The sequence below is a fragment of the Perna viridis genome, chromosome 1 (genome assembly GCF_037379345.1).
Source record: "Perna viridis isolate PV_CMFRI_1.1 ecotype Kerala chromosome 1, ASM3737934v1, whole genome shotgun sequence".
In the NCBI taxonomy this organism is placed as follows: domain Eukaryota; kingdom Metazoa; phylum Mollusca; class Bivalvia; order Mytilida; family Mytilidae; genus Perna; species Perna viridis.
In genome coordinates this window covers 72,219,403-72,270,551 of record NC_142445.1, presented here as the reverse complement: position 1 = coordinate 72,270,551, position 51,149 = coordinate 72,219,403, and the positions used below count along the sequence as shown (strand labels likewise).

General features: G+C 32.8%; 2 protein-coding genes across 7 annotated transcripts; one reads left to right on the top strand and one right to left on the bottom strand.

Annotated features, from left to right (window-relative positions):
* The first annotated feature begins 277 nt into the window (after window positions 1–277).
* On the top strand, window positions 278–46,918 carry LOC148630273 (importin-13-like). 6 transcript variants are annotated; one of them, XM_088564578.1, is made up of 30 exons: window positions 339–365; window positions 1,504–1,582; window positions 2,254–2,367; window positions 3,169–3,288; window positions 5,599–5,657; window positions 7,411–7,519; window positions 10,205–10,303; window positions 14,931–14,984; window positions 15,861–15,933; window positions 16,810–17,026; window positions 18,784–18,868; window positions 22,454–22,585; window positions 23,057–23,137; window positions 23,595–23,733; window positions 24,531–24,580; window positions 26,039–26,134; window positions 29,180–29,327; window positions 30,166–30,347; window positions 31,080–31,106; window positions 31,315–31,449; window positions 32,997–33,134; window positions 34,573–34,653; window positions 35,518–35,655; window positions 36,602–36,698; window positions 37,762–37,817; window positions 40,073–40,139; window positions 40,598–40,656; window positions 41,171–41,260; window positions 43,835–44,016; window positions 45,854–46,918. In XM_088564578.1, the coding sequence occupies exons 3-30, from the start codon at window positions 2,338–2,340 to the stop codon at window positions 45,957–45,959; spliced, it is 2,850 nt and encodes a 949-aa protein (XP_088420704.1). In that variant the 5' UTR covers window positions 339–365; window positions 1,504–1,582; window positions 2,254–2,337; the 3' UTR covers window positions 45,960–46,918. The 6 variants fall into 6 exon arrangements, with proteins under 6 accessions (XP_088420702.1, XP_088420705.1, XP_088420706.1 ...); XM_088564576.1 differs by lacking the exon at window positions 1,504–1,582 and having other exon boundaries at window positions 278–365; XM_088564579.1 differs by lacking the exons at window positions 1,504–1,582; window positions 45,854–46,918 and adding an exon at window positions 45,398–45,471 and having other exon boundaries at window positions 278–365.
* Window positions 46,919–47,629: 711 nt separating this feature from the next.
* LOC148630272 (centromere protein K-like) lies at window positions 47,630–49,759 on the bottom strand. The gene has a single exon (XM_088564573.1). It carries the CDS (start codon window positions 49,682–49,684, stop codon window positions 48,869–48,871), a length of 816 nt encoding a protein of 271 aa, XP_088420699.1. The 5' UTR covers window positions 49,685–49,759; the 3' UTR covers window positions 47,630–48,868.
* Window positions 49,760–51,149: the final 1,390 nt, after the last annotated feature.

The following is a 51,149-nucleotide window of genomic DNA, read 5'->3' as shown; positions in this document are numbered from 1 at the left end:
GATTTTAGTTACTTTATGTTCTTTGTTGTGTATGTCTGTTTTCAATGTCTTTGTCCACTGTGTCTTTGTCCCTGGATTACATTATTTTGATTACCGCTATCACCTTGGTTCCCTTGATTACTATTAGTTTGCGAGTTAATTGACTTGGCTGAAGGATTAATTCTTTAGCCATGTCAGACCCCCGTTACAAAACAATAAAGGTTTATTCATTCTTTCAAAATTTATGCCTGTGACGGGTTTCTCTCCGTTATTGGTCTAAAAATAGTATCTTCCCTCGGAACACCTCTAGGCTTTTCTTTGAATTCCACGGACAACAAAACACAAGAAAAGTGTGATTTTTTTAATTGAAAAACTAAATGCATATGGTAAAACTATAAACTGTAAGATAATATGGTAGTAAGCTTACCTATTGTTGGGGTTACAAATGTTGATATATATATTTGATTTTGCAAACATTTCTTTGTAAACTTGTATATATATGTTACACAGTAGTTATTTATTAGTAGGAATATTTATTTTTTTATTTGGATTTTAACTTACTTCTGTGACCAGGTGATCACTGAAATATGTTAAAGGGACAATTTACAAATAATTTGGAATGGAGTACCTATTTCCCTTGCCTGTATATTTTCAATAAGTTTCTAAATGTGATTTCTTCAGTTATTTTTTATTTGCTGAAATTTTCAGCAATTATATATAATTCCTACTTATACACTTCTACTGTAACACGTATATACATATATTACTAAAATAGAAGGGTCTGAAAAATTCCCAGTGATGTTAGAACTGTCAAATTTGCAAGCAAAGTTTTTGTCATTCCTTCCACTGGACTTACACTTGTACCGCTGTGATATCTTTGGCAACACCACCTGCACCAACTTCAGTGCCCTAGACCATTTGGCTAGCTGGGCCATATGAAAATATAGCTTTTGCTGGCCGTGTCATTCCTCCTTGTAGGATTAATCTGGGGCTGTAACAGAACACGATGTATGGTAGTACGGGACAGCTCATTTATTGTTTATGTTACGTAGGATAGAAGATCAAATTAATGATACATGTCACAACAAAGCAGTATTATACAAATGTCTAGAATGTGATGACTCTATTTGCTACCCTGCTTCATCGGATCAAATTGATCGGGGAAGAGAACGTAAGGACAGAAGGGTCTGAAAAATTCCCAACGATGTTAGAAATACAAAATTAATATATTTATAAAGTCTAAAAGAAGATGCCAACCAGCTAACTTCATGGATATATGATCATTGAGTCATGACGATGCAGCCCTTCCAAAAATTACACGTCTAGAGTCTAGAGGATTGCACAAGATACCAATAAAGATGTTACACGATAAGAAAACATACATACATGTATTTATCTTGGAAGACAACTTATCATAGTTATCTTGATATTGACTGCAAATTCATTGCAATTTAAACTGAACTGGTGCATCAACATTATAATGCTATATGCCATGTTAAACATTTCTACAATTTTATTATACAGTAATGGGCCCATTTAAAGCTTCAATGAGTTATCAGAACTTCCCTAATTGTCAGCCATATTGTACACACACTTGTTGGAGGTATGTGTAGTGTGCATTAAAAAAACAACATTATATGCACTAACATACATCAACCTATGTAGAAAAAACTATATTAGACTTTAAGCAACCTCCCCCAAAAATAAGTTATATACAATATCATGAAATAATACAATGTTAGTTGATTGAAAATCCATAAAGCCATGATTTCAATACGTATTGTTCATAGATTTCAAAATTTTTTATTATCTTTTTTTTGTTGCAGTAAAGAAATTTGAAGTTTAAAAGCAAATATTAATAACCATTGACGTAGTGAAAATCAGCTTGATTTGTATATGAATATGCTTGTCTTCATTTTATTTTTTTCAATCATAATTAATTTGACAATATTATGAGTTTATGCTTTTCTTGAGGATGAAACTGTACCTATATAATGACATTGTTGATGATGTTGTTGTGGGTAATATCCCCACATACATTATACATGGAGATAAGATCTCCCCACATACATTGTACAATTTATTGTACATACTTGTTCATTTGATACATAATTTTATCATTCAGAACAACAAAACCTTCAATTATTGGTATATAATGAGAAAAATATCTTATTATATTGACACCACAAAAAAATTATCATTTAAATGTTTTGGAAATACTTCCACCAAATAGAATGTAATGCATTATCAGTGCTTTTTTTTTTTTTTTTACAGTTTTTAAAGATGTGTTGCTAGGAAGTTGTTGAAAGTTCTAATGGAATAACATAATACAGTGTTAGTAACTTATGCTGTTCTGTAATGGCATTCACAGCAGAAAATGTACAACAAGTAAGTTTCTGAAAGAATCCAATGCAGATATAAGTTGCTGCCTTAGAAGTCATGTTAATGCAGTATTTTTTTGAACTTGTTGCTACATGTTGCATAAAATAACTGTCAATAAGGAAAATCCAAAATTAACGAGGTCAACAACACTGGACAACATACTTTTATTATAGTAGCTGAACACTTGCCAGGGGGGGGGTGGGGGGGGGGGGGGTATTATTTAGTGATTATATTGTTGTCTGACCTTCCTTCCTTTCCTTAAGCAGAAGGTTACCCATCTGTTATCCATTACTCCTCCCACACTATGGAATGGAATTGAATGAAGCTTTCAAAGAACCTTTGTTACATATTCCCAACTAATATTGTGTGGATTTATGTCCACATGTGCCCCAAGTGAACAGAGTTTGATAATCTGTGGTTGTATCATGCTTTGTTCAGCAAAGCTCTTTATTTAATTAAAGTAAACTTAGGTGACAGTTTTCTTAATTGACATAATTATTAATTTAATACTATATAGGGAAGGCAGGGATGTCAGTAGTATTTTAAGTAAGAAAAAGCAGAAGGCAATATTGTAAAATAGAGTAGCCTTCGAAAGATGAGCAAGTAGCCATCCAATTTTGCTGGTTGAAGGCTTCTATTGACATCCCTGGAAGGGCTTTTTTTGCATATCATATTCAGAAAATGGGAGTGAATTTTCTTGATAATAGTATAAGAAACTGAAATATGTTATAAAATATATTACAGGATGTATAATCTATTAGGTTAGACTATATTTTGTAGGACTATATTGAGGATATTATTTTACAGGCAGTTTCCCAGTTTTACCATCAGTCTATGGTTCAACCACACATTAATGATTGGTTAATTAAAGCTCAGATTTCTACAGAAGCATGGTCATTCTGCTGGGAATTGTTAGATTACCAGAAGGTTGGTCAATTATTCTTGATAATTGAAGGGTTGATGAATAACATTATTCCACCACTAAGTAATTTTAGTGCCATTTGTGGAAATCATACTACTGATAGTAACCGATGAAGAACATATCATGTGATAGGATTTAAAACTAATGGGGTGTCTTTAGAATAACATTACAGTGTACATGCAACATATGTTATCTTTTATCATAACTTTGTTATCCATTGGTTATTCCTTTTGATGTTTTTATCATCAGTTTGTTATCCCTTGGTTACTTCCCTTTGATATTTTTTATCATCAGTTTGTTATTCCTTTGTTACTTCCCTTTGATTTCTTTTATCATCAGATTGTTATCCCTTTACTTCCTTTGATATCTTTTATCATCAGGTCTCACTAACCACTTCTAACCTTTCCATTACTTTACATGTTAAAAAAGTAATTTTCAAAGTCTCACTGTGAATTCCCAGGACAAATGACATCTTAAAGCTGCATACCGTTGCGAAGCTTGGAAAATAAGGCTTCCAAAATCATTATGCTAATGGTACGATCATAGTAGAAATTCTTCACAAAATTTACTTGAATAAATAATACTGAAAATCCACATTTTTACCTGTTCTGCTAACTGACAGCATGGAGGCAAATTACTCACACATGTAAACAATATTCATATACTTTTGTAGTTAATTACATATATGATTTTAAAGTACACATTCTCAGCTTTATTTTGACTACTTTTAATCATAATACACACAAATAATGCACTTACAATGCATATGTCTAGGTTCAGTGTGTTTTTGGTACTACATAGGGGGGTGGCCATTTGACCCGGAAGTGGTTAGTGAGACCTCAGATTGTTATCCTTTGGTTACTTCCCTTTGATATCTTTTATCATCAGATTGTTATCCCTTGATTACTTTCCTTGATATCTTTCATCATCAGATTGTTATCCCTTGGTTACTTCCCTTTTATTTCTTTTATCATCAGTTTGTTATCCCTTGGTTACTTCCTTTGATATCTTTTATCATGAGATTGTTATCCCTTGGTTACTTCCCTTTGATATCTTTTAACATCAGATTGTTATCCCTTGGTTACTTCCCTTTGATTTCTTTTATCATCAGTTTGTTATCCGTTGATTACTTCCTTGATATCTTTCATCATCAGATTGTTATCACTTGGTTACTTCCCTTTGATATCTTTTATCATCGGTTTGTTATCCCTTGGTTACTTCCCTTTGATATCTTTTATCATCAGTTTTGTTATCCTTTGGTACTTCCTTTGATTTCTTTTATTATTAGATTGTTATCCCTTGGTTACTTCCCTTTGATATCTTTTATCATCAGTTTGTTATCCCTTGGTACTTCCTTTGATTTCTTTTATCCGATTGTTTGAAGCTGATCTGTGGTTTAAGTCATACTTTTAGAGGAACATAGCTTTGTTGAAATAGCAAATACTCCTTGGACTGTTTGGTTAAATGTATTTTTATTTACCCCAGTTTATTATATAGAATTAATTAGTTTCAACAGATGGTTTAATATTCATAAAAAGGTGCATTATTTTGGAATATTTTATATTCATAATTTCAGTACTTGACACATTTTTTAGGAGTACTAATGTAGTACATGTACCGTGTAACTGGTCAATTTTTTTAGAATGAATTATTTTGCAATTTGGTGTAAAATATGTGTAATTTCTTTTGCTGAATCTAAATGTACATGTACATTGTATAGAACTAGTTAGGAAACTTGTCATTAATCTTGTACTTTTTGATGTAAAAATAAAGTAAAAACTATCAATTTTGCAGTGTCTTGGTAACCGTGAAATTTCACAACTAAGATTGCCTCAAAATACCTGATTATGTTATGAATAGTTACATTTGAAAGCAGATTGGGTATTAAGGGAAATCCATTGGCACAGAATCATATTGCTTTATTTTCATTATATTATAACGAATGCTATAGGGGTCCTTATTTACAGAATGATCCAAAATAATGGTCCCTCAATTCACAAAAGGGAGACTATTTCATAGCTTTTTTTGTCATCCCAATAAGTGCATTAGTGGTTTGACCATTAGGAAGGTTGACCATTTGGTAGTGTTACCACTGGGTAGTTTGACCACTTGGTAGGTTGACCAATGGGAAAGGTAAACACTGGGAAGATGACCACTGGGAAGGATGACCGCTGGGTAGTGTGACCATTGGTAAGGGTTACCACTGGAACTGTGACCTCTGGGAAGGTTGACCACTGGGTGGTTTGACCAATATGAAGGGTGACAATTGGGTAATGTTATCGCTGATTAGTGAAATGCATCATTTATCATTGTAGCCTGCTGAAGTACAGTATTTTGGTGCCAACTCACTTCATGTCAAAATATCCAGATATTGGTGAGTTATAACTAAGTATCAGATATTGATGGGTCTTTTCTATTAGATATTGCTGAGTTTTTATTAAGTATCAGATATTGGTGAACATTTACTAAATATCAGATTTTGGTAAGGTTTTACTAAGATCAGATATTGGTGAGGTTTTACTAAGGATCAGATATTGTTGAACCTTTACTCAGTATCAGATATTGGTGAGTCTTTCCTAAATATCAGATATTGGTGAGTTTTTATTAAGTTCAGGTATTGGTGAGTTTTTAAAAAGTATCAGATATTGGCGAGTGGTTTTTAAGTATCAGTATTGGTGAATCTTTACTCAGTATCTGATATTTGATGAACCTTTACTCAATATAAGATATTTGTGTATTAGTTAAGTAACATATAATGGTGAACCTTTACTAAGTGTCAGATAGTGGTGAATCTTTACTCAGTATCAGATATTGGTGAACTTTTACTAAGTATGAGATATTGATGAAACTTTCCTCAGTATCAGATATTGATGAGTTTTTACTAAGTATCAGGTATTTGTGAACCTTTACTAAGTATCAGATATTGGTGAAGTTTTACTGAGTATCAGATATTGGTGAACCTTTACTTAGTATCAGATATTGGTGAAGTTTTACTGAGTATCAGATATTGGTGAGCCTTTACTCTCTATCAGGTATTGGTGAACCTTTTCTCAATTTCAGATGTTGGTGAGTTTTTACCAATTATCAGATATTAGTGACTTTACTAAGTATCAGATATTGGTGAACCTTTACTAAGTATCAGATATTGGTGAACCTTTACTAAGTATCAGGTATTGGTGAATCTCTACTCGGTATTAGATATTGGTGGGCTTTACTTAGTATCAGATATGGGTGAACCTTTACTCAGTGTCAGATATTGGTGGGCTTTACTTAGTATCAGATATGGGTGAACCTTTATTCAGTATCAGATATTGGAGAGATTTTACTTAGTATCAGATATTGGTAAGTTTTTCTATTAAGTATCAGATATTGGTGAGTTTTGATTAAGTATTTAGATATCTGTGAACCTTTACTAAATATCAGATATTGATGAACTTTTCCTCAGTATCAGATACATTGTATTGATGAACTTTTCCTCAGTATCAGGTATTGATGAGTCTTTACTAAGTATCAGATATTGATGAATATTTCCTCAGTATCAGATATTGGTGAGTTTTTATTAAGGATCAGATATTGGTGAAACTTTACGCAGTATCAGATTTTGTTGAACCTTTACTCTGTATCAGATGAGGATGAACCTTAACCCAGTATCAGATATTGGTGAGTTTTTACTAATTATTAGATATTGGTGACTTTACTAAATGTCAGATATTGGTAAACCTTTACTCTGTTACAGATATTGGTAAACCTTTACTCCATTTCAGATATTGGTAAACCTTTACTCTGTTACAGATATTGGTAAACCTTTACTCCATTTCAGATATTGGTAAACCTTTACTCTGTTACAGATATTGGTAAACCTTTACTCCATTTCAGATATTGGTAAACCTTGACTCCGTTTCAGGTATTGGCGAACCTTTACTTTGTATCAGATATTGGTGTCTTTACTGTATGTTCATTAAAAAGAAAAACATTTAGAAATCAAAATAATTTTGTGAAATATAGTTAACATAATTAAATTTACAAAGAAACTTTAATTCTCATTCAAGATTTACCAAACTTTTTTATTTTAAAAAAGTGATGTGCTTTTTAATTCTTAGAGGCCCTTTTGTTTTGATATTTTGTAGGAATGAAGTTCCACCAGAACAATATGAAGGGCTACGAAACAATTTGTTACAGAAAATTATAGAGTTTGGATCTGGTCCAAAAATTGTGTTAACAAGACTGTGTGTAGCTGTAGGTTTTGTGCTTCATTAGATAGTTTTAGTGTTTCATTTAACATATGTAAGAAGTTGCCCAGTACCATTCTGAATTTCTTAAAATGGAAATAGAATATTACCAATCTACCATAGGCCATGTGAGCTATTGGCATCACTTGACATCAGTTATTGCTGTCGATGAATATGTCATTGAAATTAACATTTTTTTCAAAAAAAAAAACATCCTTCCGTCGGGGACTACTGTACAGAATTCTGTGAAACTTTGTATCAATGTTCTATAGGGTAACCTACACGATGTGGTTGTTTGGATTTTTTGTGTTATTACTTTCAAACCTCTTCTCCTGTAAAACTGCTGGATAGAATTCAATGAAAGTTAGTATGATTGTTTTGTAGGGTAACATGTACAAAATTGCTTCTGAGTTACGAAACTTATTCTTACAGAAATGAGGGGATTTTATGTTTTTGGACTATAACTGAAAAACCCATGCAGCAATGGCTATGAAACTTTTGTGATTTGTTTGTTAATACTTTGTTGTATTGTAAACTTGGTTCTGTATACCAGTCTCGGAAAATATTCGCTAGTTTTGAGCATTAAATACAAATCGAATCCTAGCTTTATTAAGATAGGGTTGGCCATAACTCTGCAGTATGGTGCCAGAAGTTTACGAAAATTACATGTTGGACAATTTGACCCATAGATATTTTGGACCATGACTAGATAAGATAAGATTATAAGATAAGAAAACTTTATTTTAGTTCTGCATGTCATAAATACAAACACATAAGCTCTAAGGAGCTTTTGACCAAATATAAAACAATAACATAACATAAAAAAGGCAAGGATATATACACAAAGCTATATATACAATCAAGCACAAAATAAGCATAGCATGCAAATATTAAAACATCATAATACAGCAGAGAACTAAGCATAAAAGTATATAAACATGCAGAAACTAAGTCTAAAGCAGAAGTACTATTATTCAAGTAGAAGCCAAACAAAACGTATAGTTAAAATAAGCATGATATAGAACAGAAAGTTACCTGCATGCTTAACAGTGACATTCCAAACCATTCCAGGAATGAATTAAGCTTTTGAAATGAGAAAAGCTGTTTTCTGTCCTGAAATGGTTGGGAAGGGTGTTCAACACTGTTCCAGATTGTTGTTGCAACCAATAATTCCTTATGCATGCCGGACATTTAGGCCAATAGACATATCAGACCATGACAATTAGTATAATGCTTTAGAACATATATTTTTACAAAATTTACCATATTTTAGGGTTATAAGTACAATATATCAAATCAGAGCTGACAAAAGTTATTAAAGTTGTTTTTAATTAATGTTTCTTCAGGAGCGTTAAAAGGTTCCACCTTCATCATATTATTGATGTAAGCTCTGATTCAATTTTTGTAAATTTACGAAATTTATGATTTAGAGTTACAGAACTTAGTTCAATAAAAAAGGGGGTTTAATCAGTTTTCAGATTATAACTCAGTAGTTGTTGCACCCATTTACATTTAACTTTGATAATAGTTTACGTTAGCTCAGTTGTTATGAATATTTTCATTTTCCTTTTTTCTAATTTTTGGACTTTATCCTTAAAAAAGGAGTTACTTCAAAACCCCTCAAGCAATTTTCATGAAATTTTTTTCAAGGATTTATATATAGCAAGGATTGGAATCTAGCATAATTTTAATAGTATGATAATAAATATGTTGCGGGGGGAGATGTACAGCAAGATTTTTAATGGCGGACGATTTCCATCGCTTGAACATTTCATCATGATAAATGTAGGTATTCTGACCAATATGGTTAGAAAAACAAATTAAAATATCCCACATCAAGTTGCCTCCAGACTTTTTCAATGTTTTATTTTGATCAATACCTCGATATTTGAGACCTGAATCTCTTATCAAATTTTCAACCTCGTCCCACCTTCGAAGGTGTACTTCCCTACTTATTAAAAATTTAAAACAGAAAGGTTTATCTTTAGGTTCAACATTTTTATTCAGCTAGTAGAAGTATGCTTGGACTCAAACATCACTTTTCACAAAAATAAGGGGGCCAGTCTCACCTTATCCATTCTTTAAAAAATACTTCATTAAACATATTCTGTATTCATTAAACATGTGAAGTTCATTGTTAAAGAGTAATCAAGGGAACAAACTTTCATAGTATTCATTAAACATGTGAAGTTCATTGTTAAAGAGTAATCAAGGGAACAAACTTTCATAGTATTCATTAAACATGTGAAGTTCATTGTTAAAGAGTAATCAAGGGAACAAACTTTCATAGTATTCATTAAACATGTGAAGTTCATTGTTAAAGAGTAATCAAGGGAACAAACTTTCATAGTATTCATTAAACATGTGAAGTTCATTGTTAAAGAGTAATCAAGGGAACAAACTTTCATAGTATTCATTAAACATGTGAAGTTCATTGTTAAAGAGTAATCAAGGGAACAAACTTTCATAGTATTCATTAAACATGTATAGTAATTCTTTAAACATATGTAGTATGATTTTCAACCCTTTTATTAAGTAAACAATAAATTAACGGAATGCAATATTTGTATTTGTTTTGAGTATACCTGTATTTAGGAACTCCAGGTGAGTAGATTTATACATGTATTTAGGAACTCCAGGTTAGTAGATTCTATAGGAGTCTTTCTTATTCTTTACATTGACTTATTTATAGGTCTCTTCTCTTATACTACACATGACACCAGAGCATTGGCCTGATCCCTTATTGACACTCATACAGACTTTTCAGGGAGATGGAATTCCTAACTTAAATGTAAGTAACTAAATACTATATTCAAGTTTCTTGATCCTTTCAGTCTAGAAACCACTAATTCCACTTCCCATAGGCTTCAATACAAATTTCACAATATTCAGTGACTTCTCTGGACTTTAACTTAGGATACAAGAGTGCAATTATTCATAGTGCAATTTCCATATGGGGGGGGGGGGGTCCTCACTTCCACTTAAATCTAAAAATAGATCTGGGTGAAATTAATCTAACGCAATGTTGCTAAAATACACCCATATAGCTTTTAAATTTTGAAATAAAAACCACAATGTCATGTGGTAATTTCGGCGAATTTTTAACCTTTATCTCGGAATAATGGATTTCAGAATAAAAACAGCTTTTTGAAACAGACTATAACACGCCAAATCAGTTGAAAACTACACCTTTAAGCAAATTGGAAGATACTATCATCTTTATAGTACAATATCTAATGCAAAACATTTTGTTCATATCACGCTAAATATGAAAAGTATCCATACTTTATAGAGTATTGTTTTAACTGTTTTATGGTAAAACTATAAAATTGCAAAATGGCAATTTCCTGTATTTTTATAGCATTCATATTAATTTTTTTACAACAGTTCTCTTGCTTGTTATTCAGACATGCGAAAACATGCAACATGATGTCAAGTAATTATGTATACTATTGGTGGTGTAATGAATCTCTGCGCAATCCTTATTTGAAAGGAAAAATTGCATAGAAGAAAGAAACAGATTATAGAATTTGAACTGTGCAATGTACGGGGCTTACAACGTCATAAATTTTCATTTCACACTAAATGCTAAGCATTGTTGCCATAGAGTGTTTTTTTAATCTGTCATAACGTAAAAATGGCATTTTGCTATAGGATACAAGAGTGCAATTATTCACAATGCAATTTCTGTATGTGAGGAGGGGGTTGTCCTCACTTCCACTTAAATCTAAAAATAGATCTGGGTGAAATTTCTCTAATCTAACACAATGTTGCTAAAATACACCCATATAGCTTTTGAAAAAAAAACCACCATGTCATGCAGTGTTTCTGCCAGTAAATTAAGGTTCAAAAAGGACATACTTGTTCAAACATTTTTTCAGTAGCCACCCTAAGCCTTAAGTGCTCCATAAAATACACATATATGTGCTGCTAGCTTTCAAATTTGATACTTTTGGTTCCTTACTGTTCGTACAATTTTTTCATGAAAATATCTTTTTTATTATCCACCAATCGTGAACGTTTCTGTATTTTCCACTGGGCTGTGTGGTGGAGTGAAGATCTGGCTGAATACCGAGGAGACATAATTGTGCTATCGTAACCCTTAACTTTAACCTGCGGAGGACTATATATCAGCATGATTCTACATATGTCGGCTCACAATCCTCAGAATGGCATTTGGGGTTAGCAGACTTGCAGTGCAGTACTGGTCACTGAAAGTGAAGGGTCTATAAATAGCATGGGAAATCCCAGTGTTTTCACAAGATAGGGGTATAATAAGAAATCATTATGGAGATTAGGCTTCACATCACAAGAAACAAAATGCACCTTTAAAATGTACAGAAATGTTGTTCCTTTCAGAAACAGTTTAAAGTTTAAAATAAAATGAGAACTTTTTTCACAGCACTATGAGGAACAGGCGGTAATTTCTGCGTAGGACTATTTTTTTGTACGTTCCAAATGCTCATTGGTTGAATTGGTGATCTAAAACCTAGATTTATCCACTTAGAATTTTATCAGCTGTTGTTAGTCTTGTACATTACTGATTTTCACTGAAATCCTCCTTGTTGTGATGCGTCTTAACAATATACCAAGAAATTAGATAGTGGATTGTGACATACCTAAATCCAGATCATGTATTCTTTGAATTACAAAAGCTGTTATGTCTATCAACAAATTGTGAAGGTGAAGGTCAACTTTGTGTTCTCTGGTTTATGTTTGATTCAATCAAGTTTGATAGGACACCCTACCTATGTTGTAGTTTGACAGGACACTCAACCTGAGTCATAGTTTGACAGGACTTCATACCTGTGTTGTAGTTTGGCAGGACACTGTACCTGTGTTGTAGTTTGACAGGACACCCTGCCTGTGTTGTAGATTGACAGGACACTCTATCAGTGTTGTAGTTTAATAGGACACCCTCTCTGTGTTGTAGTTTGACAGGAAACTACCTGTGTCATAGTTTGACAGGACATCATACCTGTGTTGTAGTTTGGCAGGACACTGTGCCTGTGTTGTAGTTTGACAGGACACTCTACCTGTGTCATAGTTTGACAGGACACCTTACCTGTGTCATAGTTTGACAGGACACTCTACCTGTGTTGTAGTTCGACAGGAAACTACCTGTGTTGTAGTTTGATAGGACATTCTACCTGTGTTATAGTTTGACAGGACACTCTACCTGTATTGTAGTTTTACAAGACACCCTGCCTGTGCTGTAGTTTGACAGGACACTCTGTCTGTGTCATAGTTTGACAGGACACTCTACCTGTGTTGTAGTTTGACAGGACATCCTCTCTGTGTTGTAGGTAGTCAATCAAGTTTGGTAGGACACCTTGCTTAAGACTTTAATATTTTGTTTGTCATTGAATTGTCACTGAGAGGTCTGCCAGGTAGGTTTTGAATCTTGGTGGTTCAAGGTATAATTTTGTGTGATGAATTTTAAATTTTAAAAGCATGTTGTATTCATTTAGAATGGTTGGTCACTTAGGTCGTTAACTTGTGATAAACAGTTTTTTGTCTCACCCACCAAAAAGTTGAAGGTGACACTTAGATATGCTTTTCTGGCATTAGCTTGGGTGTCCACGTTTAATGTTATATAATGAGAATTGATATGGGGAATATGTCAAGGAAACAATAAGCCCACCAGGATGAAAAATGTCAACTCAAGGCCACCCATGGGTCTTAAATGAATGATGAGGAAACCTTCACATCACAGGGCAGGCAAATAGTTGCCACTATATACTCTGTTATAAGTTTCATGATTATGCCATTTTAACATGAATCACTTCTGCTAGGTCAAAATATCTGGTATGCAGCTGCATTAGCATCAGTACTTCACAAAAAATAAGTATCTGTTTCATGCATATTCCTTCACAGTCATGGTCTATTGACTTTGAAATGTCTAATTAAGCCAGTCTGCTAGGTCAATTGTAATTGGCTGGAAGATGCATTAGCATCACTACATCACAATTTTGTATCCTTTCATACATGTGCCCTTGCAGTCATGGTCTATTTACTTATATTGCATCTTAAATTTCAAATTTCTTATTATGATTTCTGATTGGGTCAGTTAAACATGAGTCCTTTCTGCTAGGTCAATCATATTTGGTATGTAGTTGCATTAAAATCACTTACAATGCTATATCTGTTTGATTCAACAGTCACTGTCTTTTTACTTTGAAATTCCTTTTTAAGGTTTTAAATTTCTTGTTAAAATTTTAATGTTAATTTTTTATAAGGTCAATTTAACTAGAACTACTCATGAAAGGTCAAAGGTATATAGTTGCATGGGTATTACTACACTACAATTCCATATCTGTTCCATGCATATGCCCCGTAGTTACTATCAAATATTGAATAACAGCCACCATGTACGACATATCTCTGTGCTAAGTGTTTATACTCTATGGGAGGTTATATTAAGATGATACTGTGACCTACATGTATCATGGGTATTAATTGATGGTGATGAAAAGTCATTTTGATGGATGTAACTAAGAACAACTGTGTTTGTTGGCTGTTACAGTGGTTTTCACTGAGAACCATGAGTTTCTGTCACTGGGGTATGCAATGTGGTTGACTTATTATGTGGCAGGTATAACCTCTAAGAGTTGAATTTAAGTTTTTTTTTTTAAATGATGCCTTTTACAGTTTTATATCAACTAAGATTTATTTTTTCAGGCTGTTGGTAAAGATATGATACTAAAAAGATCCTTGCTTTGTATGTAACCCTTTGTATTGCAAGTTAACTTCCTATCAGACAGAAACCAGGCTTTAAGTGCTTCTAAGGTCAAAGTTTAGATTTGCATTGATTACCATTATGAGGACTTTTTCCTCTATTATGCCTCTGCTGAAAAGTTTGGGGTATATAGGTTACCATCTGTCTTATCCAAAACTCCTCCTATTTTACTTGTTTGATTCTCTTTAAACTTATGCAGTATATTGGGATGTGTATATTGTCAGGAATTAAGTCTATCAGGTTTTGAAAAAGATTTGGTAATGGATTTAGAAATTGTTCAGCCTACTGTACATGTCTGATCTAATGTTCAAAACTCTTTTATTGTACACTGGATTCTCATGATAATTTGTATAGTGTTTAATAAGTATTTATTAAATATTCTTGCAGCAAAAAAGCTTATTATTTTTCTCACTTGGAAAAAGCAATCTTTGATGAAAATATAAATGCTTTCCAATATAACCATGAGTTAACTTAAATGGCATTATTATTGGGTTTCTTTGTGATATCACAATATACCTATCAGGGAAGTTGATCAGCTGAAAGAAGCCTTAAGGACTTGAAAATTATGAAAAAAACTAATGATTTACTGTTTTTAGGATCAGAATAATTCATAAATTTATTGTCTGTTTTTTTATTTGCCATTGTTGAACTAGCAGTTATTACTGTTGTTTATTTTCAGACATCACAGAAACTCCAGATTTTACTGGAAACAATTCGTGTTTTACCAGAGGAGGTTTGTATGTTATTGTAAAGAAATATTTAACATTATTAAAGAAAACAAATGTTCTGTTTAGCATTGCAACTCTCAAGACTTTAAGAATGAAGGCACAGGCCCCTGTTTCAGACAGAGCCTGGCCTCCAAAATACTACCACTCTGTATGATAGTACTTAGGGGGCAAGGCTCTGTCTGAAACGGGCCTGTGAATGAAGGGCAAAAAGGGACAAAAAACAAACATTTTCCACTCAGTTGCTTGGGTGAAATTGAATGGATTGCAATGGAATTGTTTTACAGTTACATATTACAAAAAGAAGGGTGGATTTGATTTTGATAACAAAATAGTTTAAATATGGTCCATTTAGAACTGGGTTAAGACCAATTTTGAAATTAGACAAAGATAGAATAGTGCTTACAAGGTCCATGGACCAGAAGATTTCTATATGTGATGTGAATTTAAATTTGGACGTTGGATCTTATTGAATAAATGTGTAATTGCAAATTTTAAAAGTCTTTGACCAGTTTGATTCTTATCAGAATCTCCACTGTGTCAATCTTTAATCACAATCAAAATTTAGAGCTGTATCAATCTCAGATGTTCTGATAAAACTTGATCCAGCTGTTCAGAGTTTGTGGTGCATTTTGTAAAATTGCTGTGATATTGTTAACATAAATTTCACTTTAATACATGTAATGTTAGAAGATGACCATTAATGCAAAATAAAAAAAAAGATAGTATTCTATGTTGATATGATTGGACTTCACAGGTACCTGTTGTTATAGTGTTCTATGATGGTATGATTGGACTTCACAGGTACCTGTTGTTATAGTGTTCTATGACGGTATGATTGGACTTCACTGGTACATGTTGTTATAGGAAGATTTGTTGTTTAGTTTTTCAGTTCCAGTCTTGCAAACAATAGAAGAACATTGCTACGCCAGGAACTTACCAAAGGACTCCAACATGGTACTGTATAATACTACCTTTAATTATCATTCTTCTTTTTACACTCCAATACTTCAGTATGCATTTATCCATCAATTAAAAAATATGTAATCTATTGACCCCCTTATAAATTGAACAGAGTTCTGACAGTTTCATGGCGGAATATCCTTTATTTCAGTGGGCATGTTTGTTATGATAAGGTAAATAAATTTTGAATTAAATAAGTTATATTTGTTTTAGCTCCTAACCTATAACCTGTTTATAAGTTAGTATCCTTACAGGCACCTGGTTTGGTGATTCAGTGCTTTGTCTTTTCCTATCAAGTATTTACTATTATTGAATAGCAATATAATTTCCCCATAGACAGCAACGTCAGCATGAAATAAATTTCCATATTGCACTAGTGCAAATATAGATAAAATATAGATGTTATCTGTGAAAAAAGTTCATTTTGAACAAGACTAAATTATATTGCCATACAATAGAAGGGATAATGCATGACTACTGGGGAATATTACCAGTCTTAGAATTAGTCTTCTGCACTTGAAACTTTTGAAATTTTTAAAAAATCCTAGGGATTATATTCCCCAGTATTCATACAATAACCCTATATTATTACTTCCATATTGAAGTCTCTGCTCCAATTGTAAAGACACATGTATGTGCCTTACAGTAGGGTTTACAGGAAGTGTATGTAATGAGTGCTACTCAGTTTCATGAAAAACTCGCACATTTTTATCTAATAATTTTCAAATAAGGCTATTAAAATGATATCTAATGTAAAGTAAACAAATCTTATTAATTTTCTTTCTTATTTTAGGGTATTTTGGGTTAGTCTGGTTGCCTATTTATTCAGTACCTTGCTTGTTTAATACATAGTTTACATTTCTGTTTTAGTGATATCATTACTGCAGAGTTTGCTAGGACAGTCTACTCCAGAAGATGTGAAAGAACAGTCTTTAAAATGTTTTTCCAGTTGGGTGGAGTTTGGTGTGCCTATTATGGAAGGAGAATCTGTTATTGTACAAGTCTTTCAGTCACTGCACAATCCACATCTGTTTGATACATCTGTGGAATGTCTTGTTAATGTCTTCTCTCATCCAGATTCTCACAGGTAATGGAATGTCTTGTTAATTTTATCTCTCATCCAGATTCTCACAAGTAATGGAATGTCTTGTTAATTTTATCTCTCATCCAGATTCTCATAAGTGATGGAATGTCTTGTTAATGTTTTCTATTGTCTAGATTCTCACAGGTGATTGAATGTCTTGTTAATGTTTTCTGTTGTCTAGATTCTCACAGGTAATGGAATGTCTTGTTAATTTTATCTCTCATCCAGATTCTCACAGATAATGGAATGTCTTGTTAATGTTTTGTATTGTCTAGATTCTCTTGTTAATATTTTCTATTGTCTAGATTCTCACAGATAATGGAATGTCTTGTTAATGTTTTCAATTGTCTGGATTCTCACAGATAATGGAATGTCTTGTTAATGTTTTCTATTGTCTGGATTCTCACAGATAATGGAATGTCTTGTTAATGTTTTCTATTGTCTAGATTCTCACAGGTAATGGAATGTCTTGTTAATGTTTTCTAATGTCTAGATTCTCACAGGTGATGGAATGTCTTGTTAATGTTTTCTATTGTCTAGATTCTCACAGATAATGAAATGTCTTGTTAATGTTTTCTAATGTCTAGATTCTCACAGATAATGGAATGTCTTGTTAATGTTTTCTATTGTCACAGTTTCATTACATTTTCCTGTTTTATCTATAGATTCCCCACTGTTAAGTTTTTTATGTTGTTTTTTCATACAGATTTTCATTGATCAATTGAAAATCATGTTAACATAGTTTGGGGGTATATTAAAGGTTTTACATGTTGAAACCTCTTAAATGTTTCTTCTTGTAAACCGGTCAAAGGACTTTAATGAAAATTTATAGGGAGGTTGCATATGTAGACGTGCAAAAATGTATTCTATTACTGTCAGAGGATTCCAAAGAGAGATAATCCAAATTCAGGGTTTTACAAGTTAAAACCTCGGGATGCAACTCCTTCAAAATGTTAAAGGATTTTGATGAAATTTCATAGGAAGATTGGGTATCATATGTAGATGTACATGAAGGAATTACTGATAGTTACTCTCAGAAGACTCCAAAGGGAAATGATCCAAATAAGGGTTTTACCATCTTGTAAGTGCAAACCGCTGAAGGGATTTTGAAGAAATTTTATTGGAAGGTTATTATACGTAGATGTGCATGAAGAAATATGATTTCTGTTGGATGATTCCAAAAGGAGATAATCCAACAAGCTTTTTACATTTAAAAGTCCACATTTGAACCAGGGAGGGGGGGGATTCTCATAGTGGGCTTAATCTTGGTACTTCTAGATTGTATTAAAATGAAGATTCTCACAGATACTTGAAAATCTTTTCAACATGTTCTTTCAACTGGTTTTTTGGTTTGGCAAATTGACTTTCTGTTATCCATTTTTTTCAATGCATTGACTTTGTGTAGTATTAAAAATGTACCTTTTTACAGTTGAGGTCTCAGTTCTTGTTGGCCAAATTTACCAGACATAATATATATAGAACCAAAGTGTATTTATTTGATTACAGATTTCCATACATGAAGAACCATATATATATTTATTTGATGACCAATTTCCATACCTGAAGAACCATATGTATTTACTTGACTACAGATTTCCATACATGAAGAACGATATGTATTTACTTGATTACAGATTTCCATACATGAAGAACAATATGTATTTATTTGATTACAGATTTCCATACATGAAGAACTATATGTATTTATTTGATGACCGATTTCCGTACATGAAGAATGATATGTATTTATTTGATTACAGATTTCCATACACGATACAGAAATTCCTGCCCAATGTTTTAGCATTATCTGAGATGTTCAAGAAAGCCACAGAGTCATCTGACATGGTAGGACAACAGCCAGAACAACTATGGGAATGTCTGTTGAATTCCTTACTTTAAGGCATCAGTGGCATTAGCTTTAAATGTCATCTTTATGTAGTGCATATTTGTTGATTAATTTTTTGTCAAGAAAACCATAGTAACCATATGTGACATTTTATTCTCAGCAATCCTTCATGGTAATGATTTGAAAGGAAAGCTTTGGAATTTTATTTGAAGCTTCAGATAATTAGATTTTATATTTGAGACTTTGGCTTAGCACTTGATTTAAAGGAAAATATCACCTTTGCATTAAGTTTGGCTCTTATGTAAAATCATATCCATGTAAACAAAAATAAATAACCTTTTATGCAAAATTCGCTTTGGTAAAATGCACAAGGCTATGCATAATTCAAAATGTTTAAAACGAATGTAGATAGTTATCTGGCAGAACTCTAGAATTTCTAATAGAAGGAAATTATGGTATTGATTATTAGGAAACTTTATTAATTTTTGCCAATAGCTTTAGATTAGCTTGTGATGTCACTAAGTTGGATCGGTACTAATACCAGTACAGATTAGTATATAAAGAAAAGTATTTGATTTTTTTCAATTCAGTTTTTTCATGAACATTTGACAGATTACTTTTAATATTTATAACTTCACTATAACACACTTCTATTTCCTGTTCTTGTTTCCTTGATATTGATGGCATTTGTGTCCAATGGACTTATTTCTTCCAGACTATGAAGGATTAGAGCTGGGTTCATATCATATATGACATATCATCAATACAGCATGCTCTTTTCTTCCATCTTTTCATTTGAATAAAATATCAAATAATCAAACCTCATGCAACCAGTGGTTGGGGTATACTAGTAATGTGTTCACCCATTCGTCTGTCCATCTATCTGTCTGTCTGTCAGTCTATGCAGTCATCATAATTTGTTTTCTCTACAGCATCCTTGCTAGGAAAAATAAAGGAGTGCTGTGCGTAGCCCCAATCACACCTGCTCCCTTATGTCCTATGAAGTTCCCTTTTGGTGCCCCATTACAATTATCTGAATGTCCCATTAAGAATACACAATTGTTAATTATCCCAAGCCAATGAAGAGGTGTTACCTTTATGAAACCACATCCTGATTACCTCAGGTAATTATTGTGGTCAGTTGACAAGTAGAAAATGGATCCTGGTTGGATCTATCACCATTTCATCTTTATGAAACCACATCCTGTTGTTCATAAGGTAATTATTGTGGTCAATTGACAAGTAGAAAATGGATCCTTGTTGGAACTATCACCGTTTCATGGACAGCGGATCATTTGTTTATAATTAATTTCTACTGCACAATTAATTTGACAAATTACTGTCAATTTAACAGGTCTAATTTTTAGAACCATGTGTGTAAATAATTGCATGTAACAGGTTTGTATATTCAAAATATCAGTTACCTCACGTATTATTTCAACCTTTTTTTGCTAATCTTCAACAGTACGGTATATTTAACAAAAGTTGTAATATGAAGTCATATTCCTTTTAATTAGAAATGATTTTGAAATATGGTTGCAGCAATATTGAACATTTGTTAAATTTCAATCATTCACCTCATGATATACAATCAATGTAAAGAAACGCCCTAAATTAAACTGTTTGACATAAACAAGAATGTAACCTGCCTTTTCTTGATCACATCTTCTGAACATTATAAATCCTTAAGTCATGTGTATAGTTATGAAAATGTTTGGGAGATGTGCATACTTGGTATTATAGAAAGTAGTGACATCTAAAAGTTTTTAAAATTTTTATTGAGGGTAGGGGGTATTTCAGAATTACAATTAAGTTTAGAAGAAACCTCTACAAATAGGACTATTTTTATATTGCATGCATTTATGATATTTTCTGTTGCTTTACTATTGCACCAATTCACATTACATTTGTGCCAAAAAGGATATTACGTTTTGGCCAAAAATAAATCCTACATTTGCACCATTTTTTTTTACAAATTCAGGTAAAGTAAACATATAGCATGTGAAATACATTTTAATTCTTTATTTCAACATATTTAAAATATCATGGATACCTTTCTATGTTGGAGTTATTGCCTTTTTTGGATGTTTTTGATGTTAATATTTTCAAAAATCTTCTTCTCAAAAACTATTATACAGAATTTAATGAAAGTAAGTTTTTTAGGGTATCCTTAACAAAATGACTCTTTGGATTTTTGATTGGTTAAAAAACATTGCTGCCTTTATTAAAAATAGAACATAGGAGTTGTACAGTAGTTTTTTGCATATATCTCCAAAACCATTTGGTTTGGCCAATGTCTTTCAATTGCTGAAATATCCTTATTATAAGGCCTATAAAAGTCTTCAGGGATCAAAGTTGTATGATGACTCCATGTAAGGGTTATTACCCTTGAGAGATGAAAAACGACATTTTTTTGCAATTTTCAGTCAATATCTTGAAATTGAATGAAACTTCCGATTGATGAAATGATCCTCATGATAAGTCATACCAAAGTCTTCATGGAGTTGAAATTGTCTGATAACTTCTTGTTAGAGTTATTGCCCTTGAAAAGCAAGAATTGGACCAGGAGAGCGATTTAGGCTCCTGGGAGCCTCATGTTTAATTTCAAATAATGTTGTTATTTGGGTGTATGAATATGACCTCAGAGCACTGGGTAGACCAAGTAGGCTGTCCAAGGTGGATTAAGATGTTAAACAAAGACATTAACAAAACTGTTAAGTGTGACAAATGATCAAAGGTGAGATGAATTTATTTTGATGTGCATTAATTTGCTCTTTTCAAAAACATAATTGAATATATATTACTAATCAACACTGGTTTATTGTAATATTGTTCAAAATATAATTATTTTAATTTGTTTTTTTTAATTAAGTATTATATGTATTGTTTGATCAATCTTGCCCTATTAGCATACATAACTACCTTATCATTAAATGGCAATGTATTTGAAATGTAATTGAAAAGTATTTTTATAAAATCAATATTTTCAAAAAGTAGTGAAATACAACTATTTGAAAATTTCTTGAATTACAAATACAAATGTACTTTGCAATTACTTTCAAAAATGTATTTAATTATAATTGATTGCAATTACTGATTTCAGTTACCCCAACCCTGTTTATGGTTATAAAAAAAACATGCTACCATTAATGTGTCCTCTTCCCTGCATCAATTTTTAAATACTAGCTAGAACAATGCTCTAGGATAGGTTAATTTACTTATTTCCTTCTAACATTGGTAACAGGTTAATAGCTATTTAAGCTTGGATGGGATTGATTTTCACAGAAACCAGTCAAGGGGCACTGTTTTTTTTAAGGGAGAACTTACATAAAAATAAATGATTTAGCATGTGTTTTTATGTCAGATTAATTAACTGTAATCATGCTTGTTCATCTAACTTATCATCACTCCTCCACCAACACTTCTTTTGACTGCCAATGGAGCTGAATTTTTGTATGCTGTTTAATCTTTTTTGCTTACAGATTAGCAGTAGGTTTATTTTTTTCTACTCAGTTTAATGTTTCAAATTGAAATTCTTACATTAAGTAACATCTTTTGTGACCTTTTTGGTTGTTTATTTTCAGGATGTTTGTCAGGGAATCTGTCAAATTGTTGTTTCTCTGGCTGAAAATCATACCAAACTGATCATTGATGCATTACAGTGTCAGGAAGATGAAAGAAAAAATAATGTCTTAAATTTGATCAGAATGGTGTTGGCAAGTATTGGTTATCTTAAACTTGATCAGAATGGTGTTGGCAAGTATAGGTTAGCTTAAACTTGATCAGAATGGTGTTTGCAAGTATTGATTAATTAAACTTGATCGGAATGATGTTGGCAGGTATTGATTAACTTAACTTGATCAGAATGGTGTTGGAAAATATAGGTTACTGTAAATTGATCATGGGGTTGGCAAGTATAGGTTACTGTAAACTTGATCAGATGGTGTTGGCAAGTATTGATTAATTAAACTTGATCGGAATGGTGTTGGCAAGTATTGATTAACTTAAACTTGATCAGGATGGTGTTTGCAAGTATTGATTAACTAAACTTGATCAGAATGGTGTTGGCAAGAATAGGTTAACATTATCTAGATCATAATTTTTTAAAACTTTATGGGAATGGTATTGTCAATCTTGACTAACTTATTATTATAGAGAATATGTTATACTTTAATTGTATTTTTCAGGCTTGCACATCCATACCTGGACATTTTCCAGTTGATGAGAACTTCAGTAATATGCCTTTCACATTCTGGTATGTTATACAGGTAAGTTTGATTTTTACATTGTTTTAAATGTATGCATAAACTATCAAGAAATTTCCTAAAAAAAAATTGAGGGTTAAATAGGAGTCACTTTTGTCTATTTGTCTGTCTGTCTGTCCGTCCATCCATCAATGTACTTTGTCAACTCCTCCCAAACCTGATATGGTGATATGTATGACATCAAGGACCAGATGCTTGTTAAGGAAGTTAATCAAACTTCAAATATTTGATCATGTGTGAAGCTTCTTATAACTGGTTTATTGCTTCAAATGAAACTTTACACTGTAGTTGCACACTTTCTGCAGATGAGCAGGAATGAATTTGAATAGAAGTTTACGAGTAAATCAGTATGATACATTCCACCAAAGCAGTTTCTTATATTTTAGAATGAACATAATAAATTAATATCTAATTAGTCTAGAATTAACCGGGTTTATCATAGATGTGACTTGTATTTTAGGATGAAGTTTTAGAATCTGATCAGTCCAGGTGTCAGGTTTTGTTACCGGTGATTCAACCTTTCTTTTTCTCGCTGGTCGAGGTTTTGTTAATAAAAGTACAGTATCCTGATGATTCAGTCTACAGCTCATGGACAGCAGGTATACAAGTATTGTCACATCATTACCAGATTATGTGAAATCATTGCCAGATTTAGTATAATCATTGTCACATTAGATATCACATTTAATTCACATGGCTAAAATAGGAATATCCTTGTTTCTTTAAGTGAGAAGTATTGTTTTTGTCAGGTCTGTCTGTCACACTTTTGTTTCCTGCTTGCTGAAATTCCTTTTTTGTGACGTCACAATAATATCTCATCTGTGGGTAAGATATGGAAATCTCACATGGCTAAAACTAGAAATATCCTAGTCTTTTAAGTGAGATCCTATCTGTCTGTCTGTTACACTTTTGGTAGTGCAACTCTTGGGAAACTCCTGAACCAAATTTCATGAAACTTTTTAGGTAGTTAGGACATGAGGTATAGTTGTGCATATAATCAGGAATTTTTTTTCTCTGCTTCATTTTCTGGGTGTAATACCCATTTGAACTTTAAAATTTTATGAAATATACCACTGAATCTGATGGTAATAGATACAATGACCTATTTTTTGTTTGTTTGAAAAATGTACCAATTTCAATTTATTAAGACTGAAAGAGCAGTCAAGGGAACCAAGATCCTTGCGAAAATCAAAATAATGTAATCCAGGGACAAAGACCAGACATGGAAAACAGACAAACACAACAAAGAACATAAAGTGTCCAAAACAATGCATACAAAGTAACAAAAGCTAAAGCAACTCAGACTCCACTAAAAACTAAAGTTAATGAACCTATCGTGTTCTGTAGTCAGTTCGTTCTCCAGTGAAATAATCATTGGATTGTTTATTATTGACAGATGAAATTGAACAATTCAGATGTTACAGACAAGATATTGGTGATACTATGGTTAGTAATTCTTATCTTTTGTTCAGGTCAATCATCTTCATGACATCATGAAATGTGACTCGTGATATTCTGTTAGATAAAATTATACTCTCTGCATATATTGGGTTATATAGGAATCATCCTGTCTGTTAACATTTCTTGTAACTTCTCCTAAACTGCTTAAGGGATTTTGATGAAATTTTATCGGAATGTTGGGCATCATATTATGTAGATGTGCATGAAGAAATATAATTACTGTATTTTCAGGTCGATAAGTCGATATTTTTTTTCAGCAAAGTGTCAGACTTATATAAGATTTTTCAAGAAAAATGTTCATCTACAATGCATTTCATAAGATTTGTTTAATTCACTTTTCAAAATTTTTGGTAAACTGCAATCAACGATAAGCCATCACTCACACAGTCAAACCGGCGATTGAATTCAAATATTATTGATCATTGCCGCTATCTTTAAAAACTTTGAAACTTTTAAACTGTCAAAATATATAAACAAACTCTAGCAGATATGTTAAAAAACTCTTTTTTAAACTGGAAAGACATTATTACGTGTTGTGGAGTTATCAGTCCTTTAATAAATAAATTATAACCATTTACGGTATGTCGTAACACATTTGCATGTGGCTCATATTATAATTAGTTAGAGTGTTATCTAAATGGCTATTTGCAACCAAATTTGCAGGTAACAGTTATTTTTTACTGTATTTCGTAATACCAGGTAATATTGTTTATTAATTACCGCTCGTAATTATGACCATTTCATCAAACAAATTTCCTGCTTATTTCTCACATGGCTGCCCAAGCAGTGGACGCTTACCCTACCGGTGCACCTGGTCCATGCTTCCAGTTTTTAGTGGAGTCCGAGTTGCTCATTTGCTTTTGTTACTTTGTATGATTTTAGTTACTTTATGTTCTTTGTTGTGTGTGTCAGTTTTCCATGTCTGGTCTTTGTCCCTGGATTACATTCTTTTGATTACCGCTATAACTGCTTATTTCACACATGGGTGTCCACGTTTGACATGTTTACGATTTCGTACACCTAATGATCTAAGGCTTCAGAACCATTGATATGCCATTCAATAAAAATAATTGAACTCGCGGACAAAGTACACGTAAACAAAAACACAAATATAATTAAATTCAGAAATATTATACTTCGTAACATCGCTTGAATAATATGCTGTTGAAAACAAACATTTCCGCTGACACCTTTGTGCATGAAGGAAAATTATTACTGTCAGAGGATTCATAACAGATAATTGAACTTAAGGGTAATACATTTAACTCCTTTTTGAGCGGGGATATTCTCTTTTTGAGCTTGCTCATAGTATTCGTAGTTACATCATGCTTACATGTACATGCATATTTATCTTTGTTTATGAATATGGAATAGCTTTCTTGTTAATTTACTATGTTGGCTTTCCATAGTAAGTAATTAATATTGTGTGTAAATGTTTTACAGATGTACTCCTACAGTATATTACGAGAGCCACTGTTAGGATACTTATGTTCTGTTCTTGGGGGATGTATAGATAAAAGTCAATCAGTTCGATGGCAGGTATAATACATTTTTATGTCAATAATGTTGTCTCACAAAATCTCCTCCAATTTTATGATGGATTGTAGCTGATCTCCCACAATTAGGTTAGACTAGGTTAACAGGTATGATGGGTTGCAGGAGATCTCCCACTATTAGGTTAGACTAGGTTAACAGGATTGTAGATCTCCCTCAATAAGGTTAGACTAGGTTAACAGGATTGTAGATCTCCCTCAGTTAGGTTAGACTAGGTTAACAGGTATGCATTATGACATGATGAAAGTAACATTTGCATCATGTCATAGTAGTTTTTTTCTTACAAGGTAGTGACGACATTCTACTTTTTTAGCTCACCTGGCCAAAGGCCAAGTGAGCTTATGCCATCACTTGGCGTCTGATGTCGTCATCATGGACAAATTTAAAAAAAAACTACTGGACTGACAGGTTTTAAACTTGGCATGATTGTTCCTTAGAGTGTTCTGCACAAAATGAATGTTGGGATTGTTGATTCATGGAAAAACATGGTCCCCGTTACTAAAAATAGAACATAGGGGTCAGATGTCAGTTTTTTGCAAATAACTCAAAAACCGTTGCCATTTGCAAATTTTTAGTGGGGTAATATTGTTCAGCATCATGAGACACACCTATGCCAAAATTTTCAAACAGATGGGTCAACTAATGTAGGAGTTAAGGCCCCTGAAACAGTTTTTTTTTTGCATTTGTCGCATGTGCAACTTTGAATATCTTCTTCTCAAAATCCATTGCACAGAATTCAATAAAATTTGGCATTTCTGTTCCTTAGGGTATCCCACACAAAATGACCTTTGGGATTGTTGATTCATAAAAAAACATGGGCACCATTACTAAAAATAGAACATAGGGGTCAAATGGTAGTTTTTTTGCAAATAACTCAAAAACCGTTGCCTTTAGCAAATTTCTGACAGGGTAGTATTGTTCAGCATTATGAGACGGACTTATGCCAAAATTTTCAAAATGATTGGTCAACAGATGTAGGAGTTACGGCCCCTGAAACAGTTTTTTTTTGTATTTTCACATGTGCAACTTTGAAAATCTTCTCAAAATCCATTGCACAGAATTCAATGAAAGTTGACATATATGTTCCTTAGGGTATCCCACACAAATTGACATTTGGGATTATTGATTCATGAAAAAACATGGCTGCCATTACTAAAAATAGAACATAGGGGTCAGATGGAAATTTTTTGCAAATAACTCAAAAACCGTTGCCTATAGCAAATTTCTGGCATGGGTAAAATTGTTAAGCATCATGAGAAGGACCTATGCTGAAATTTTCATTCATTGACTTTTGTAGGAGTTACGACCCCTGAAACAGTTTTTTTGTTGTTGTTTTTTTATTCACATGTACAACTTTGAAAATCTTCTTCTCTAAAACCATTTAAGATAATTGAATGAAAATAAGCATAATAGATCAATAGTGTATTGTGCTCAAAATGACTGTTGGGATTTTTAATTTGTGAATAGATATGGCTGCCTATTCTAAAAATGGAACTTAGGGGTCATAAGACAGGTTTTTGAAAAAAATTCAAAAATTGTAGCCTTTAGCAAAATTCTGGTTCAGATCATGAAAATGCTATGGAAAGCATTTCTTGCATTTGACAATTTAGTTGAATTTAACTTAGCTTGTCTCGTTCCTCAAGTTTTTCAAATAAGCAAATGCTTAACCAGGTGAGCGATTCAGGCTCTCTTTAGCCTCTAAAATAGCAACATTCACCAGAATGAAATGTGGTATGATTTTTAATATTATTGATACAGATTTCAGCAAATTAAGAATATATCAATGAAGCCATTTTTAGCTCACCTGGCCGAAGACCATGTGAGGTATTGCCATCACTTGGCGTCCGTCGTTAGAATCAAACTTGGTATGAATGTTCCTTGGGGTATCGTGCATAGAACTGATGTGGGGATTTTTGATCCGTTGAAAAACATGGCCACTGTTACTAAAAATAGAACAAAGTGGTCAGACAGTAGTTTTTCACACATTTCTCCAAAACTGTTAGGTTTAGCAAAATTATTTCTATAACTGAAATGACCCTTATTATAAGACCTTCAAAAGTTGTCAGGTATCAAAGTTGTTAGACGACTTCTTGTAAGAGCTATTGCTCTTGAATGATGAATTTTTACAGTTTTCAGCCAATATCTTGAATACTTTAATAGATAGAAAGAAACTTTCTATCGCTGAAATGATCCTTTTGATAGTCCTACCAAAGTCTTCTTGAGTCAAAACTGTTGGACAACTCTCTGTTAAATTTATTGCCCTTGAAAGACAAACTTTAACCAGGTGAGCGATTCAGGCTCTTGGGAGCCTCTTGTTGTCATATTCATAAGGTTGTTTTTATGGAATAATTTAATAATGAAAAATGTGTTGTATTTTTCCTGTTTAGACCTCTGTGTTAATCCTATTGTCCTCTATTTTTGCCTATACAGTTGACTGATGCTGTATCGTTCATGTTTGAACCTCTGTATTTGTCTTTATAGTTGGCTGAAGCTACATTCTTCCTGTTTAGACCTCTGTGTTAATCATATTGGCCTCTGTATTTGTCTTTATAGTTGGCTGAAGCTGTATTTTTCCTGTTTAGACCTCTGTGTTAATCATATTGGCCTCTGTATTTGTCTTTATAGTTGGCTGTAGCTGTATTCTTCCTGTTTAGATCTTTGTTTTAATCCTATTGACCTCTATTTTTGCCTATACAATTGACTGAAGCTGTATCGTTGGTGTTTGAACCTCTATTTTGGCCATATTAAACTCTATATTTTTTATAATTGTTGAAACTATATTCTTCCTGTTTAGACCTCTATGTTAACCATATTGACCTGTATATTTGTATTCCTGTTGGCTGATGCTGATTCTTCCTGTATGGACCTCAGTGTTAATAATATTGACCTGTATATTTGTCTTTATAGTCAGCTGAAGCTGTATTCTTCCTGTTTAGACCTCTGTTTTAATCATATTTACCTGTATATTTGTATTTATAGTCAGCTGCAGCTGTATTTTTCCTGTTTAGACCTCTGTATTTGTTATTCCAGTTGGCTGAAGCTGTATTTTTCCTGTTTGGATCTGTAGCAGAAAGTGTTGATTTGGATGAGAATCTCTACATGTCTAATGTAATGAACCTGATACCAAAGTTACCATTTGATAATATAAAATTTATCTCCACAGCATTATATATGGTCGGTAAGTCTCCACAGCATTATATATGGTCAGTAAGTAATAGTCTTCATGGCATTGTGTATGGTCGGTAAGTAGTTGTCTCCACAGCATAATATATGGTCGGTAAGATGTAGTCTCCACAGCATTATATATGGTCGGTAAGTCTCCACAGCATTATATATGGTCGGTTAGTAATTATCTCCACAGCATTATATATGGCTGGTAAGTTGTAGTCTTCTCAACATTATATATGGTCGGTTAGTAGTTATCTCCACAGCATTATATCTGGTTGGTAAGTTGTAGTCTCCTCAGCATTCTATATATCTGGTTATTAAGTTGTAGTCTCCTCAGCATTGTATATAGTAGGTAAGAAGTAGTCTCCATGGCATTATATCTGGTTGGTAAGTAGTTGTCTCCACAGCATTATATGTGGTTGGTAAAGTGTAGTCTCCACAACACTATATATGGTGGTTAGTAGTGGTGTAATTACAAGCCTTTACAAACACCTGTACTTCTGCTGTGTTTGAGTGAATAGATTGTAACAAACAGTTTATGGTACATCTGTTTTTCTTTTTTAACAAGATAATAACTGTGGAATATTTAAATATACATTAAAATTTAACAAATGTATACCAAAGTAAAACTATAAATAACAATGGTTAGAAAGACACAAGGGCAGTATCATGTAAATGTAGATTTATATAAACTTCGATACATTCACAATTCTTTGTTTGGTTTGTTTAAGACCTTCAATTATTTGACTAAAAATTAACATCCACACAGAATGTTTGGTAATGTAAATCACAAAAAGAACACCTCACAAAATTCCCACAGTTACAGTAAAGAAGTATTTCATTTTCAGGATCTTTTGGTGAATGGTTGAATTACCATCCTGAGATACTTGGTTCCGTGATCCCACTGATTCTTCAGGGCCTTACTAATAGTGAGGTAGCTACTGCTGCTACAATGTCACTGAAAGATGTCACCAGAGAAAATTTAGACCACATTACACCATTTATACACCAGATACTATCCTCTAGTCAGGTAATGTACTGAGATATAATCAGCAACTTTATACAATAGCCAGGAATAAAATAGTTAGAAGTGAAATTTAAATTGTAATTTGGATTCTATACAGATAAAACATGACAGTTGAATAGGCAATAACAGTACACTGACTTGACATTAAACAAATATATGGATAAGGCTTAGAACAGTGGGAAAATTGAAGGTGGGGTTTTCACTGGTTCAAGCTGAAGTGATGTATCAGTTTTATGTCAAGTCTGGGATTGACTTTTAAAGTTATGACTTGAACTGCATAGGAATTAGGGGCTAAAAAAAGATTAGAAAAATGAATGATATTCAGACAATAACTTAGTAAAATCAAATGGATCTCATTGCATTTGTACCATTAAGTGCCATACTTACTAAGGAAGTCTGGGATTGACTTTGGGGGCTGTGACTTGAACCATTTATGAATAAGGGGCCTAAAAGGAGCTGTCAAATATTTAATTAGAATCAAATTATGAGCTGTATTAATCTTGAATATCATGTCCATACTTGCACCAACTGTTGAGGGCTTGCCCTCTGCAGTAGTATCAAGCTGAACCCAGTGAAGCATTATATTAACACTATAATACTAACCTTTTTTTATAAAACCACAAAATTGATATCCGCAAATATGTTCACTTAACAGAATCTGTGAGAATCAATATAATTGTAGTACTCAGAGATACTGAAATTGAATCAAATGGATTATTAAACTTTTTTTTACAGAATGCATTGAACAGCAATACCTTAAAGGTTTGTAAGAATTACTCCTTGTCACTTACCTTTCTCAAGTTTTTTGTCCCTTGCCTTTCTCGAGTTCAGCATTTTGTCTTTCACTAACCTCAATCTAAAAATAAGAAAATTCTTCTGTGTTTTCAAATTCTATGAAATATCAAAATATTATCAACCAATCAATATGTTAGCCTTTAATTATATATACACAGTAACATTTACCTTCCAGAGCAAGGATTGTATAAGGCTGATGTGTTCTGTAGGACAGGTCTTGTCAGTTGTGGAGTTTGATCAGATCATGCAGTATCTGAATGCTATACTGACTCCACACCTTCAGCAACTTGATGAACTCTCTAAACAGGAGGTATGATTCATAGATTCATAGATTGAACTTTCTTTACAAGAGATAAAAAAGTTAGTTGGTGATTAATGACAGTTTCATGCAGGTGTATATTGATGAGTTACACATTTAGTTTAATTGTGTTTTTGTACCTTGATTTTTGATGGAGTGTTTTCTCTTTAACTTAGAATTATTACTGTTATAACCAGTTTTATGGACTTTGTATAATTGCTGAAAATTTTGCAGCTGTATATATAATGGTATCATGATGTTGTAGTCATCATATGTAGACACTGCACTTCTGGACAACTACTTGGGGCCAGAAACAAGTATTTTGTGATATTTAGACAATAACTTGAGTAAATCTGAATAAATCTCTTTTAAATTTTACAACAATGTGTCATTTCATAAAAGGAAGGCTGGGATTTAATTTAGGTGTGACTTGAGCCGTTAAAGAATGGGGGCATAAAAGGAATCAGAAACCAAGGCTTTTCAGACAATGATTGACCATGAGGTGACCTATAGAAGTTTCATTGTTTGATTGGTATTTGATGGATGACTATCTCATACCACATCTCCTATTTTTATATTGAGTAAAATTGATTTGATCTCTTTAAAATTGTACCACAAAGTGCTACACTTTCAAACGAAGGCTAGGATTGAATTTTGGAGTTTGGAATTAAAAAGTTTAGGAATAAAAGCTAAAAAGTGTCCAGAAACAAGCATTTTCCTGATGTCCAGACAATGATTTGAGATCACTTTGAAATTATACCTCAAGGTGTCATACAACAAGAGGAAGACAAGGATTGATTTTGGGGAATCTGATTTGTACTGATTAGAAATAAGGGGGCAAAAAGAGGCCACATTATTTCTGATCAAATTCTTATTCAGTGTCAAATATTTAATCTCAGTCCTTATTCAGAACTGTATCAACTAAGCTTGAAAGGTGTGTCCATACTTGTTGGAATTTAATCATGTGTTCAAATCTGTGTCAATAAGATGTGTTCATTAAATTATAGATAAGGTAAAATATTTGGTTGGAATTGCAAAACACAGTAATTGTTCTATTTTAGGCCTTGCATATTAATTGTTTATTGATTTTTAACATGTTAAGTGTAGTGAGGTAATCATTTTGTAACATTCTACATTATTATTGTTTATTTTAAAAGGGTTCATTAATATAAATATAAGTGTATAATACTAATATATTTATTGTATACTATGTGCTGAGGAGAAGACCTCTGCCTTACCTTGAGAATAAGGTGCATACACCTCTGTCCTACCCTGAGAATAAGGGACATGTACCTCTATCATACCCTGAGAATAAGGGACATGTACCTCTATCATACCCTGAGAATAAGGGACATACCTCTGTCTTACCTTGAGAATAAGGGATATGTACCTCTATTGTACCCTGAGAATAAGGGACATACCTCTGTCTTCCCCTGAAAATAAGGGACATATACCTCTATCCTATTTTTATAGTAACAAGTGTCTTTAAGTAAACTTGCCAAGTGGTTTGTAATATATTTACATTTAGTTAATACATTTTGTCCTTCTTGTTTTTTCAGCCATCAACAGCTGTAAAGAATGGCATTTTACTGAAACTGAAGATGATTAGTTGGTTATTCCAGTCATTAGATACAGAGAGAGATTCAGAGGAGAGGGAGGGCAAACCAGCTAAAGAAAAGTCTGATAAACCTAAACCAGTAAGTCTGTGTTAAACCAGAAAAAACCTAAACAGCAAAGTCGATGGCAAACCATAAAAATCTATACCAGTAAGTCAAGGTCAAACCAGTTACAAACCTTTACCAGAAAATCAAGGTCAAACCAGAATAAAAACTAAAGCAGTAAGTCAAGGTCTAACCAGAAAACCTAAACAATAATGTCAATGTCAAACCTGAAAAACCTTAACCAATATGGCAAGGTCAAACCAGAAAAAACCTAAAATAGTAAGTCAATGTCAAACCTGAAAAACCTTAACCAATATGGCAAGGTCAAACCAGAAAAAAAAACCTAAAACAGTAAGTCAAGGTCAAATCAGAAAAACGTAAACAGCAGAGTCAATGTCAAACCAGAAAAATCTAAATCAGTAAGTCAAGGTCAAACCAGAAAAACCTAAATCAGTTAGTCAAGGTCAAACCAAGTACAAACCTAAACTAGTGAACCAAGGTTATCCAATAAGTCAAACCAGCTAAATTTTAACTAGTAAATCAAGGTCAAACCCAATGAAACTAAACCAGTAAACCAAGGTCAAACCAGAAAAACCTGGTCCTGTATGAGTGGGGATATACATTATGTACCTACTGGTAGCAACGTCCTGTATGAGTGGGGATGTACAATATGTACCTACTAATAACAACATCCTGTATGAATGGGGATGTACAATATACACCTACTAATAGCAACATCCTGTATGAATGGAGGGGTATACAATATGTGCCTACTGACAGCAACGTCCTGCATGAGTGGGGATGTACAATACTGACAGCAACGTCTTGTATGAGTGGGGATATACAATCTGTACCTACTGATGGCAACATCCTGTATGAATGGGGATGTACAATATGTACCTACTGGTAGCAACATCCTGTATGAGTGGGGAGATATACAATATGTACCTACTGACAGCAACGTCCTGCATGAGTGTTAATGTACAATATGTACTTACTGATAGCAAGTCCTGTATGAGTGTGGATGTACAATATGTACCTACTGACAGCAACGTCCTGTATGAGTGGGGATGTACAATATGTACTTACTGATATCAACATCCTGTATGAGTGGGGATGTACAATGTGTACCTACTGACAGCAACGTCCTGCATGAGTGTTAATGTACAATATGTACTTACTGATAGCAAGTCCTGTATGAGTGGGGATATATATTATGTACCTACTAACAGCAACGTCCTGTATGAGTGGGGATGTACAATGTGTACCTACTGACAGCAACGTCCTGTATGAGTGGGGATGTACAATATTTACCTACTGATAGCAACGTCCTGTATAAGTGGGGATGTATAATATGTACCTAACATGACAATGAGTACGACTTTATGTTGATTTACATGTAAATGTCATTGCCAGTATGCTAGCTATTCTTCGAATATATGTGTATTTGAATTTGTATGGGATTTTTTTTCAGGTATTTGTCATATTGCAACAAATAGCTCCAGTAATACAAGCCATCATTTCAAAGTGGATAGCTGACTCCAGCATTGTAGAGGTAAATACACATTATATTTAAGTTTATTACATAGACTTGTATCACTTGAGTAGGGATACAAGTTGAAACCATAAGAGTTGTTCCCATGTGTTCAGTAAAATTGTTTATAATAAGTAAAACTGTTACACCAAACAAATTTTGATCTGTCAGCCTGTCCCCGTTTCTTGTAATTGAAACTCCTTCTAAACTGCTTGAGGGATTTTTATTAAATTTTATAGGTAGGTTGAGCATTTGTAGTTTTGCATGTAGGAATATTTTTTTCTGTCGGAGGACTCTAAAGGGAGATAATCCAATTGAAGGGTTTTGGTCTAACCACTTCTAACATTCCCATTACTTTGCATGTTAAAAAAGTAATTTTCAAATTAGTTTTACTGTGATTTCCTTGGACAAATTTCATCTTAATGTTGCATACCATTGTGAAGCTTGGAAAATAAGGCTTTCAAAATCTTTATGGTATGATGGTTGTAGAAATTTTTCACAAAATTGACTTGAATAAATAATACCGGTACTGAAAATCCACCTTTTCTGCTTATTGACTGCATAGAGGCAAATTACTCAAATATGTAAACAAAGGACTTCAAAGGGAGATATTTCAACTTAAAGGTTTAACATGTTAAAGTCTGGTAAGCCCATCTCCTTCTAGACTACTTGAGGGATTTTTGATGAAAATTTATAGGAAGGTTTGGTATCATATGTAGATGTGCATTAAAGAATATGAATATATATGTCATAAGCCCCTACACTTCAATCTTGTCTTATAATACTAGCAAGTAGATTTTAATAGTAATCTTATGATTGTTTATCTGTATTTAATTGAGCCCTCTTTTGTTCGAAGTTGAACTATGTTACTTATGGTTTAATTAGGGTGTGTGTGAGCTGTTTAAAAAATCATTGCGAACTTTGATGGATGACTTCACATTAATGGCTCAGGATGTATCTCAGATGTTAGTACAGATGTACCAAGCTGTAACTCATCCTGCTATACTGGACTTGGGCAAACAGGTATTCTACTTTGAAAATGCTACAGAGTTGGAAAAGTTGTTTCCAAATTTGTAACTTTATCCCTAAACTGGAAAAAATAATTTTAGAGGGAAAAAAGAAAAAAAAAAAACTGAAGCTGGTTTTTTTTTGTGTCATTTTTTGTTGAATTTTTATTACTGGTATACCACCCTCAAACAAAGTTTTGTTGTATATAGGAATCACCCTGTCTGTCCATCTGTCTGTCTGTCCACCTTTCTTGTAAGTGCAACTCCACCTAATTTACTCAAGGGACTTTGATGAAATTTAAAGGAAGGTTGGGTATCATTTGTTGATGTAGATGCATTAAAATTTCTGAACATACCCTTGAAGGTTAAAAGTTTAATTCTCTAGTTTGTAGAAATATGATAACCAAGAGTAAGATTCTATATTAAACTAATGTTCTGGTATATTTACTATCAATGTTTTATTTCACATTTTTTGTATGGTTAAACAGGTCTGGAGCTGGCATGTCTGTTAGTAGTCCTTTGTTTGTGCATTTGTGTAACTTTACTTATAATCAGTTTCAAGGGACTCAGACCTTATCAGACTGATTATTAGGTGTGTTTAATTGTTTAATATTATTTCCACTGTTTCAAGATTTAAAAGGGGTAGGGTTATTATCATGTTGAAATACTTCTACCCGTAGCATTTTTTGTGCCTGTGCCAAGTCAGGGATTTCTGGCTTTTGTTTGTCTTTTTTATTTTTCACTTTCAGTTTACTTTTATATCTTTGACATATTCACCATGTCCATTCTCATTATATTTGTTTATATATTAGGGTTAGTATTTATATTGCTGTATGAGGAGATGTTAGTGGACCTTAGAACTACAGAAGAATTTGTTTATCTTGAGTTCAATGATAATTCTAAACTCCCACTTAATTTTTCTTTTGAGACTTACAAAATAAAACTTTTATCTTGTTTTCCAGTTAATTGTGATGTTTGGAGAGGAAGAGTGTTACAAATCAACATCCAATATTTTATTCCAGTCTCTGTGTGACAAAACTCTCACTTTATTTCAACAAGGTACAGGCTATTTTACAAATATAAATCATTTGGTAAGGAGGTCACTTACTTTATCAAGAGATTTTGATGAGATGTTATAGGAAGGTTGGGCATCATATATGTAAATGTGCATGAAATAATATCATTTCTGTTGGAAGACTCCATTGAACTTAAGGGTAATACATATAATTCCATTTAAAGCAGGGGTGTAGTGTGTTTGCTCACAGTATTTTTAGTTTTCATGAAATCAATATGTAAATAAATCCTAACAACAATCTGCTACAGCTTAGGGTTTATATTTCACAATGTGCCATGTTGTAATGTTAGTTTTGATACACCAGTTGCCTTATTTAGCAGTTTTCTATGGGAGCAAACTCAATATGAATAATGAATGTATGGCATAGATTCAACCTGGATAATATATGATAGGTTACGATTTTAATAAATAAGAATAATGAATGTATGGCATAGATTCAACATGGATAATATATCATAGGTTACGATTTTATTAAATATGAATAATGAATGTATGGCATAGATTCAACATGGATAATATATCATAGGTTACAATTTTTTTAGATATGAATAATGAATGTATGGCATAGATTCAACATGGATTATATATGATAGGTTACGATTTTAATATGGAAAAATTATATGAATGGGTATTTTTAAACCATAAATGCACTTCATTGCTCACTTTTCTCCGAAGTAATTTATTAATTTTTTTAATATTATTGGCAATTTCCAGAGTGACAGTTAATATCTGCTACTATATGTTATTATCCAACTAAAAGTTATATTCGCAATAGATTGGGATTTCAAAACCCGTCATACATGTATAGTTATTGCATTGACCTGTCTGTTTGTCTGTCTTCAGATTGTAAATACCACTCTTGCCAAACCTCTTAAGGGATTTTGATAAAGTTTTGTAGGAAGGTTATGTAGATGAAGGGATATAGTTCTTGATGGAAAGGATATGATACAAGTTTTACATTTAATTCCATTTGAAGAGTTTTTTTTCTTTATGAGTTTGCTCACCATATTTTATTGTTATGACTAATGTCAGTTTTATTTGTTAAAGGTGCTAACCAATCTTTCACTGATGTTATTGAAGGATTCATGAATTTCCTAGCTCAGGTAAACAAGTACATTTATTATACATATGACTACTTATTTGTTGTTAATGGTACTAATATAGAAGGCCATGTGAGCTATTGCCATCACTTGGTGTCCGTTGTCGTCATTAACAATTTTTCAAAACTCTTCTCCTCTGACACTACTTGACCAATTGTAACCAAACTTGTTATGAATGTTCCTTGGGGTTTCCTGCATAGAACTGATTAACCTGTCGAAAAACATGGCCGCCCTTACTAAAAATAGGGGTCAGACAGTAGTTCTTCATATATATCTCCAAAACCGTTAGGTTTAGCTAAATTCTGATGTGGGGGTAAAATTGTTCAGCATGATGAGATTTATCTGCTTTCCAATTTTTGTTTTCATCTGTTCAGCCATGTTGGAGTTAATGCCCTTTTTCCATGTTTTTTGCCATTTTTAATGTTATTTCTTTCAAAGATCTTCTCCTCTGGTGCTACTTGACTAACTGGAACCGAACTTAGTATGAATGTTCCTTTGGGTATCCTGCATAGAACTGGTATGGGATTTTTAAATCGTTGAAAAAATGGCTGCCATTATTAAAAATAGAACATAGGGGTTAGACAGTAGTTTTTCGCAAATATCTCCATATCTGTTAGGTTTAGCCAAATTCTAGCTGGGTAAAAGTGTTCAGCATGATGAGATCTATCTGTGGTCAATTTTTCATTATAATCTATTAAGCCATGTTTGAGTGATTAACCTTTTTCGACATTTTTTTGCTATTTTTAATGTTTTTTCTTTCAAAAATCACCTCTGGCACTACTTTGGAACTAAACTTGGTATGAATGTTCCTTGGGGTATCCTGCAGAGAACTGATGTGGGGATTTTTGATTAGTCGAAAAACATGGCTGCTGTTACTAAAAATAGAAAATAGGGATCAGACTGTAGCTTTCGCATTTATCTCCAAAATCGTCAGGTTTAGCCAAACTCTTTCAATTGCTGAAATGGTCCTAATTATAAGGCCTTCATTAGCTTTGAAGGATCAGAGTTGTCAGATGACTCCTTTCAAGAGTTGTTGCCTTTGAAAGATGAAAAATGATCTTTTTTTTTTACAGTTTTCAGCCATTATCTTGAAAATTATAATAGATAGAATTCAATAGCTGAAATGATCCTTATGAAGTCCTACCAAAGTCTTCTTGGATCAAAATTGTTGGAAAACTCCTTGTCAAATTTATTGGCCTTGAAGGACAAACATAAACAAGGTGAGCGATTCAGGCTATTGGGAGCCTATTGTTTTCTTTATTTCAATTCTCTGGTCTGCCAGGATATTCATTATACCCCATGCAAACAAAGTTTGGGAGTATATAGAAATTACCCTGTCTGTACATCTATCTGCCCATCTGTCCACATTTCTTGTAAGCACCCAATATAATCAAATTTTATAGGAAGGTTGGATATCATATGTAGATGTGCATGAGAGAATACAAATACTGTCGGAGCACTATAAAGGGAGATAATCCAAATTAAAGGTTTTAAAGGTTTTTAAGGGAATAAAAAAGCACAACTCCTCCTAAACTGGTCAAGGAATTTTGATAAAATTAATAAAATTTTACAAAATTTTAAATTAAGTTTGAGTATCCTATGTACCAGTAGACGTCCATGAAGGGAAATAATTTCTGTTGGAGGACTCTAAAGGGAGATAATCCAAATAAAGGGTTTTACATGTTAAAACCTTGTAAACGCAACTTTTCATAAACTGCACAAGGGTTTTTGGTGTTATTTAATAGGAAGGTGGGGGGGTATCGTATGTAGATGAAGATGCAGGAGGGAATATAATTACTGTCGGAGGACTGTAAAGGGAGATAATCCAAATTAAGGGTTTTACATGTTAAAACCTTGTACGTGTACCTCTTCCTTAATCGCTCAAGGGATTTTGATGAAATTTAATAGGAATGTGGGATATCATTTGTAGATATGCATGAAGGAGTATAATTATTGTCTGAGGACACAAAGGGAAATAATCTGAATTTAGGGTTTTACTTGGTATGTGCATCTCCTCCTCTACTGCTCAAAGAATGTAATTACTGTTGGAAGGTGCCAAAGGGAGATAATCCAATAAGTGGTTTTCATTGAAGTCCATTTGAAGCGGGGGTATTCTCTTTGTTAGCTTGCTCATTGTATTTCTAGTTTGAAACTGTGTTAGTATTTATAGTTATGAAGTAAAACAGTTTTAGTAGATGTAATGTATCATAAAGTCGACATATTTATGTTATTAATTTATTGTCTTTTGTTTGTACCAGGTGATAAAGAAAACAAAACATATCATTTTAAACAGCGGTTGTAATGTTACAGGTATATTTCATGCTGGTAAGTAATGCTGTATTAGTTCATTCTTCTTGGTAAATATTAAACTGTGACTATAATGTTGACATGTAATGAAGTACAGAAATATTGTACCATTCCATTATCCTGGTCAGTACTCTGTTGTTGATAATATTTAATGTTCTATCATCATATTTTGATGGATTACTAGGACATAACACAGCTCATTAAAATATATTTCACAGTGCCCTAAGTGTGTTTTATTTATATCAAATTGACAATAACTAGAATTACATATTAAAAGCTATATAGAGGTGAATAGAAGAATGACAGTTTTTCACTTTTGAAATAATTGAATGTACATGTAATTACAAAATGTATCTGTATATGGCTTTCCAAACACTACACTTTATTGTAGAATATTATTGAATTATTTGATCTAGTGCAATTTTTTAAACTTGTATAGGGTTTGTTTTTGGTGATGTAAAGTTTGGTCTTTTCAGGAATCCAGTCATTAAGTTTACCTGAACATCATACAATCAAAGCAGCTGTATCATTTCTTGTATGTTGATTTAATCAATAGTTTACTATGTAAAGGCTTTACCAGATAAATATTAAGTTGTTGTCAAATGTTGAAAATGACAGATAATTTAGTGCAGATGTTAATTTTTATCATATTCTGCCTCGTAACATGCTTTATCACCATGTTTATAGGTTCTTCATCCATTGTTAGATCACTATTCAGAGATGTGAATTATTATTTTGGTATTGACCACTTAAGTGATATTTGGTGATGTACTTTGTTATTTATCTACTTGCTGTCCAACATATTGCTGTCCACCTACCAGTATATTACTCCCCGGATTGTTATGAAACTTTATCCAGTATAAAATCAATGTATAGAGATGTACATATTGTTTTATATTATAATTTTGACAAGTTTTGTAAGATACAGTTATCGACTTTTCATCACAAATGCTGGGAGGATTAGATCCTTTAGGAACTAGTTTTTGCCTGTTTCATGTTATGGTAAGACATTTTTTTACATTTAATTTAATGACTTTTCTGTATTGTAGATTGAACTTATTACATTCAGTGCAGAAGTACCCAGTTTAAATCAAATCATAATCTCTGAGGGACATATTCTGGTAGATAAACTGATAAGGGTAAGATTGTCCTTACACAATTAACATTAACATGAAGTCAACTCAAATCTTTTCTAATCTATAATTGTTGATCCCAAATGTTACCTTTAGTGTAGTATTGTAATATTGTCTTGATCATTTGAAAAAAAAAAAATAATCAATACACAAATAGTTCTGTTAAATGTTGAACACTTAGTACAGTGTTTTATTCCAGTGTATTGTGGGGTGAACTTTTAAAACATTTAATACAACCTTTTATTCCAATCTGTTGTTTGTTAACTTGACATTTTATGCAATGTTTTACACTGGTTTATTTATTGTGAACTTTACATTTAATACAATTATTTTTTCCAGTCTTTTGTTGTTGAATTTCACATTTAATACAATGATTTGTTCCCAGATATTTTTTTTTTTATTTCAGTGTATTAGTTGGGTGAACTTAAAATTTAATACTATCTTTTATTCCAGTCCGTTGGTGGTGAATTTGATTTTTCATACTATAGGGTTATTGCATGTGTCTTGGTTGCAGAGTATTATATTGCACAATTGTAATATCATTCTCTGTGAGGGATAATATTCCCCAAAATAAATGCAGTAACCCTTATATCATTTATCAATGATTATTTGACTTGTTCTTTTGTGCTTGTATAAATGTTATGCATTCTTTTACATTGATTAATATTGAATTACATGTAGTGATAATACTGACCAAAACTTCATATTTGAACTAGTTCAATATTAGTCACTCTTCAATTTTTGTCCACTTCGCCATTAATTCCAAAATTACTGTTGAGATTATTCTTATCTATTTGTTATTCACATGGCAGTTTCTACAACAAATAAAATGTATATTGGTATGATGGGTGTCTGCCATTTTGTGCTTTCACTTGCCAACTATACAATATTCCTGAAGTCAATTGAGGAATGCTTCGGTTCCTTTCTCAAGCTATTCCAGACTGTTAGTAGTTAAGTAGCTGTTTTTGTAAGAATCATGCAAAATCTGAAAAATGTGATACACCCCCAAAAAAGGCTACATATTTTTTTATTTTTGTAATTAAGTTGTTTTATGAGTATATACTATGAAATTGGTATTTATTCATTCAGATCTGCCTGCTCATAGGAGATAATCAACATTGAAAATCCAATAGATTGTGGTCTCACTAACCACTTCTAACGTTTCCATTACTTTACATGTTAAAAAAAGTAATTTTCAAAGTCTCACTGTGAATTCCCAGGACAAATGACATCTTAAAGTTGCATACCATTGTGAAGCTTGGAAAATAAGGCTTCCAAAATCATTATGCTAATGGTACGATGATTGTAGAAATTCTTCACAAAATTTACTTGAATAAATAATACTGAAAATCCACAATTTTACCTGTTCTGCTAACTGACAGCATGGAGACAAATTACTCAAATATGTAAACAATATTCATACACTTTTGTAGTTAATTACATATATGATTTTAAAGTACACATTCTCAGCTTTATTTTGACTACTTTTAATCATAATACACACAAATAATGCACTTACAATGCATATGTCTAGGTTCAGTGTGTTTTTGGTACTACATATTGGGGGTGGCCATTTGACCCGGAAGTGGTTAGTGAGACCTCTATTGTATTTGAGTGTCATTTACAGAGTTATCTCCCTTAATTTTGAAATCTGCTGTGCATTCTATATAATTTTTATCTCCTAAGAACATGGGTTATATGAAAAACTGAATGTTTATTCCTGTTTCCTATGGCAATTCAAACAAAATATCAAAAATAAAAATATGTTGGCTTTTAACCCATGAATCACATTTTTCATGATTCTTAGCTGGAGTGCTACTTAAATTGTTCTCTCTTAAAAAGTTTTATTCCAGTGTAAGAGTGGTGAACTTGGCATTAAATACAATGTGTTGTTCCAGTGTAATAGTGTTGAATCTGATTTTTATTCCAGTTGTTTAGTTAAGACAATGTTTTATTCCAGTATATTGGTGGTGAACTTGACATTATAGTATAATGTTTTGTACCAGTCTATTGGTCCCCGTGCAGGTCCGGGTGTTTAAAAGAATAGGCCTGCAGCAGCGCTAAGCTTGTCGTAAAAGGCGACTAAATAGTGCTCAGAAACCTAGCCGGGGGTTAGGCGCTCTGCCCACAGAGCAACTGGGATGTGTGCCCCAGGTGGTGGAATGGGGTACCCCTGGCATGTTACATGCTGGGGTTGTCAGGCTATAATACAGAAAACCTGACCGCAAACCATAGTGGTGCACCGTGTTGGGAAAGATGCCACGTTCCTCGCATGTTAAAGAACCCTGCTGTGGTATTTGATAGGAGTAGGAACCTTAGCGCTCCGCTACAGGAGGCTAAATTGCCCGACCTTACCCATCCCCCCTTTTTCTAGTGGCATTCAAAATTTGTCAACCCTGTTGTCCTTGTGACCCATCCTTTTTTTTATCATTTCATGTTCATTTTATCATCCATTTCATGTTCATTGTCTGAATATAGCTGAAATATTGCTGCTCGGACGTTAAACCCCAACAAACAAACAAACAAAGAAACCAGTCTATTGGTAGTGAAAACCTGAGTTTTAATAGTGTTTTATTTCAGTGTATTGGTGGTGAATCCCCTAGAACTATCATGGAAAATTTAGCTGATATATTGTTTGCACTTAACAAGTCTTACACAGAACAACTGAGTGTTTGGCTGAATCAGATGCTAGCAAAAGAAGGCTATCCTTCTCCAAGGATAAATAATCAGGATAAAGAACAGTTTATTAAGACAGTGTTAAGGTGAGCTTTACTGCCTCTGTAGCTGACAACTTACAGTAAGACAGTGTCAAGGTGAGCTTTACTGCCTCTGTAGCTGACAACTTGCAGTGAGACAGTGTTAAGGTGAGCTTTACTGCCTCTGTAGCTGACAACTTACAGTAAGACAGTGTTAAGGTGAGCTTTACTGCCTCTGTAGCTGACAACCTACAATAAGACAGTTTTGAGGTGAGCTTTACTGCCTCTCATAAGAATATTTAACATATTTTATTTATCATTTAGCATTTTCAGTCTGCAGGGGACCAAAGTGGGGCCACACCCTAAAAATCATCTTTTATTTCTGGTCAGATTTAAAAAAAAAAATTCATTATATTCCTTTTGAAAATCCATCCTGTATTTTGTTATTGGGATATTTCTGACTGTTTTGGAGTAATAAGGGGTAAAAAATGTCATTTTTTGAAAGAATAATCAAGGGAACCAAGTTTGTAGCAGTAATCAAAAGAATGTAATCAAGGGACAAAGACCACACATAGAAAACAGACATATTCTTTAAATTTTAATTCTGATTTTAATAATGTTTTGGTGAATTGCTCCTTTTTACAAGGGCTTTAAGTAGTATGTTATCTAATTTACTCTATCATTAAATGTTTTTTGAGATTATAGGGTATAAAGTGTGATCCATATAAGCACCTGAAAGCAGATTTTCTTCTTAAATTGAATTTCAGAATATTATTGTATCCAAACAAGTTTTGTGTCAAAAATGAATTGTAAGTCCTTATGTTTTTAAGTGAGTCAAAAAAAAAAAAAAAATAATAATGTGTTCATGCTTGTCCCAAGTGAACAGAGTTTGTGTTATTATGCTGTGCTCAGTGAAGTTTTTTATTCCAAACAGATGCTTTTTGATAATGTCTTAAAAGATTAAAAAGGGAAATCAAGGGATTCAGGTTCAAAATGGCAATCAATATAATCCAAGGATAACGACTAGATTGGAAAAAAACATAACCAAATTAATATTTACAAGAAACAGAAGTAAGTAGGCAATTAAAGCTCTGAGCATAGACAAGGTGCACCTGTAGTGTCCTATGTTTTTCTAGGAATACCTGCCAAGTTTCTCATAAAATGTCATGTCCCACAAAAGGAAGAGGAAAGGAAAACTGTGACATGGTGAAAAAGATGATTATAAGTGAAAAAAAAATGGGAGACAAAAACCGTGTTGTTTCTACTGAAGTGATCTCAAGTAATGAGGAATCAATGCCTATATTGAAGAACTATTATTCAGGTCCCATTCATGTATTTTCTAGACAATTTATGCATTCAGTTGGCAAATATAAGTAGTCTGAAATTGACCAGTGTTTACCTCTGTTGAAATGAGTGTTTTCATTTTATTACTCTTTTCTCTCAATAGGGGTTGGCAGGTCTGTCCTTTATTTTGTCATCACAATTCCTCTCAAACTACCGAATAGAATATCACAAAAAATGGTATGTAGTAAGGACACAATATGTAGTTATGCATATTACCAGAAAATTTGTATCGCTTAAATTTTGTTGGAGTTATGTCCCCTTTAACTTAGTGACTGAAGCATCTTTTAATCAAAACTTTTCCTGATCTACTTAATAGAATTTTAAGAAACTTGATATTTAGTAAGGACATGATATGTTGTGCAGTTTATTAGGATTTTCTTCCCCTGATATTTATGTTGGTGTCTGACTTTGCTTCCTGAAATGCACTACCTGAAACATACATTCAAAGGTGACAAAATTGTTTGACATCATCAATTTATAAACATTAGAACAATCTCCACCCTTTAATCAGCTCCTCTGTGGTTGGGTTTGTTTCTTTCATTATATTTTTTGTTGACAGAGAAAAAGGCAATAAAAGAAGATGTAGAGAAATGGTAAAAGAATTCACACTTAAGTGTAGAGGACTGTTTGGAACGGAATATGCTGCATCATCTGCTTTCCTGTAGAATCACAGTACTTAGTAGCTTACCTTTAGGGATGGAGATGTACACAAGTTTTGTTAGTAACATGAATGACTTATTTCATCAATGACCTACATTTTGCAAATAACTTATATTAGGTCTTAAGACTTTTCCCACTTAGATCATTTAGTGCTAACTTCTGAAATGTTACAAATGAAGTTCTTGTGTCATTTTTTCTGCTGGGTCAACATTTTCAAAATGTATTGATATTTCAAATCCTCTTTTAAGATGAACTTGTCAGACAACAGAATTATTATTTTTGTGTGTGTGCATTTACTTCCTCTCAAAATAAATCTTTATTCTCTGTTGACTGGTTTTGATATTAATAACCTTTGTTCAATTTGTAAAACATTATTTTAATATTAAATGTTATATGGTGCTATTACATTCTTTAAACATTAAGCTTATATCTAAAATTGTATTTGGAGCAAGAACTATTTTATGGAGTGATTCAGGTTTTTACTATCAAGTAATAGCTATTAAATTTTTGTAAAAAATCTCCAACATTTGATTTTCCAGTCTTCTAAATTTATCAAAGTTATGAATGCAAAATTATGAATGAATATATTAAGTTATTGAGCTCCACTTGTCTTCTTTTTTTTTAATATTACCTATTATCCCTGTATTGTCAATTGCATTTTTCTGTCTTCAAGCCATGTTCATTCCATCATCTGTTGGTGAATTAATTTTAGTTGATGAGGTTACAAAGAACAGCGTAATACAACTAAAATCATATAGTTGTATACATGTTGTGAATGGAGTGGATGTTGATATCATTCTGGTGTGTCATATTTTTTTTTCAGAATGAATTTATAATTGGAATTAGCCCATTAAATGGGAGTGTGTATATTGTGTGTTGAAAGGAAATAGTGTGTAGTATAAAACATGTTGTTACATTGTCTCAATCTTTCAGTCACTTATGGAAATAAATTATCTACCTACTATGCAATTCTTATCCATTCTTTTCAGTACATGTTTATGCTACTGCAATATTACATAATTTTTTACTACAAAATATTAAAGATCGAATTAAACAAAAGATTTATTGCTGGTATGTTTTTACCATAAATCTTTCTTTTTTTAAATATATATCTGGTAATAGAATGGTTTCATGCTGTCATTATCATTAATTTAGTTTCGGTAATAATAACTGACACCATCAGCTCTAGTGAGCTTTTAACCAAGAAACATACAATGAAATGTGTTAGAACTGTCTTGGCAGGTGACAATTTTATACTGGTAATTGCTAAAGTATGATAATTGACTTAAAAAAAAAAACCCAAGACTTCTGAATATTAATGAAAATATTTGAGTGTTATTACATTGTACTATATATCATATATTTAGATTAAAATATAAAGTGGCCCTTGGGGTGATACAGGAGCAGTGTTCTAGGATTTTTCAGAAATAAAAATATAAAATCATTTTTCCCAGTCAATGTCTGCTTTCCTAATAAAACAAATCCTTACAGCATATGAAGTTTTCAACTTGCCACGGGAAAGTTTAACTAAGTATCTAACTTTTCCTGACCCAAATTTCACTTGACCCCGGGAAACAGGAAATAGGAATCCTAGAACACTGAGAAGCCTTGGGTTGATACTGCATGTGATACAGATTTTAACATGTAATATTCAGCATGCATCAGAGAAAACACAGCTATTTAAACACATTTTATTTATACAATGAATGAAATAGCAAGTCACTGTATAGTACATGTAAGTAAATTTTCTACTTGAAGAGATATTTACATTATAATATTTAACCCTAATGAGAAGTTTAGTAATATCATACATATAACAAGAGATATTTACATGTATAATATTTACCCTTAATGAGAAGTGAAGTGATATCATACATATTATATACATGCAACACGAATGGATATGGTAAATATGTCAAAGACAACGAACCCATCAGGATGAAAAATGTCAGCTTAAGGCCACCCATGGCTCTTCCATGAATGATGAGGAAACCCTCACACCATAGAGTAGACTACAGCTGGCCCAAAATCATTATATACGGGTACAGCAAAATAGTTGCCCCTATATATGCTTGATTTTGATGGATCAAAATTGAAGCATTGACTTTGTACAGGATACCCTAAAAGCCTAAATAACAATCATCAGTGACTTTGTTACTTTCTTATTGCAGCTGATTATCGACTGTTTCTCCTGAAAACTTTTCCAAAAATGTTGAAAAAAAATTTTCCCAAAGGGAGGAAAATTCCCAATTGTCAGGCATATTTTCTTTTAAAACCAGGTAATGAAGCCAGTGAAATGTTCCTCGAGACCTGATTTCTCAATCAAGTACATCTGAGGAATGATTTTTTTTTAGAAAGTCATAACCTAATGAATATTAGGAGTAGGTATTTGTCAGTTTGGTACCGGTTTTCAGTTCCAGATCGGCATATGACATGTTTCTGTCCCCTGTACCACATTTTCCCAATGTATTGAAAATATGGCACAAATATCCCGAAAATAAAGGATTTTGGGCTGCTTTTAAAACAAGGAACGAAATCATTGATCATGCTAAGTATCATCCAAATCCATATAGTAGTTTCAGAGGAGAATATGTTCAAATAATTGTTAACAAAGACGGCAGACAACGCCAGACGCTAATTGATGGCAATATCTCACATGGCTTATGGCCATGTGAGCTAATAAGGGTGATAAACTACAGTATACTACACATCAAATGTAAAACTGAACCAAGACAACAAGTACATGTGATACATTTACATGTATAATTCAATTTAAATAATGAGAACTGAACTATTTAAAGAACAGCAATTACATATACATGTACATTAATAAACTTTTCTAAGCACAGCCTGCTTTACAACACAGAATAGTTCTATAAGTAGTATTTTCATCTAATTTGTTGTAATAACAAAACTATAAATGAAATGGGATCAGTTTTATCCTTCTGGGATCATCAGGATGTCTCAAAGCAATTTGACACCTTAATAGAAGCTCAATGTAAGGTGGCCAATATCTAGTGTCTAACACAATGTATGGTTGGTTGGGTTCATCAAAACATTTATTCATTAATTCTGAAATGATGTCCTTAAGTGACAGCATATTTCTAGTTGTTGCAGTTTTGTCTGCTGATCTCAATTTTTTCTGAATTTCACTGAACTCTTCTTCGGATGGTAATTTGAAATACTTTTTGCAGAAGTCTGAAGAGTCTCTCAAAAGCTGCTTAAAATATGCAGTTGCCTTTATTCTTTTCTCTTCAATTTCACTTTTCAGTTTTTCTTTTGCACCTTCCACATCATCCTTTTCAAAAATCTGATCTGACAACCTTTTATTTAATGATTCAATTACAATATCTCCAAGTTGTACACCAAGTTGCTCTTCATCCACTATTTCTCTTTCTAGTTCTTGAGCATCTGCTTTGATGAATAACAACGTATCATGTAGTTCTGCGAGTCCCTTTTCAAGATCACATTTAACAACATCAAACTGTAAAATTGGAGATTCTGGGAGAGTCGAAATCGGAGAATTCTTCACAACATCAATTTCAGCTTTGGTTTGTCTGATTTTCTCTGTAAGAACATCTGAAGATGGTAAAAAATTCGTTCCAGAAAAACCAATTGCTTCAACTGAATGTGCTTGTTCATCAACTGTATCTAATCTTTTGAATGACTGATTAAATTCATCGTACGTTGCTCGGAGTCTATCCCTGGACGCTTGCAGTTTGGTTGACATATTGATACGAACGTTCTTGGCAAGTTCGCATTTCCCGCAAATTAAAGCCGGAAGTAATGTTACTATTGTAAAATGGTGAATTGATGTAAAGATTACCATCAGACAGACTTATTATAATACATTAATTAGAAATTGTAAATAAAATTTAGAAATGTCATAATTGTATTCCAAGCCCTAGACTTATAAATGGCCTTGTTTAAAATGTCAGATATAGAGTACGGAAATAAGAAAGTGTAAAAAATAATCAACACTTCATAACGTTTTTTTTTGTCTCTCTAATTAGCAACAAGGGTTGATAAGAAGCGTCAAAAGTAATAGAGTAATCAAGAGAACCAAGGTTATAGCGGTAATCAAAAGAATGTAATCCAGGGACAAAGACCAGGCATGGAAAACATACATACACAACAAAGAACATAAGTAACTGAAATCATACATACAAAGTAACAAAAGCAAACGAGCAACTCGGACTCCACTAAAAATTGGGAGCATGGACCAAGTGCACCGGTAGGGTAAGCGTCCTCTGCTTTTCTAAAAACACCTGCCGAGTTGCTGATAAAAAGTCAAGTCCGGGGTAGACAAACGAGGAAGGGAAAACTATGACCTTTTTAATAAATCAGTTTTCATGGTGCAGATGGATACACCATAACGATCCACGAGTTCATGATGACGACCATAGAACTTCTGTAGTGATGACTTCAATCTTGTAGCAACATAACCATGTTCCAGAAGCCTATTTGCTAGAGTTCTAGCGCGATACAAAAAGTAGTTTCGGCAAGCTCTGAATAGGTCAGCAAGTAAAGGAGCACAATTTGTTCCCATTGGAATGTCGACCGTTTGTTGAAAAAACACGTCCACCACACTGGACAAATATGTTGTTGATTAAAAATTCCAGCATTTTGTAAACATCTTCCTCTGTATATTTGGAAGATGATTTGGAATTATTTCTTACAAAGTATGAGGAATCCCTACCAAAATATATATTAGGCGATGAAAGTAAATATTCGAATGTGAACATATCTTAATAAAAATATCAAGAAAAGGGAAAATTTTGGAAATACAACGTCAGAAAGAAAAGAAAGAAAAAAAGTAATTTATGACGCAAGTTACCCTACCGGTGCACCTGGTCCATAATCCCAGTTTTTAGTGGAGTCCGAGTTGCTCATTTGCTTTTGTTACTTTGTATGTATGATTTTAGTCACTTTATGTTCTTTGTTGTGTATGTCTGTTTTCCATGTCTGGTCTTTGTCCCTGGATTACATTCTTTTGATTACCGCTATGAACTTGGTTCTCTTGATTACTCTTTGACCATAGACATAATATGATGAAGGTGAAACCTTTTAACGCTCCCGAAGAAACATGAATTAAAAACAACTTTGATAATTTTTGTCAGCTCTGATTTGATATATTATACTTGTAACCTTCAAATATGGTCAGTATTGTAATGATATGTACGCTTAAGCATTAT

What these genes read in the sequence shown, in the direction of transcription:
- LOC148630272 (XM_088564573.1), bottom strand. Translation starts at nt 49,684, where the DNA reads ATGTCAACCAAACTGCAAGCGTCCAGGGATAGACTCCGAGCAACGTAC.
- LOC148630273 (XM_088564576.1), top strand. Translation starts at nt 2,338, where the DNA reads ATGGCATTCACAGCAGAAAATGTACAACAA. An exon ending in TACTGGACTTGGGCAAACAG is followed by an intron (nt 35,656 to 36,601) that starts GTATTCTACTTT and finishes CTTGTTTTCCAG; the next exon opens with TTAATTGTGATGTTTGGAGA. An exon ending in TCATGAATTTCCTAGCTCAG is followed by an intron (nt 37,818 to 40,072) that starts GTAAACAAGTAC and finishes TGTTTGTACCAG; the next exon opens with GTGATAAAGAAAACAAAACA.